The 60948-nt window shown below is 42.8% G+C and overlaps 1 protein-coding gene across 4 annotated transcripts; it reads right to left on the bottom strand.

The window, feature by feature from the left end:
* Positions 1–325: 325 nt before the first annotated feature.
* Positions 326–36695, bottom strand: Edrf1 (erythroid differentiation regulatory factor 1). 4 transcript variants are annotated; one of them, XM_051145466.1, is made up of 25 exons: positions 36448–36695; positions 35238–35446; positions 32930–32996; positions 32029–32154; positions 29521–29645; positions 29127–29283; positions 26718–26819; positions 26347–26468; positions 25511–25622; positions 23346–23493; positions 23164–23272; positions 22621–22732; positions 21485–21745; positions 19794–19865; positions 19318–19468; positions 16500–16688; positions 15994–16194; positions 13772–13990; positions 11821–12044; positions 10462–10620; positions 10148–10297; positions 8667–8820; positions 5661–5776; positions 3938–4089; positions 326–718 (listed from the first exon to the last, which is right to left on the bottom strand). In XM_051145466.1, exons 1-25 carry the CDS (start codon positions 36556–36558, stop codon positions 547–549), a joined length of 3720 nt encoding a protein of 1239 aa, XP_051001423.1. In that variant the 5' UTR covers positions 36559–36695; the 3' UTR covers positions 326–546. The 4 variants fall into 4 exon arrangements, with proteins under 4 accessions (XP_051001423.1, XP_051001422.1, XP_051001424.1 ...); XM_051145465.1 differs by having other exon boundaries at positions 326–721; positions 36448–36694; XM_051145467.1 differs by lacking the exon at positions 26718–26819 and having other exon boundaries at positions 326–721.
* Between the last annotated feature and the right edge of the window lie 24253 nt (positions 36696–60948).

The following is a 60948-nucleotide window of genomic DNA, read 5'->3' as shown; positions in this document are numbered from 1 at the left end:
ACATAAAGTCAAAGAAAAGTGATTCCTTTCAGAACATGCACTGAATAGAGACCTGCACAATTATCAGTCTTCAGAAACTCTTGCCCCACAGCTCGGAAAGGGTACATTTTTGTGCTATTTAGAAGGACACACTGATATGCAGAGTGTTTCTTCAAGCCATGTGAACCAGTAAATTCACTTGGATAAAAGTTCCCTTGACCACAGTAACATTTTATCCAAAATAATCTCATTTTACACCCAGGTGTTTTAGCATACTTCAAGAATATCTGCAAGTATAATCATATCACAAGCAGTCTGGTTACCAATAAATACCATGCACTTCTCGAGGAAATATATTCAAGAAGCTTTCGGTTCCATTTTGGCTTTTCACCTCCACAGGAAGAAGCCAAAGCACCCCATGTCCTCTGCCTGCCGTAGGAAGTGAGTTTCCACAGTATACCTCTTTAAGTGGCATTTTCTTATATTTAATAAGACTCAGCACCAAGTGGGCAGAACAGCTCCAGACTGGGAAGGCACTGACCGACAGTCCTCCAATACAACTTTGGGTCAGGGGACAGCACTGTCACTGGGTCCACTGCTCCCAGATGCAAGCTGCTCCAGCAAACAGATGATGACTTCAATTCTCTGCAGCAGGGTTGAGTTTCTGTTTGCTGTTGCTCTCAAAAGCTGGGAGTAAATCTGCTTGTTGGTTTGGAGAACTGCATCTTCTTCAGTGTTACTGCTGGAGTTAAAAATAGACAGGTGAAGGGAATAGAGGGAGAGGCTGGAAACATCTACGGATACTCAGAGAATCAAAGAAAGACCACTGCCTTAGTGGCAGAGGCACTAGGAGGAGGCACAGTGAGCAACTACAAAAACATGGTCAAAGAATTCGTCATTGAGAAAGCAGAGTGGGAGTTGGGGCTGATAAGGGCATGGAGAGGCTGGGTGCCACTCCTCTACTCACCAGCCCACATTCCAACTGACAGCTGAGCCCTGGCTCTCACAGACTCCTGACTCATTTTCTTACAGCTTGTGCAGATCATGCCCTTTCTCAACCGACTTGTTACCCACTGAACTAAGGTTACTGTTCACAGGCTCCACATGTCAGATGGATCTTTTTCTTCTTCAGATAGTTAGCTTGTTTACCTTATCTACCATTTTAATCAGCTAAAGACTTAATGTAAGTATCTGGCTCCATGATGTTATTAATTTCTTGTCTATACTACAGGAGAGGATGATCCTCAGATTTTTTTATTTTTTATTTTTATAGCTTTTCATCTCAAATCCTAAAGCTTACAAAATGTCAACAGGCCCCACTCTGCTACAATGGTGAATGCTAAAGGATAAGAACAGCTCAAGTCTTAATCCAAAGTGGAATAAGTCCCCTGCAACCTAATAAAAAACATTTGTATTTTGTCCAACAGCACCTACACAGTTGTCAGACTATGAAGCACACTCAAGAGTCTGAAAAATGAACATTTTCAATAAGAAAATTCATCTTAATTTTCTTAGTTGTCACTATAATTACAGGGAACCTTTTCAACTATTAAGTCCATGTTCTCACTTTGCCTCAGGCTAAATAAAACAAGCAGCCAAAATAAAACAAACTCTCAAAGTTCCCTCTTAAGGTCACTTCTGACTTCCCTTTCTCTAAGGAGATAACTACCTGTTAGTCAATCACTCAAACCACTGATTTGTGAGGGGGAAAAAAAAAAATCACTGAATTAGTTTACAGGATCCCATGTATACTGCCACCTTGTGGACACCAATACATCTTAAAAACCTACCTGCACTTACAAGTTTTTAGGCAGTAACAGCCAAGAATCTATTTTCCACTGTTTGTTACTTTGCCTTTTGGTTCTTCGAAAAGATGGACACATGCACTAAACTGTAGTGAACATACTTAACACATCTTGCTGCATATTTGAGACTTTCTCCAATAAACGCTCTCCGTAGGTGAGAGAAAGTTAAACAGAAGGGAGAGTTTAAGACTGAGGTACGCGCCAGGCGTGACGGCGCATGCCTTTAATCCCAAGCACTCGGGAGGCAGAGGCAGGCGTATCGCTGTGAGTTCAAGGCCAGCCTGGTCTACAAAGCGAGTCCAGGATGGTCAAAGCTACACAGAGAAACCCTGTCTTGAAAAACCAAAGACTGAGGTATGCACAAAATAACTAAGTCTGGCTCCCTTGCTCCTCCCTTCCCAGACAGACTGAGAGAGCACAGGAGAAGATGCAGGATGCAATGTGGTTGGCAGTGCCCAGCTTGTGTGCAGCCAGTCTCTCTGAGGTGTGGTGTACAGGGACAGGGCAAGGGCACAACAGATGTTAGGAATCACCTTCCACAGACCTACCTCACCCCAAATGCAAGGCATAATCACCCTTTTCCCACCTTCTAACACTCCTGGTAGATGCTGAAACTAGGTATATTGAACCCCATACATAGTATACTTTCCCCTACACATGATAAAATTGAGCTTATAGTGGACACAATCAAGGATTAGCAAGACTCAGTATAGGTCTTAGCAACCCACAGCAAGCATTTGTTTTCTTTCTTTACTGAGAACTTTTATCTTTTTTCATTTAAGGCTGGCATATTCAAATTGTCAGCACCACTGCCCTCTTGTGACCTGGGGCCATTATGAAGCAAGACAGAGGCTACGTGAATACAGGCGACCACGACTACAACACGCTGATCACTGAGCAAGCTATTAAATGACTAACAGTGTGTGTGGTATGGATATGCTGGACAAAGGAATGATTTACATCCTGAGACAGCATGCACTTCATCAGGCTGTGCAGTATGGTGTACAACACTTATAAGTTGTTTACTTCTAGAATTTTCCACTTAATAGTTTACACTAGAGTCAACTAAAGTAAAACCTCAGAGGTGGAATTTTAGCTATGAGCCTCTATTATTTATTAGAACTTGGCTCCTTCGATATGCAGAAGGTTCTAGCAAGAAGTAATTCTCAACTGTAGCTCTGTTCAAGTTTTAAAAGTGAGCTCAACTGAACACCTGGCGGATGAAACTTCTCAGACCAAATCAGCCTCTGCTATCCTAATAAGATGTCACTTTTCATCACTCTGAACAAATAGCAGTACAGGCAAGAAATAAATCCAGCAAGCAGGGCAGAGATGATAGTGAGGAGCTGCCTCAGAGGCTCCAAATGACCACTGTTAATAAGAGGCACTAAGAGAAAACTCTGAAACCACACAAGATCAGATTGCTTAATGTCAGCAAGAAACAATTTTTGGAGTGATGGACTTTGTTGTGTCATGGTTGTGGTAGACTGAATGCTGTCACAGTTCACAACACCAAGTCACACTCACTGTGTATAAATTAAAACATAAAGCAAAATTACCTTACCTGTACCCCAAGATAACCTGGTAAGACAGACTTAACTAGTAACAATGATGTACGTAGGTGTACTTTCTTTTACTTTTATTTGCTTTTTGTGTTTTGTAATATGGGATACACACTCCTGTTGTACTTGGTACTCAATGTCAAGTTAGCGATGCCAAAGAAGGGTTCTGATGAAACTGCTACATACATCAGGAGAGGAACCTGGGAACACTCTGGCTGTGCATTTGACCGCTCTTCTCCCCTCCCTAATAGCTCAGCGTCAGAGACTCTAGCATTCTACTATCTATCTTTAAGAGTACAACTGACCCTCAGTACCCATATCATAGCCCTGAATTCACATCAAAACCATGTCTGTGTTACTACAAACAATTCCGGGGCTACTGGTCTCCCCAGTATAGTTTACCCTATGAACACACAGTAGGCATAAGAACATGACTCTTACTCAACAAAGAATAGTACTTAAAAATTTTCCATTTTCTATGTGCAACATAAAAATATACATCCTACCTGCCCTGTAAATCAACAGAATTCATGTTCTTTCCATAGGTGAAGTGTTAACAAAGAAGATACAATAAATAACTCTGTAATTTACCTCATTTTTCTTTTAGATGATGACAGTAGTTTGATGGACTGAAGGAGAAGGAATGACAGACGAGATTCAAATATACTAAGGAGTTTGATCACTTCTTCTCGATTAAGATTAGGTGAAGAATCAACAGCCGGTGTAGCTCCATCATTCTTCGGCTAAAGACAGCACAGATCACTTCACCTAAGTTGCCCTCCTCTCATGTTTCATACACAGTGATGGAAAGTAGCCGCCTCAATCCAGCAGATAATAGAACCACAAACAGAAAGCAGACCCAAACACTCTCTGACAAGATATAGGAAGCCCCCCACCCACACATAAAAGAAATGAATCCCACATGGAAATTTCATGACTGCCCAACACTGACTGGTTGTTACAGAAGCAGCATTGAAACAGGCACCACCTGTGCAGGACCCAGAGGAATGGAAAAGTCAGGGGTGGCAGGAGCACAGGGGCATACGTGGCAGAAATGTTGGACTGTGCCGGGGAGCTTGTGGAGCAAATGCTCCTGGACAGTTGGGTGGGATTGAGAGCACAGCCTTCCCTGCAAAGGCAAAGACACCTCCACCCGGAAAAACAACTTATGAGGGTTTGTAACTTGCTAAAAGGGCCCTTGGTAACTATGGCTCACTAAAGATCATTCTATATGAAAGATACATATATTAAAGCGAGTCAGTAAGTAATGCAACCATGCAAACGTAACCACTGTGCTTTGTCTGAGCCGTTTAAAGCTGTGCCTTGAGGCTCCTGTGTAGTGTGTGGCCAAGAGCTGATGAACTTAAGACATGGACACATGGAGGGTAATTGGACCACTGGGCCCCAGCTTTGTCAATGCAGCCTCTGGAGCACGCATCAGATAATTGTTATAAACTTAAGTTCCCAGGGGATGGGTAGGTGAGTGGGGTAGTTGCATGTGTGTTAAAGATTCTACAAGGCTGGCTGGCTGACTGACTGGTTAGAACTTCCACAACTGTAAAGAGCGGGAAAGCTGCAGGTTAACTCATCTTGGGCTATCTTTAGGGCCCTTCAGAGACCTTCACTGCCCACCCGTGTGTGACTTAACATTCATCCTTGTGACAATAAAGTGAACTCTTTTGGAATGCACCAACAGATCCCTAGCTTCTGCCAACCCAAAGACTAAAGATGCTATCAGAAAGCACCGGAAGCCTGCCTGTAACAGAGATGTCCCCACTTTCTTGTAACTCACCTGTATGATATTCCCACCAACGATTTATAAAGTATGACTTTCTTGCCTCTATTACTATGTGACTTCAGGAAACTGTAACACTCACCTGTGTTACCAGGCCATAATCAGCCATGTGGCTGCAGAATAAACTATCTCATTCTCTCTTATTGATGAGAGCCGTGTTTCTACATCAACGCTGGACTAGCTCTTGCAAGTGTACATTGTTACAGAAAGGCTACTTCATATCCTGGCCAATTCTGCACGTGGCCTGTTCCTTTTCCATTTCACCATGGTTAGAGAACTTTTACCAGGACAATGGTGCCATGCTACTTGGATCAGCTAATGTGGATCACAATTATAGGCCAATGAGTTTCTTTTTAACAACTTAGCCAGCCTCCAGTATTTTGTTATAGCACACAAACAGACTTTTAACCAAGTAGTAATTATTTTTATGCAATGAGGTGTATATGTACACACATTTGTAAGTATGTGCCAGATGTCTGTTACACACATTTACCATTTAGTATAGTTTTCTCCAATTACCTGGTCAGATTCCTCCATGAGATCCTTCCGGATGAGATGGAATGCATGCTCAGTTCTCACCATGATATCAAGTGCCCCAGATAATGTTTTTAACTTTCCAACATTGCTGTTCTGACCTAAAATAAACACAAATAATCATTCCTAAACTACAACCTATAAAGTCATGCAGGGTTTTTGTTACCAACTTTCAAGCACTATAAAGGCAGCTTGTGACAATCCTAGGAAGCCAAAAGCCAACTTGTTTACTAATTTTTCTTATGAAAATAATACTCAGCCTAGCCAAAGCATTATACCACAATAACACCTTTAACTTTTAATGCAGTTGTAATAATGTTCCCTTGCCTCAGCACCTGGCTCTATTTGGTGAGCACACAGTCTCTCTGGAATAGAAGCCAGTATCTAAAGTATTAGGTTACATGGGACCAATAGACCAGCACCTGTGGTTCAAAGGTCACCCCACTATTTAGTTGTGTGAAGGTGGCTGAGTCAATTTTGCCTTACCATTGGCTATCCTACTGTAAAGTACTACACTTTCTGTTCAAAGGAGGCTCACACTTGTCTAATCTCTCAGCCACTACAAGGCACCTCTACCTGTTCTCTGTTCACATTCGGTGTGTGTGTAGAGCAGCATACTGTACTGCTGGGAATAGAGGATTAAACTCCATGGAAAGGTCTGGCCACTCTCTGTGGCTCCCTATGCCATCGGTAAGTCCTTAGAATAGCATGTATGACAAAAGTGTCTCTGTCTATGTAACAGCTTGTGCCACACTGGGCAGTCCAACAGTGGGATTTCTATGCAGTCCCTGGGCTTCCAGAGAGACCATGCACCTAAATCCTAATATATACTCTGGACTCCACAGTATGGTAGAGCTTCCTGGGTGATGGCCACTGAGCAGTTACACATCCTTGCTGGGATGAGGTGGGGTCAGCACTACCTGTAGCTACATTGAGAACACACTACAAAGTTTTACTTCTGGGCACTCCTGCTCTTCCTTGGCTGATTTGATTTTGCTGTAAAAACTGAGTTCTCTGGGTCCGCCTGCAAATCATTAAATCCCACAGACAGTTTCAGAGTCCTCAAGTGTGCGGCTAGCATCAGAAGTGAAAATGGGGAAAAAAAACCCCAAAAAACAAAAACAAAAACAGTGAAAATGGGGACTTGGGAATTCTCCACCACAGCTACTTACGCTAATGATCACCTCCTTCCACTACAGTATAATCTAAAACTTTCAAAATAGCCTCCTCCCTTGAAAGATGTGAGTGTAGACATGGCATCTGGAAGGTTAGCTATTGACTACGTGAACTGCCTTGGGGGCAGGAAGCAGACAACAGAGACATAAGTAAGAAGAATGCCACGCCCTAGGGTAATCTAAGATGACGTAGTATCATTAATGTCACTGACAAATCCCACAAAGCTGGCTAACTCTTTCTCTTAAATATCTATCATTTTTCTAAGGCACTCATAGTCCTAGAATGATTTGAAACATTTTATTACATTTATTTATTGTGTGTGTGGGGGGGGTACACATGTGTCACGGCACATGTTTGGAGGTCGGATGACCATTTGTGGGTACCAGAGATGGAACTCAGGTCATCAGATTTGGTAGCAAGTACTGTTACCTGCTGAGCTATCTCACTTGCCCTTAAATGTTTTCCAAAGGGAATTAACTACACCAATCTAATTGTGTCTCCAGTGTCTCTCTCTGTGTGTAAATAAAACGTGATAATCCTTAAGAATTCAAACATGTCAGAAAACTAAAAAAAAAAAAAGTTTTAGAAATGGTAATGAATCCATTTCTAAACAGGTCCACCACATAGAATGGTCCTCTCAAGATCCCTGAATACAGGCAATAAACCTGTTGTTGTTTCTTATGTCCCTCTCAAAGCTCGGTATCTCACACAAACTAAGTCATACATATTTAAAGTACATGTTAACACTCCTAACCAGACTGCCTGAGATCACAAACAACTCAGATCCTGTCTCCCTATTTTGGAGTAGGTGTGTAGATTTTACAGGCTAAGCTTCTTTAATTCCAAAATCAGACTATCAGGCATGCTCCAAAATCCAAAGCTTAAATAAATTAAAATTTATAACATTAAAAAAATCAAGATGAGGGGGCTAGAGAGATGGCTCAGGAGTTAAGTGAGGTGTTCACTCTTCTAGATGCCCTGAGTTCAATTCCCAGCAACCACATGGTGGCTCACAACCATCTATATATACTGGGGTCTGATGCCTTCTTCTAGCATGCAAGCATACACGCAGATAGAGCGCTCATATACATAAAAACAAAACAAAAAAAACAAGATGAGCCAGTCGTGGCGGCGATAGCCCTAAATCATAGCACTTGGGGAGGCAGAAGAAGCAAACAGATCTCTGTGAGTTCGAGGCCAGCCTTGTCTACAAAGTGAGTCCAGGACAGCCAAGGCTACACAGAGAAATCATGTCTTGAGAAATAAAAATCAAGATGAAATAAAATGAGTTGCTTAACTTCAAACTGTTGTTTCTTTATGATTATAATGTATCAAAAGCTATTATCACTGCAGGCGGACAATACCAAGGAAGGGAACCCTGGAAGCACCAAGTGGTCAGAATGTTCACTTAATCTCTCCTGTGAAGATGACACACAATGACACCCTCTCACTTCCTGTCACCCTTCCCCATTTTCTCATCTACCTGAGCTCAAGCAGGTATTAGAGCTGTGTGCATTCCACACACAATGGCAGCTGCCTTGTGTCAGTCACACAGTTAGAAGGCGTGAGTAAGGACCACGGCCCCCATGCTGCTGCTTCTCCACCCCAGGCTTTTCATACTGTTTCAATCCTGAAAGTCTCTACTCACTACTCTAGGTTTTGGAAACCATTTCAACAAGTGCAGGGAAGGCTCTAACTATAGGCAAATTAACAGGAGAATGGTCTTGCTTATATCCAGGAGCCACACACACAGCTTGCCTCCTAACATGATGCTGAAAACAAGCACCACATACATAGCTAAGAGGTTAGACTTACTGGTCATCTGGAATTCAGCAAATGCCACCCTTTCTAACTGCACTCTAAGCAGTTCACAGGGAGCGTCTTTGAGAAGCTGAAAGAGCTTTGCTGCTTTGCTGTAGTGGAGATCTGCCAGCACTCTGTGCTGCTTCCTAAGGTGCTCGTCACCAACCTACAAACAAAAGTAAGGTAACAACAATAAAACACTCCCAAGGCTGGGCTTCAGTATTATTACTCAGTTCTTCTACTTGTATCACTAAATGTATTCATTTTTATTTCTTATAGTGCTATGAGTTTTAAGTTCATTAGAATCCCACTTACTACCTGCTCTGGAAATAATAAAATGAAGCAGAAGACTAGGAGCACCACGAGTGCTCATTAAGCCAGCTACACAGTGAGGTCCCAGTCAGCTACCACACAGCGAGTTCTCGGCCAGTCTGACTGACATAAAGAGTCCTTATCTCAAAATACTCATGGGAAAAAAACCCGAGTAAAACTTGCCAAAGAAATACAGGGCTCCACACATCAGTGTGGATAAGTTTCAGAGACAAAATGTTCAATAACAGGCAATGAGCCATGGTAGAGAAAAGGCAGAGTAACTCTATCAAGCTCTTAAATCAAAAACAAAATCAAACTCAGTTATAAGCACAGAGGATCTAAACATGGGAGAGCATCCTCGACAACGTTAATCTGAGAGGAACTGAGGGCAACACATCAGTAGGGAGACGCAGGGCTCTTCAGAGCACTCTTCCATTCTCTGACCTGCAGATCAGGCACACTGGGGCTGCCTTCTCATTCTCTTTAAACTGCGGCCATGCTCCACTGATATTTTCTAGATGCTTTTACATGCACTTTCCATTTCACAAAGATGGAAATACTATACTTTAAATTTTATCTTTAAAATTGTAATTATGTGTATGTGTAGAAGAAGAGTGTGTGCACTTGAGCACAGGAACCTGTGGTGGCTAGAAGCATTGGATCTGGAGTGACAGCTGGTTTTAAGCTGCTCCATGTGAGTGCTAGGAATAGTATGTGAGTTCTCTGAAAGGGCAGCAAGCACTCAGCTGCTCTCTCTCCAGCCCTGAGAATAGAGTTTTAAAATGTACACAGAACTGTTACTATATACATCCTAACTACATTTAAAACAAATATTAAGTAACATACCCAGGGGGAAAATAGATTTCTGTGCCGGGCAGTGGTGGCGCACACCTTTAATCCCAGCTCTTGGGAGGCAGAGGCAGGCGGATCTCTGTGAGTTCAAGGCCAGCCTGGCCTATAAAGTGAGTCCAGGATGGCCAAGGCTGCACAGAGAGACCCTGCCTTGAAAAACTTAGACTTCCACACTGAGACCCTATTATAGCAGTACCTGTTACAGACGGAAAAGGAAAGCACTGACATGCTAAGAAGAGGCGGCATTTAAAATACACCCAAAAGTATTAAAAGGGGAGAGGATACTTTTAAGTAAATGAAACATGGAATTTAATCTGAGATGACCGCACCTGGTTCCTCAGACAGCTGTGGTACATGGAAGCCAGCCTGTGATGGATGGTCGCAGCTCGGTACTGACAGAGGGGCTGCCGAGCAGTTGCAGAGTCAATGTCGCAGTGTTTCAGGGACTTCATCATAGCCTCGCTGACTTCTTTCTCAATCTGTCCGTATTATTTCAATAGAAAAGGGGGAGAATTAGCTTATAATCTCTCAAGAATTTTCATATTAACTACTGCTTGCCTAATTTAAAGATGATTGATGTACAATATTAAATAAAGGAACACATAGTGTTAACTTCAGTTTAAAATGCAGAAAATCTTATCACCTGCTCCTGAGCTTTTCTGGACAATGGAGCATAATCTTGCTGTAGAGTTGCCATGGTAAAGTATGTAGTGGACAATTCCCAGTTCACAGAATCCCAAACAACTGGGTGCATGTCTCTTGTCCCCAATGACCTCAGAGCTTTCAAATAGTAATCAACAGCCTGTAAAGAGGGAAAGTGTGAATTTAGGACTCTATTAAACATGTGCAAAGAACACACTGAAATGAAACATGCTTCAAACCACTTGGGCATCAATTTAATCTGGAGGAATTAACAAAAGGATAGTATCACCAAGAAGGGGACAAGAGAATCAATGTAAGTATTTTAGTAAAAAAGAAATGTATTTGAAGCAGACAGAATGCCACTCCAGGGATAGCCATTGGTACCGCTTTCTGACACAGGCTGATGCAGGAGGATGTACTCTGTTGGTTTTTCACTCTGAAGGAAAACTACTTTTTTTTTTTTAATTAATTTATTCTTGTCGTTTTTATTTTTATTTTGTGTTTTTTGAGGCAAGGTTTCTCTATGTAGCCTTGGTTGTCCTGGACTCACTTTGTAGACCAGGCAGGCCAGCCTCAAACTCACAAAAATCCGCCTGCTTCTGCCTCCCGAGTGCTGGGATTAAAGGCGTGTGCCAGCATACATGACAGAAAATTACTTTATATAGCTAGTAAACTACAAAAAAATTATTTTACTATAAAAATTAATTCTCTCACCCTCACCTTCAAATACCTGGGCTTCAGTATTCTCAAATTTCTTAACTGTTCTTCTTACCTTAAGAGTATATTCACCTCTGACCTTACCTGTCATTTGTGTTCTGATCATTTCTCCTAGACTGTGACTTGCTTCCACCTTTATTCTTTGATGTACATTTCTATTGCCCATATTGGGTGGGGCACACAGCATTCCACCTGCATCTTCTGGTGCTACCCCAGTTTCACTCTCTATGCCAGTCTTTAGTACATTGAACTCCAGGTGCATCAATACCATTACTTTTTTTTTTTAATTATTTATTTATTATGGATACAATATTCTTCCAGGGTGTATGCCTACACGCCAGAAGAGGGCACCTGATCTCGTTTTAGATAGCCACCATGTAGTTGCTGGGAATTGAACTCAGGACCTTTGGAAGGACAGCCCGTGCTCTTAACCTCTGAGCCATCTCTCCAGCCCCATCAATACCATTACTTAAGCATCTTTCCCTCAGCAGCTCCATATGCCATCCTCAGCACTAACACCTTACTGTTCCTATGAGCTTCTCCTCCTTTGCTATCACAATGTTGTAATCATTTTTAGTTTTATTTAGTGAAACAAATGATGGCAGTTAGGAGACGAGGCCTGACGTAAAGGCAACTGCCTTACCTTGCTGTAATACAAGCCCTCTTCTGGAGAGAACTCCCGTTTGAACTCATCCTCTGCACCACAGTGCGCCTGTGCACAGACCCGCATGAGTCTTCCTGTGTTGCACAGCAGAAGGGCAGCATTTGTAGCATCATCAATCGACTCAAAGTTGTGAATCCCCTTTTCAAAACAAGAAAAGCTTTTTTTCCACAATTGTTGCTCTGCAGCAGACACAGATTTGCTCACTTCACAAAGAAAGAAAGAAAACAATTGCATAAGGAGACATCAGTGTGAGCCCAATAGGGTCAACTGCAGCACTCTCTCTGATGCCTGTCACATGAGAAACACATGAGTCACTAAGGCGACTCCCACTAGCTTACAGTGTGAGTATACTTAGGGTCGGATCTTTAAAGAGATGATTAAGGTTAAATGAGGTCATTAAGAATGAGGCCCTGATCCAATACGACTCTGTTCTCTGTAGGAAGGGGGAGACACACAAAAGGTATACACAGAGAAAGGGCTCTGTGAAAACAGTCCTAAAGCCAGGAAAACAAATCAGAGAGGGGCTGGAGAGATGGCTCAGAGGTTAAGAGCACTGACTGCTCTTCCAGAGGTCCTGAGTTCAATTCCCAGCAACCACATGGTGGCTCACAACCATCTGTAATGTGATCTAATGTGTACGTGCAATAGAACACGGTACACAATAAATAAACAAACAAACAAATAAATAAGAGAGAAATCCAACTGTGATGGTGTCTTGACCTTGGACTTCCAGTACTCATAACTAGGAAGTGTAAATTCTATTATTTAAGTTACCATCAGAGGTACTTAGCACTTTCAGCAGACTAACACATTTAATCACTATCATTTAAAACCAACCAAGTAAAGACAACCGAGCAAAGCACTATAGTTTGTTTTATCCACTTCTCCATTCTGACTATACCACATGCTCTCCCACTGTCAAACTCCAAATATCCTTTAAGCACTCAAGGTCTCCCACCAACAATAAGCTATTTGGAGCATCGTTTGTATCCCCTAGGCCAAACATAGTTCACAAATTAGCAGGCAAATAGATGTGTTCAGTTTATCTGTGGCCCTGAGTTACACCTGGCCCCTTCTCTTTTCTCATAGCACCTAGTCTTCCTACTAACAGCCCCTCTAGTGGCTTCTGGTACCACCTTTATGGGGATGCTTTTCAATCTGGGTAACACCATCCCTTTACAGTTCTCAGCAGTTTATAATCAACCTTTCCACATGCATACAAAGTCCACTGGATCACAAACCAGTCCATTGTAGTCTGAGCTTACCCACTACTTCATGAACTCACACGTGGCCCCTGTGCTCTGCACACTCATCCTCCAGAGCCTTCCCTTCCTCGTATTTGCATCCAGAGACCCTTCTCAGGGACTGCCTACTCCACTGTAACATCTTTCCCAAAGTCTTTGGGACAGCTTTCCCTTCTCCTGCATTGCATGTACCTTTAGCACATTTCCAAGAGATCTGCATTTAGATCAGGTTTTCCAAGTGAAAGAGGAGCCAGTTGCACATCCAATATGGAACCTGGCACACAGCTGGCTAGCCAAGCTGTTTCTGACTTGACCAGTCAACAGTACAGAAGTCAGAATGGGAGACACTGGAAAGAATGAAGCCCAAGGGGAAATAATGTTTTCTCTAACTTTATTCCTTAAAATTCTCAGCAGAGAACCAGGCGTGGTGGCACACACCTGTTATCCCAGGCCCTGGGGAGGCAGAGGCAGGTGGATCTCTGTGAGTTCGAGGCCACCCTGGTCTACAAACTGAGTCCAGGACAGCCAGGGCTACACAGAGGAGCTCTGTCCTGAAACAAACAATTCTCAGTAGAGAACCTTACAGTTACATGCCCTCAGGTGCCAGTTCTTTGCTTCACCCACAATCAACGCACCTGATTCTGCAGGACAACAGGCATGAAGAGAGGGACTCAGGGGACACTCACCTACTCGCTCGCCCTGCAGTGCAGCAGCCTGATTCATGTAAAACACGCCGATTTCATTCCTAATATTTCCCATTCTCTTCAACACTTGTACATGGTGCTCTGGATTCTGACTCTTTAAGTCACTAAATTGCAAGATTTCATTAGCAGCCTCGTAACATTTACAACTAACTGAAAGTTGGCTTTCTAAGTCTGTAGAAAGATCTGTTGCCCACGCAAATCCTTGAAAGAAAAAAAAAAAAAAAAGGAAATATCAACACGAGCCCTTTCTCCTTAATACCTACAGTGCATGACATTTTAAGTTAAAAAGAAAGTGCAATACAGTATAAATACATCTATACAACAAAAAATTTAAATGTCACAGTAAAAATGTCTATTAATAAAATGGCATTTTCCTATAATATTCATGCTTCATTAAAAAAAGAATTTTTCTGTCTATAAATACCAAATATTTCTACCACTCAGATTTTCTCAGGCTACTTGTACAAACCAAAGGCCAAAGGTCTTTACTACAGTTATGCAGCTTTGCTTCTTGTTTTGTTCGGACTGGTGGGACCAGCTCCTGAGACAGAGCACACACCAAGCTTAAGCCACTGAAGAGGCTGCTATGTGATGCTAGACTCGGCATGGCATCACATCCAATGCCTGGGGCTATCAGTGGTACTCCTGTTGTGACACCAAATGTAAAAGTAATTTTATTCTCCTGGCTCAGCTGTCATATCTAAGGCTTAGTGCCTACACCTACTAACCTAGGTCTAGTTCTGGAAGCTTCTAGCCTCCATATTATCTAACTTAGGCTTAGAATGTTTTAGCCTTATAAGTTCACCCTTACTTGTTCTTTCTGAACTCAGGCTGGCTGGTTCAACTCAGCTGTTCTGTCTCACAGCTGACTTATTTAACCTGGCTTCTCTCTTGGCCCAGAATTACTCTGCTAGGTCTTAAACTAACTCAGCAATCTGCTCTAACTTTCTTCTCGTTTTCTGGCTCATTCAGTCTTCACCTGAGTTCTCTCTCTGCAACCCACCTCTCTATTATTGTCCTGGTAGAACTGCATCCTCTCTCTGAGAAACTGTATCCTATTCTGCCAAATATTTGCTGATTTGTTACCTTTTCTGCCACTCAATTAGAAATCACTTTCAAACATGGGTGCTTCCTTCTACAAACTAACTTTACCTTCCTTTGGGAATAAAGGCTGTACTACCATGCCCGGACCTGAGCTTTTCTTTTCTTTCTTTCTTTTTTTTTTTTTTTTTTCTTTCCCTGAGCTTTTCTTTACCTGATACTTGCTCTATACCAGGCTGGCCTTGAACCCAGATTTGTTTGCCTCCTGGATTAAAGGCATGTTTGTATTCCAGCCAGATCACATAGACCTAGAAGGTATTTGGATGTGATCTCTTGGCAGAACAACCCTGTTCTGAATCACCAATGCATAGGAGACATCACAAAATATTTTAAATGAAATCACTATGAAGGGAGAAGTAAAATCTTCAAGGATTTTCGCACTATGGCTATTAAAGTAAAAGGATCATTAAGAAAGAGAAGAAATAAAGATACTAGAAAATGATACAGCTCTCTCTTCTAGTATCCTACACTAGTTGCAATTATCCAAGAGTGACACTTACACCCCATTGCAGTGTTCACATGGCTACTCTGGGCTGAGGAGCCTGCTCCTGTGGTTAAGCCACCATCTCCCTTCAGAACAGATGATAACAGCATATGGGTAGAAGCTAACTTTCTCTTAGCTTCTTGGGCTCATTCAGAAGGTACTTAACCCACTTTCACCAAAACCCTGGCTTGCAAAGTTACCTAGATATGTATCTATAAAAATCTCACCAAGAGTGTATAAATGAAACACAACTGTATTCAAATTTAGTTAGCTTTAATTAATACTTGTAAAGTATTTGAGAATTATTTGATACAAGTACATATAATCATACTCAATTTATTTCTGTTTCTGAGGCATGGTCTCATCATGTATTCCTAGCTGTCCTGGAACTCATTATTGTACACCAGGCTGGCTTTGAACCATCATAGCGATCTGCCTGCCTGTCTCCCCTTAATGGAATTAAAGGAGTATACCACCACAGTCAGCTGTGCTCCGTTTTCAAACTTGAAAAGGAATCATGAAACAGTTAACCAAAAGTTCCTGACACATTTGGAGCATATTTAAATATTCATGAGCTGGGCAAATAACCCCACTGTGAACAAGGGCAGTGTCCGCATACCCTGGCAGCTGGATTCTCTGTGGAGACTGTGGAGGATCTCTTGGTCTTCTTTTGTTTGGTAATTAAATTCCTCAAGGTGTGCTGCTCTGTTATTTGCATTCTGGGCCAGCATGAGTTGGATGTCACCGCAGAGTGTCAGATATTGAGAAAGAAACAGCAGCACTTCAGAAAGCATGTTGGTGCAGAGGCAGCAGTAAGTATCTGTGTGGACAATGGCGAGAGGGAGAGCCCACACGGATGTCAGAACTGATACTCATGGTCAATGTGCAGAGGCTGTCACCAGCCAAAGCTCTGTGCCGGGAAAGCCACTGTCCACATCAGGTGACACAGGGCTTTGCACACTTCACACCAAGATGTTACAACACTACAATAATTAAAATACAACATACTGGAAGGTGCTGCTTTAAAATCAGATGTTTTAAGGAAGAGGAGTGAAGGTTCACTGTGACTCAAGATGTTTTCTGCCCTCTGGGGCCTTTTGGACATACTCCATTACGGTGGCTTACCGTGGCTCTGTAGAGCTAGCTTAATGTATCGCAATGCTCTTCCATACTTCTGAAGACTCATGGCAGCATCAGACAAAATGTAGTAGGCCTTTGATGACTTGAGAATTAGCTGAAGTTTCATTTTATGCTGCCAAGAACCAGGGGTCATTCCAGACTGCCCAGAACAATTGCCCTTCTGAAGGGAGCCCACTGTAACAGGGAGAAACATCACAGTTTGTCTGAATCTAAGTCTCAATTAAAAAAAAAAAAAAAGGAAAAACAAAAAGCAAACAAAAACAAAAACCCACCAGTTAAAACATTTCTGACGAGGTGCTACTGTCAAGCTGAGACTGGTAGACACTAGGCTCTTCTACTCAGGGCAGGAGAAGAAAGCTGCAGTGTTATGACACACCTGTGTGGGACTTCAGCTTCCCTGCTGTCCATCACTGCCACTTTCAACCCTCAAGTGACATCTGTCAGCTGTCTCCAATTTCTGCATCAGACTACCAAGCAACATACATCGTGAAGCCCAAATGCTAAGCTGTTTTCCACTATTTTTCCTGGCTCCCACTCCACTACCCTCCCACCAAAGCCATTTCCTACCCGTTGCCTGCAAAAACGCTTGCTCTTCCTGGTTCCCCACTGTACTTTACCATTTCCTCTATCAAGAACTCAAGATGTCAGGTGTAGTGACTCATATCTGAATACTAGCACTCAAGAGCCTATGTTTGAGGCCAGCTTGGGTTACAGAATGGCAACCCTGCCCCAATGAAACCCCAACACAAAAACCAATCTTACTGAAGTCCAGCCTTGTTACCTCTTCACTCTGTTAGATGATCATTGTTATGCCAACCATGGTACCAGACACAGAAAACAGTGACACAAAGTTAAAGGACTACCTTGCCAGCGTACAATGTACCCCAGAATCCTCTACTACACTGATATGATCAAAATGAAGAACACCCCTAGCCCATGGCTTAACTTGTCTCTCCTTTTCTGAGATCATTTCTTTATTAATGCCATACATAATTTTTGAAGGTATTTTGTTGCTATGACCTATGATGGCCTGGGTTATGCCTATGTCTATCTTCTTCTGCCATAAGCATTTTATGCATGTGAGGCACCATGAGGAAACCACAGAAGAACAATGAAGGTCTTGCTCACAGCTGCGTGTGTATCCAGAGCTGTTTCATACAGGAGAACAGAAAAAGGCTGGTGACATGGGACAGCAAAGTGGACAACATGAACCTGAACAAGACTGATACTTTTTTTTCTTGTTTTTTAAAAATGTTGTGTGCATTAGTTTTTTGTAAGGGTGCCATACAGGTGACAGGCCGTTGTGAGCTGCCACGTGGGTGGTGGGAATTGAACCTGGGTCCTGTGGAAGAGTAGCCAGTGCTCTTAGCCACTGAGCCATCTCTCACTCCCACTTTCCTTTTTCTTGAGTCTCACTCTATAGTCCAAGCTGCCACTGAACTTGTAGCAATTCTGCCTCAGCCTCCCAAGTGAGCCACCAACCAGCTTTGGAGAAGGGTTTTTAACATGGAAGAGGGACAAGAAAAGACATTTTAGACAAGAATGAAGTCCTGGTGTGGCTCTCTGTGCACGCAGAATGAGGCTTTAATACAAGAAGCATTATATAAGCACTAGAGAAAGAAATTTATCCCCTCAACCTCTGTCATTTCTACATTTGTATTACTTCAAAACACATAAACAAAAACAACAAACAAACAAACAACAACAAAAACCAACAGTAACAAACCCCGCTCCCAAAACAAACAGACTTTCAAATCACTAAAGAAAACCAAAAAAGCTGGAGCTGGGAATGATGGCTCAGAGGTTAAGAGCACTGACTACTCTTCCAAAAGACCTGAGCTCTGCTCCCAGCACCCACATGGTGGCTCACATCTGTAACTCGTTACCAAGGATCCAATGCCTTCTTCTGGCCTCTGTGGGCACTGCATGCATATGGTACACTGACATATGTATATGGAAAACACCCATAACATATAAAATTTTTTAAAGGAAAAAATTTCAAAATCCAAATAAAAACCCAAACTGGAACTGACTAACACAGTATAACCGGAAAGGGAAATACAACTTATATTAAAATAAGAAACAAGATTTTTATTTCCAAGTCCACATGATCTTGTGAGGGGTGATCTCGAAGTACCTTCTAGACATTTTAAAAGCCATTTATAGCTCATTCCACTACGGCACAATAGCAGCCATCTCCTGTAGGTGCTCATCATATGCACAGCTCTAAGCATATCACTTTCTTAGTCCTTTCCACCTTCTAGGAGCCTCTAAAGAAGCTGCTGCCAATATCTGCAGCTGGAAAAGAAAAGGCAGCTCAACTGTGTAGGGACAGATGGAGTGCTTCAGAGCCAAAATTCTTGTTGTTGGGTTTGGTTTGGTTTTGTTTTTAAAACACGGTTTCTCAGTGTAATATCCCTGGCTGTCCTGGAACTGTCTTTGTAGTCCAGGCTGGTCTCAAACTCACAGTGATCCACCTGCCTCTGCCTCCTGAGTGCTGGGATTAAAAGTGTGTGCCACCACGCCCAGCCAGAGCCAAAGTTTTAAGTGAGTAGGTTGGTTCTCAACTCTTTGCTCTTAAAATACTCCACACATTTACTAAGGGCAGCAGTTCCCTAAAACTCTGTCCGGCAGAAGGCTACAGAATCTCAAAATTATCCTTCCAGGAAAGGCTACCCTGACTTTCCACTTACATGGCTTCTTTTGTCTCAGTCCTTTCTAGTAAGTGCCTTGACAGGAGCCTTCCTGGCTGTGGGACAGCATATTACTCTACTGAAGACATTATCTGCATCAATCAACTTACTTTTGTCCAGAAACAAAGCCATCTGCTTCTCCAGCCCCTCGGGTGCACCCCTTGTAGATTCATCTTCATATTTTAAGGGGATAGGAGTGCTGGGGTCAGCTGCTGGGAGGTCACTTTCTTTCTTGATGCTGCTATCTACAGATTTTAAACCCTTTAAAAAGTAAAAAAACAAAACAAAAAACAAAACAAAAACAAAACACACACACCTTTATTCCCTTCTGAAATAGAAAAAGATCTGCTATATCCCATTCACCAGTCATCAACCAAAACTTAAGCACACAGTAGAATTTCTATCTCAGATACTCAGAACTACATGTGATCTGAAAGATCTGGGGAAAACTGATTTGGTTTTCGCTTTAGAAGAAAAAAATAAAACCACAGCAGGGCATCATTCAGAGCATTAAGACACCAACAAACATGTGCTACTTGCAAGTAAGCACAGACTGTCTATCAATGAGAAGCAAACCTAGACTTACCTCCAGCACATAGCTAAGGACGAGTCGACAGCGCTCTTCCGTGTCATGGCAAACCGGAAACGCACAACTGGGCTTCAGAGACAAACATTGACAAGTTACCAGCATGCTACCACTACAACAAAGCAGGTGGCTCTCATTGCCCAAAAATTATTACAACTCTGCAAAGTAGTAATTTAGAAAGGTGCTTTGTATTGAAGTTGGTGAGGTATCTAATACAAATGTTTTCAGCACTGTTTAAAATCTTATCTAAAAAAGACCTTATAGGATCTGTGCAGCTCAACACCCAAAGTTCTAATAATTCTATTTGATAAAAAAGAAAGTATGAAAGTAGTAATGCTTTAGATGAACGCACACCAAAGCAAACAGCCAGCTTTACTTCTGTTAGCACTGACAGCAGCACACGGTTGTAGCAACACCATCAAGTTAGCAGTAGGTTAACAAGGACCACCCATTACCCAAGGCCTCTTTCTATGATATATTTGCTTAACTAAGGACCAAAACCAGTTAATAGCCTCAAACTACTAAGTGGTATTAAATGCAAAGGCATTTCATTTTACTGATTCCTGAGAAACAGTAATCATACTAGATTTCACAGGAAAATCCACTCATATGACTCAAGATTGTCAGAGGTCAAAGTGAGTGAGTAGAGACCCAGGAGCCCACACACTAACTCCTAAGTCATTCAACATAGCTCAGGTGAAGCTAAGACATGTTCCCGTGAACACAACCAGACTCTTCTGTGTGCCTCCGACACTGGTAAAGAGTCAGAAGATCTTAACACTCCATGCCATCCTTAAATCATCCAACTGTCCTGAGTCCAGGGCTCTTTTACACTGCAATTTCCCTAGTACACAGAAGTGTAGTAATCACTCATTTAACTAGAAAAACGTGGGGCTCAAGCTGAATGTAAACTGAGATTTGATAGACAGGTAATGGCTTCTTTGTAAGCACACACTACATGTCCTAGATAGAAGCGTACACTTTTGATGAAGACAGGAAACACACAATGCAAGGCTATCAGGTACAGACAGGCTCCAAGAGAGATAAAAACAGTAAGGTTTGGCCAAAGTGGTCAGGGAAGGTCTCCTGGAGTGGGCAGCACTATTTAGTCAAGACATAGGCCTAGAAAAAGGCAGCTATGAAAAATACATAGAAGCATGTTCTAAGCAGAAGCAACAGCACAGGACCTTGGGTGACTCTGATGCTTTTCTTTATGGAAAAGAAAAGGAAGGAGTGAAAAAAAGGTCAGAAAAACCAGGCAACGATTTAGAGTAAAAGAAAGCTATGCTTTCAAAAGATACTTGGCTATATGGTTGCCATCTCAAATGTATAAATAAGTGTATTTCAGTCAAGGAGCAGCCAGATGTCTTATGGCTGACTTGTATCTAAACATAGGAAGGCAGTGCATAGGAAAGTCCACTGTTACCAACCAAGACACAGACCTAAGAGGATGAAGCTGTTTCGGTCTACCTGGCCCCAACCACGGCAGACGAAGACCACAGAAACAAGCACTGGTAACACACGGATGCCTGGTCAGCACATCTGTTCACCATGGCTTTACATAATGTGGGCTGGTTACACCAGAGAATTTTACTTCACTGTGTGGTTTCTAAAGTCGAGTTCTAGAACTCACAAATAATGACGCCAAGTTTTGAAGGCTAACAACATAAATACAAATAAAGCATGCTTACTCTGATTTGATGAATTGACTTGTATTTTTCTGGTACAGACAGTTCTCCAACAGACTTAATTATCGCCACTGCCTTGTTATCATCTGCTGGGTCACAGCTGGTGCTGTAGGAGCCATTTTCATCACTATCAGGCATCTCCTCTTCCTCCTCACTGTAGCTTTCATCAGAATTCTCATTTAAAGGGGAGTCTGAATTTTCTTCCTTCTTAGGCTCATCCAACTGGAAAAGCTCTGAAAGCATGTAGTTGGCTGAAGCAATAATCTTATCAAAAAAAAAAAAAAGAAGGAAAAAAAAAAAAAGGAAAAAAGAAAGAAAAAGAATTACATGTAAAGACAGAAGCTGCCTCACCACACTGAAAAAGTCTTAGGGGGAAGTCTAAAGCTAAGTTGTTTCCACCACAGATACCACACAAAGAACAATTCCCAATGAAAGCTACAAATATCCTGGGTGTGCTCTGCTTTCTTTCCTTCTAGAAATTACGTGTACTCTGAGCCCTTCTCCTATTCCACTGGAGACAAGCTTTCATGTGCAAAGTGTCATAAGTAAAGTACTAACACAATCCATCTCGTCCCAAGGGACTGTCTCTCTATAAACTGTGACTATTAATCTTTAATAGGCAACTAACAATTACTATATAACCTATGGCTATAAGGGAGAAACTAAAGATAAACAAGAGGAGAAAAGCTAAGTATAGAATGCAGGCCTCCCTTACTGACAAATCTTGTTTCTATAATAAACCCTTTAAAAGCCCTAACTGTGAGAAAGCAAAGGAAAAATGCATACTCTTCTAAGATTACATGAGTGCTCATCACTAAACAGAGCTGTCCAAAGAGTGTTAACAGAGCCACACATGGAATTTTAAATTTTTAGTGGTCATGAGGAGGTGAAATCTAGTGAACAATTTAATACATTTAATTACACATCTACCAAATATTCAACACACAAGTTTCTATTTTAAAATTCCGTGAATATTTTATACTGGCAGATGCCTCAATTCAGATTCCACACATCCATAGTGTTTAGCTACATGCAGTTAGAGGGACCTAGGATGGAGAAAGGGTCTGACCAGGTGCCACTGCAATAATGCTCTACCAGTACGCCAGGACTGGCTCACTCATTAGACATGGCAATCTTACTTGAGGATGTCTGCTTTTGTCCAGCAACTTAACACAGTTGAGAAGCAATGTTCTTATAGTCCCGTAGTGTTTCTTGTTTTGATTTTTCTTCATCATCATGTTACAAGCAACCCTGAAAGAAAAGCATGTTAAGTTTTATTATCCACGTAGCTTCCCCTGCAGGATGCAACAGAGGTTCATCTTGTATCCTTGAAATGGAATAACTGACACAAAGATGCACCCAATGCTGCCTAGCTTAACCGCCTGCCACCACTAAGCTTTCATAGCAAAGCTGAATACGATTTAGTATAATGTGTCAGTGTGTACTTCTCTGTCCCACATACTACCCAACAAGCCAGCCCCACCCTAAGATGTATTTTGTCACTATGGGAACCTTTAAAGTATTTAAAAGCTTTAACTTAGTGGGACTTCTTCCTTATCTTAAACTTCTGTTTTTGGAAAGGGTCTTGCTAAGTGGCCCAGGTGGGCCTGGAACAGGTGATGCTTCTCCCTCAGCTTTCCAAGTGCCACCAAGTTGTGCTGATGCCTGAGTTGAGCACTCACTTGTATAAGAGGATGGCCACTGGCATTGTGAACGGGTTCTGGTACTTGTCTTCAGTTTCTTCACAGAGAGTTGTGAGGTCGTAGAGCTTCACAATATCACTGCCACTTGCTGAAAAGAGAAACACTCCACCTCATGCCAGCCCTCACCCAAACCACTACTGTCCACACAAGAATTCACTTACCTTTAAAGAGCCAGTATGTATGCCCTTCTTTGGTACAATTAGATTTTAGAAATGATAAGATATTTTGTGCAATGTCTTTTATAACTTTAGTAGAAAAATTAGAGTTTTCCAAATTGGGGATTTCTTCTGTCTTTATCATTTCATATTTCTGTAAAACATAATGAATGCAGCTTAGAAGACCTTAAGGCATTAGCTACTTATTGTTAAAAACCAAATAGGCAAGTCCTAAGTAGAAACGTACATAGCATACAGTTTAAACCAATGTTTTTCTTTTTTATTTAAATGGAATTTATATTTTATTAAAAAGATAGTGGGGTATACTAAAAATACATTATATTTCCATGAAATGGCTTATGTAACCTGCAAATTAAAAAAATAAAGAAAAAAATCTGGGTGCTGTGGCTTACATTTTTATTTTATGAATTTTTAAATATAATTTTAATTTTTTATATACACATTTATATCATTATACATATATAAACTACACACAGCATGAAGAACTAAATAAAATCAGGTATTATATTAATGTTACATTTATAGTGTTTTGGCTATTTGTATTTGGCAACCTTGAAAAAAATAATCTTTCCTATCTTGGTGCGTCTAAAATTCTGAATGTAAATCAAAACCCGATGTTTTTCAATCTTTTCCTGTTTCAAATGGCAAAAGGGGCTGAGGGTCTACCCTTGCTCACAGAAGGTCACTAGTGTTATTCTCTGTGAGTGACCCTTTATCTACAGACTCAGGAGAGGCCCCGCTTCATGTCTCTCCTACCTCAGCAGACAGAACATGCACTCTTCACCACCTGATATTTACAACCAGGAAGATAAATGAAGGCAGACTTTACCTGCCAAGCTTGCGTGCGCGTGCACGCATGCACACTCACTCACTCACTCACTCTTCTGGCCCCTTCCTTTCTCCAGACATAAGTGTCGTTGGGTCAAGGGTACACCATCACTCCAGATGTTTTCCCTGGACCTGGAAAGTTTTCCTTTGCAGGGATGAACCACAGTGGGCAGAATTGGCAGCAGAGAAAAGGTTGTATGGACACCACTACTTCTATATATATTATGGGCTTTCCTGCATTGCTGGGGATAATGCTGAAAGCCTCACACCTTAAGCAAGTACTCTGCTATTCCAAGCTAAAACCCAGCTAACTACTACTACCTTTAAAGTACCTCCATGTTTTCCTAGTTTGTGTTTGTGCAAACTGCCCTAAACATCTCTTAGCCTATTTTCTAATGTACATATAAGATTAGGCATTCCTAACATCAAACAAGGTTGTGCCTTACACTTCTATGTTCATCTGTAGTCCTCAGCATGGCCATCTCCTTTTCCAGCATTTCGCACTGTGCTATCCCCTCCATTTTAGGTCTGTGTAGGAACTGCAATGTGTGACTTAATAGTGTCCTTGACGAGGAAACCTACCAGCAACCATCCAGATCAAATGACAGACAACTCCTTCTCTAGCCCCAGCACCCCTAGCAACTGCTCCTTGAGAATACTCATTAGGCACTTTTATCCTTTCCTCAGTATGAAACAAATCAATGTCCCCATCTCCACAAACTGTAACACTGTCCTAGTCCTGGGATCCCCCCACTCTCCCTCCAGTCCCATCATTAATACTTCCCCCTTTCTGCCCTCCATCTGCCATGAACACCTAACTACAGTTCTCAAGTAAGGCTACAAATTAGAATTATGTACAAAGTTTCTTGAAAATAAAGTTGGAACACTAGTCCTAGAATACTGGCATCCACAAATACAGTTGTTTAAAAATCCTTAGGTGATTTTGACATAGCCTCAGGATAGATATGATGATGGAAAGAAAAATCTCTGCCAGATGCAATATTTCTGTGGCATTTTCTGAGAGCTTTGTATAAACGGAGTAGATGTTTGCAAAACAAAGAAATGTGTCCGCTATACACTCACTTTGAGTTAGTCGCCATGGGTGCTTGACATTAACCCTATACATTTCAGCGGTAGTTACAACCTACCTGAAAATCACCTGTAATGGTACTCGTGAAACATCTAAAATTTTGCTCTTATCATCTTAACTATAAAAACACTGGAATTTCAATTTACTCATACCTATCTTCCTGGCCAAAGACACACCTTCCTATTTAGGGTCTTAAAAATTGTGAAGTTCTCTCTGCCACTCTGTGTCTTACCTGTACAATCCCATTTACATGAAAGCACATCACAAGCTCTGGTACATTGCATATCAAGTTATCCAGCCAATAGTCGATTCCAGTCAACACATTAATTGGTTTGTTGTTATCCCTGAAAATATACATTTCTAGTGTTATTTGCCTTAAGTCATCTTAGATGAATTTTCCCATTTAAATATCTTACTCTATTCTCCTTGGATGGAGGCTGCAATATATGTACGCGCGCGTGTGTGTATAAATATATACATATATATATATATAAATAAATAATTTTCTGATCTGAAGACCCAGACACATAGTCCAGTGGTTGTGATATCTAAATTCTGTCTAAAAACTCTGACTCTCTAACAGGCATTGGTAAGTTCTCAGTACGAATAGAAGGTCACATGATGATATGACTGTGAGCTCCCTGCATGTTCCTCGCACATCCCAAGGAAGCAGTGACCACATAAAGATAACACCCAAGTCAGAACTGACACTAACGTGCATGGAGCATTAAGAAATGTTGACAATTACTTAAGGGGAAGCTGGTCAACCACCTCAAGCAATTAAATAAACTCTTGTCTTTTCACTAATTGTAGCCTCAAACATAAAACTAGGCTAGGTCCACAGATATCTGGTTTGGTTTTTCAGTCAAGATCAGAACGAACACTTGACTACTGGGCTGTCAGCATCTGCATCCTTTCTTACTGCAGCCATTTTCATTGGCAGGAGGAGGAAGGGAGAAGAGATAGGAAAAGAGACACCTGACAGCCAGAGAAGAGCAAATGAGATATTTCATTTTAAAGAAAGCTTGTTTAAAAAAAAAAAAAGCACAGGGGGCACAGATGGCTTACCTGAGACGTAAGCTAACTGCTGGATATCTGCCTCCACCAAATATAGGCATGTTAGAGCCAACCAGCATATGGATATCTTCAAAAGTCCACAGAATATTCCTGACGAAATCATTTTTAAGACCCTTTAATTTAAAATAGGAAAGATGTATAATAACAAGAGATAACAATTTTCCCCCACGATGCAAAGAAACACCAGGAAAGAAGAAGTGAAGGAGACAAGGTCAATTCCCAAGAGCTGTAAGACAGAGAGATGTTTACAAAGCAATATTGAGAACCAAATAGAGTTACTCTCTATCAATCCAACTGAGACTAGCTTGCAAGTGAGGTGGACTGGGGACCAGTTGTCTCAGGTGGGCACATGGATAGCATACCTGACTGTTCTCCCCGTCATTGAACAAAGTAGTAAGGTTTTGCTCTTTGGGTGCTGAAGCCACATGCCCCACTATGCACGAGGGCTCAAGAGGCTCCCTGCCCTGTGGAAAGTGCAAGATAAGGAGTGACTGTGCTGCCAACACGTCTTAAAGCTGACCCATGCTTACAGAGTATCACCCACACCAGAACACCCCCCCCCCCCCCATCTAGCTGTGTCAATTAGCCAGTACAACTCATGGAGCTCATCACTCATGGATGTGGCTTGTTTACCTCTGATTTCCCAGTTGCTGCAAGCTAATCATAATTAAGACTCAGAGTTCACTTCTTGTTTTTTGGTAAGGTTGATTACCACTCTCTGGAAGCCCAGAACACTCTACTGAACGGAAACACCCAGCACCTCAGCCACAGTTTAAAATACTATTAGCACCAACAGTCTCCAGTTGAGCGTGTCCTGTGTGAACGTCACAGAATCCTAAACCCTGGAGACCCAGAGGACACTTTCCAGCCAGTGTGAAAGCTGCTGCTGCCATACACTTACTTTTGAAGATTAATATCTATCGAACATCATTCCCACCACTGTCCTAAAATACTAACAAAACCAACCCAAAGTTTTAAGTAGTATTAGAACAGGGGGGAAAAAAATCTACCTCCTCCTCTGTTTAATCCAATATTCTCCAATTTATTTAATATTAAAATTTTCTTTTTTTCTGTGTTTATAGCCCTGATTATCCTTTTGTTCTTCATAGTCTGCAATACATTTAGAAAGACATCTAGGTGTTGGGTAAACACAGTATATTATCCAGTTTTGCAGCCAGTAGGCAGCTGTCACTAGGAAACTCTACTTTAAACTTTTAATATTGATGCTCTGTCTTTGGCCTTAAGATGTACACATGTGCACGCTGCTGATTTCACAAAGCCACATTCTTCTATCGAGAGGAAGACACGTGCTCTCCTGGAGCTGGATATAAAATAGTTGTGAGCCTCCCAATGTGGGTGCAAGACTGGAACTCAGATCCTCCACACAACAATGTGTACATTTACCAACCAAGCCATTACTCTAGCTACTATCAAATGAGTTTTAAGAAATCCTTTGGCTATATATAGCCACATGCAATAAAACATGTAATGAATACAGATTGATAAGCCATTGATTCTTGTTCTCCACTCCCACCCCCACTCCCTGTGGGGTTTCTCCTGTGTAGCCTTAGCAGTCCTAGACTTGCTTTGTAGACCAGGCTGGCCTCAAACTCACAGTGATCCACCTGCCTCTGCCTCCCAAGTGCTAGGATTAAAGGTGTGCACCACAATACCTGGCCCAAGCCATTACTTCTTGATGTAACCTCTAAGTGACCTGCACAGTAAGTACTTCTGTCTTTTTATGTTTTCTCTTGGGGGAAAAAGCCCTCAAATTCATTTATATACGTTTATAGAATGTCTTCTCTATTTTAAACCCCTAAAACTAAAATCAAGCTAGTCAATGTATTTTTTTTATAAAATCAAGTTAAATATGTTAATTTTTTATAACTCTATAATGTTTAAAGACTGAGTCAATCTGGTTGAATCATGCTCAGTATACAAAAATACACAGTAAGACAAGCATAATTTATCAAGCTAAAAGCTTTACTTTTAGGCTTCTTTAGGCTTATTTGTATATTTTCCCAAAAATTGAAATGCCACAATTTAACATCCAGTGCTATTTCATCCTATGGTAAACAAGGTGAGTTAAAAATAAATAACTAGGGGCTGGAGAGATGGCTCAGTGGTTTAGACACTGGCTGCCCTTCCAGAGGACCTTGATTCAATTCCCAGGATGAACATGGCAGCTCACAACTGATAGTAACTCCAATTCCAGGGGATTCTCTCGTGGCCTCTGTAGGCACCAGGCATGCTCAGACATGCAGGCAGGCAAATACCCATACACATAAGATAAAAATAAATAAAATATCAAAAATGAATATGTAAATAAGAAATCAAGAACGTGAGACAAAGGAGATAAGTCTATTTCTTCCTTTCTAAAACCTTCACATAACGTTGTAGGGCCAATGTCAGTAACACCATCCATTTTAGGCTGAATAGTCTAAAACATAGGCACACTTATCATCTCAAAGTGTGACAAGTACTTACTACAAATCTAGAGTTAAAAATATATCTTATGGCTATTCAATAGTATTCAATTTTAAGAGAAAAAAAAAATCAGTTGGCTACTTTAAAATATTCTGGGTAAAAGTTTTATTTAACCAACATGTTAACTCTAGGGAAGTCTACTGTGGAAAATTAAAAAGCACATTTTTCCTAACTGTGAGATGAGGCTGATGAAATACCCCTCGCCCTTGTTTGCCACCTGTTGTTTTAGTAAGGCTCTGTTTTCCTAGCGAGATCACAGAACCAACATCCAAGGACCAACTAACCTGACTGGAAGCACTGGGATCTTCGGAAACTGAGGAAGGCATTTCAAAGGGTGCAGGCCAGGAAGCCCCTTCAGAATCATGCGTCTGATCAGAACTAGAGGATTCTTGCTGTTCTGCTGAAGATGGGACAGGCTGAGCAGCTCCATCACCATTGATGCTGGTCAAATCAGAAATGGAGGGGAAAAATGATCACATCTATGCTACAGCCTACATCTTATATAAACTAGATTCTATAACCAAGCATACACTTGCCTATAAGAAACACAATAAAACAAATGTTAACAAAACCACAGAAGCAAAACTTGAGTTGCTAATTTTAACTCTATTCAAACTTAGTAAATGTTAGGCAAGAGTCTCATTTTTCTTAAGATAAAAATAAACAGTGGTCAGGTACCTGTAGTACAAAAACTTGGAAAGAATAGCCTTCTGATACCAGTGCTCCTTGCTTTTCTTCTTCCTCTGCCACTTCTGATCGATCAGTCTTTGATAAAACTCTTTCAACCATGTCCAATCACCAGTCTGAATAACATGAGACATTGCTGAACAAATATGCACACATGTAAGGAATGTGGAACAGTGTGTTGAAGGCTGACCTGTACCCAGTAGTACTCTAAGAGGTGGAAGGGTCTCTAGGAGGTAGAGCTTAGTTGAAGGAAGTTAGATCAGTGGCGGTGGGGCCTTGAAGGGTGGGACCCTGGCCACTTCTTTCTCTTTGCTTTTTTGGTCACTGTGAAGGAAGTACAATCTCACCCCAGGCTCAAAGCAGGTGCTGTGACATGTTGGAACTTCTGAACACAGACAGAATAAACCTCATCTATTTCATGTTGACTTTCCTGGTGTCTCGTCACTGTGACAAAACTCTGACTAATACGCATCCAATACTCTCCTCATTAAAAGGAGATATTTTTAATTTCTGCATACTGTTTCATAAGCTTGCAGTTATAAAACACTTCAATCTTTCTGCCATCAATTCACATCTCTCCTAAGAAGCTCACATCTTTCTCTTCTAAGCCAGGTGAGCTCATCTTTCCTGTAGTACCTTCTTAGCTGCCTGAAGTAGCCACTTTCACACTTTATTCAAAGCATCTATGTATGTCTCAACAATCAAATTGAACTATGAAGCAAGAGCTGTGACTGTCACACCCTGAGATCTGAAACAGCACCCATGTGGACATGCGCTCGCATGCGCGCGCGCGCGCATGCGGGCGCGCGCGCACACACACACACACACACACACACTACACTGTGTTCTTTTCTATCTTTAGTGTCAATGTAATTACCTGCAACTTATTTTTCTTTATCAAAGCATTGGAGAAGCTAGGACTGGTGGGCAAGTTTGTCAACCCAGCCACTTGGAGGCTGAAGCAGGTGAATTGTAAGTTTAAGACCTGGGTGAACTACAAAGTAAGCTGGAGGCCAGTCTGGGTAATTAGCAAGACCCTGTCTGGGGAGAAAGCTATCTGTGAGTATAGCTCAGTGGCAGAACACTTGTCTAGCATGAGTGAAGCCCTAGGGTCAAACAAAAACAACACTGTGTAGGAATATTCTTTAAGAAGTAGCAGAGACAGGCAGAACCACCAAGTGCTTGTTAGCAGTCCATGAAAGTAAGCAAAAGCATGAAGCAGGCCTGGAGAAGCCAAGACTGTCGTTAACACCTGGAGGAAAACATCTGCTGAGGAGCTAAAAATCAATTAATATAATCGGTTATACTCATAGGAATAGTTCTTTAACATTGGTTACATTTTTGACAGCCACGTTTCCAGAGTATGTCTACAATAAACATTAAAAGAACTTCAAAAATTCAATTAGTACCTTTAATTTCACAGATCTAACAATTTTTTTTAAAAAACTTCATCCTTTTCCCTATAAGACAAAATCCTGGTTTTAAAAATCAGTAAAAGAAGAAGCTAGAGAGATGGCTCAGTGGCTAAGAGATGGACTGATCTTCCAGAGGACCTGGGTTTGGGTCCCAGAGCTCATGTGGTGGCTCACAAATATCTGTGAGATCCAACACCCATTTCTGACCTACCTGGATACTAGGCATGCATGTGGTCCACAGATGTATACATGCATCGAGAAATAATAATTTTAAAATTTTTTTCCCTCTGTTCCTTTCAAAAAAAAAAAAAAAAAGAGAGAGACATGGTCTTTATATGAAGCCCTGGCTGGAACTCTCTACATTGGCCTTGAACTCAAAGATCACTATCTGCCTCTGCCTCTGCCTCTTAAACCCTGGGATTAAAAGTATGGACTACCAACCACATCCAGCCTTTTCTCTTTATTAAACCTCTTTGCTGTTTTTAAATTGTAAATTAAACATTTCATTTCTTTATTCCAATTTGGCATTTAAAAAAATTTTATTTATTATATACACTGTGTTCTGCCTGCATGTATATCTGCAAGCCAGAAGAGGGCACTAGATCTCATTATAGATGGTTGTAAGCCACCATGTGGTTTCTGGGAATTGAACTCAGGACCTTTGGAAAACCAGCCTCTGGGCCATCTCTCCAGCCTCCAATTTGGCATTTTAAAATTATTTGAGTATAAGTATGTACATATGCACGTGAGTGTTTGGTGGGCAGACATGTAGGTCTGCTGCAGAGGTCAGATGAGGTTGTCAGGTGTCTTTTTTTTTTTTTTTCCCATTCTTCAGCCCATTACCACCCAGCAAGCAAGCCCCAACAATCCTGTCTCCAGCTTCCCACAGTAATGGCGTTACAGGCCTGCACGACTACTTAGCTTTTTATACAAATTCTGGGAATTTGACTCAGGTCCTTGTGCTTGCCCGGCAAGTGCTCTGAGCCCTACTTTGGCATTTCCTTAAAACAAACTCATACTTTTATAGCTTCTGAGCTATAAAAAAGAAATGCTTTTCTAAATGATTTCTGCATAAAGTAATTACCTGAGATGACCTCATGAAGAGTTCCTGAATGTCCAGCTCATCCAGTAGGAGGGTTCTTCCCACACGGTGGACAGCCATGCTCACATGAGACTTGCTGTAGGGGATCTTCAGCAGCTTTTTTATGTTCTTAAACAAAGTTTAGAAAGGCCCCATTAGTATGACCCAGAATTTTTTGGATTTTTAACTTCATTCAATATGAAGCTTAATAAGCCTTATTTCCTCAAGGTTACATAAGTTAGACTTGAAATAAGAATACAATCACATAGAAGAGAGATCTTTACATTCTGTGCTACACTGTCAATATAAATGACAACCCAACACTTTTTATAGGAATGAGTAGAAGCATGCTGGTCACACTGTTGTACTAACCAATAGAAAAAGAGCTACTAATCAGAGATTAATAGCTACTTGAAGCCGGGCATGGTGGCGCATGCCTTTAATCCCAGCACTCGGGAGGCAGAGGCAGGCGGATCGCTGTGAGTTCGAGGCCAGCCTGGTCTACAAAGTGAGTCCAGGATGGCCAAGGCTACACAGAGACACCCTGTCTCGGGAAAAAAAAAAAAAAAAAAAAAGCTACTTGAATGTCATTTTTAATTTTCAATGCATAGCATATGCAGAACAACTCCAAACATAGTATGTTTCAATTATTACTATTAAAACACAACCAACAACATTCACATTTTTGTCATTGCCACTGTTTTTGGAGTTGTGCCCTCTTCTTAAAAGGAGGGAGATGAAAAGTTAGTATCTTAAAAACAACCAATCACTAGATAATCATATAACTGCCGTATTGCATTGCTGATAGCAATACTGTAAACAAAGCCTGTATAACACCCCCTTCACCTGCTCCCACCCAGCACTGCATATCCCCAAAGTCACACGAAATAACAACAACACTCACTTCTGAGTCAGAGACAACATCCACATCATTTCCCACCGAGTCAATGAAGTCATATGCCATGCCAAAACTATGGAAAGAAGAGGACACAGGTTGAAAGCTGAGCACAGTATCAAGCTGCACTGCTTCTAGGACATGCACAGCTACAGCTCACACCTGGATATCAAGGTGGATATTGCCATCCAGCTGCCTAGTACTTCCTTCTTAGGTGTACATAAAATAAGGCACACCTAAAAATGTATCTCTAACTTCATAAAACAGTAAGAAATGTGAAACGCAATTAGTATTATTATAACCCCTTAACCTCTCTCTGGTTTACGAGTTCAACCTCTCTAGCTTATTCTTCTTACAATGTAAAGAAAAAAAAAAAAGAAGAGAAATATATTAAGATTCTGTGCTTCTTTGGGAGAGCAGGCCCTGCACTTGGCCTGGGCAATACAGTGGAGCTTGCCCTGATGGTGAAGGCTCCAGTGAGCCAGCCCAGAAGGTATGAGAGCGGGAGAGCTGGTCCAGCTTCACACAGGCTGCAGCACTTGGAAGAGTGGGGTCCACATCTTGACTGGGCACTGCAGTGGAGCTGGCTTGCTGTGGAGGTATGGGTACAGGTGAGTTGGCCCTGAGGATGAGAGCAGAAGAGCTGACTCTGCCTCCTGCTGTTTGGTGACACTGGGTGGCTTAGCCGGAGCAGTGTTGGAGAAGTCACCCTGATGGTATGAATAAGGGAGCCAGCATGCTGAGCAGTTCAGTTACCTTCCAGGCCCAAACCGAGGGCTCTGAATTGGCTTACTCCAAAAATCTCTATTATCTGCGAACTGCTATGCCTTCATGAGATGTTTTCTGTTTTGGGGTTTTTTGTTGTTGTTTGTTAGTGTATGTGTGTGCGTGTATGTGCGCGTGCTTTATTTGGTGGGGGGCAGGAGTTTGCAAGGGCAAAAGGGTAGATATGAGGAGACTGAGGATGAGCAGGATTGGGGTGTATGATGTGAAACTCACTAAGAATCAATAAAAAGTTTTGTTTTGTTTTTAAGGAAAAAAAAAAGATTTTGTGCTTCTAGGAGTATAAAATACCAATGAAAGGAAAAACTGTACCTGAAATCAACTTATCCATGAGGAGAAAATGAAAAAACTGGTGAGCACCTAACTCATTCCAAGTCACCACATGAGGTTCCTCTACATCATCTACGAGCTTGGAAAGCAGCAGGCATCACCATTTTCCCATTAGTAGGTGGCAGAGTCAGATCATTTACCTACGACTGCATAGTACATATGTTTGTATGATTTTCCATCTGCTCTGGGTAAGTAGGTTAACCTTGATTCCTCATGTGCAAACAGAAAATGTCTAACTTAAAAGACAGCTGTGAAAACAGAGGAGAGAAACAATCTAGCATAGTAGCTATATAGTAAATATAACTATTTAAACCAATTCGCCACATTTAATATAATTAAGCTTTTTTTTTTTTTTTTGGACACAGTTTCTCTGTGTAGTCTTGGCTGTCCTGGACTCACTCTGTACACCAGGCTGGTCTCGAACTCAGAGATCCTCCTGCCTCTGCCTCCCAAGTACTGAGATCAAAGGCGTGTGCAACCACATCCGGCTAATTAAGTCATTTTTAAAATAATAGAAATATGTGGTTATTTTAAGACTTTTCATAGTATTGAAGATGGTACAAATAAATAACTTGTGAACATAGTTTTTACCTTTTGAAGCATCAGGATAATTTCTAAACCCATAGCTCATAGGGCATTAATGTGTTTGTGGCTCTTTCTATATAAGTTACATGAAAATGCCTTAAGTCCAATCATTCAGCAGGGGGAAAAAAAGAAAGCACAGCTAATGGCCTATAAAAATAGACACTAGCATAAGATCCCAGAATACTCTCAACTTAAAAAATGACCAGTAGAATTTCCAGTGTGGGTCAAGGATGTAGGCTACCCAGCGTGTGGGGTTTTAACCTCAGACTTTTTCAAATACTCCTTCATCATTTAATAAAAAACTCCAAAGGGCAAGCCAAGTAGTGGCTTAGGTCTTACTCCCGTATCTGCACATATTTAAATCAAATACAAATAGCTAAAACAGCTGATCAGCAGTCACCACTTATGTTTACTATAACATGTTGCAGACTTGAAGAAAGCATGGAACTCTGATTTCTTCTTACTGTACCATGAGCTTTGAATGACAACGATAATCTTTTACTAAAACATATGAGCACGTTAATGTACATCTCAAACTGAACCGGAAAGCAGCTCTCAGAGCTTCAAGGGGTGGGGGGTGGGGTTGAAAGGGAAAGAAATGACAGTGGTTAAAATTTACCTGGAAAATGGCTTGCTTTTCTTACTATTACCAAGGATGGTAGTTCCTGCTGGCCCTAGTTTGGCACTCTCTCGTAACCAGTTGGCAGGTGGGAGTTTCAAGTCTGTTTTTTCTTCGAGGCGTGCAAATGCTGTTCGAGGAGGGGCAGAGGAATATTTCACCACAGCTCGGCTTTTCACTTCATTGCCTCCAAGAAATAAAGCTGATCCCTAATTAACATATGGAAGGAAGCTTTAATGAAAACTGCTAGGAATGACAAGCTCACCTTCACAAAAATGAAGCAAGAACCCACCAAACTAGGCTTCAAGGGGAGCCTGTGCTGCGCGTCAGCTGCCACAATTAACAAACAAGCTTAAATTAGGCTTTCCTGGCTGTTTTCATGAAACATAAACGGATCGGCCAAGAAGTAGATAGAGGCCAACCTGCTTTTTATAATCCTGAGCACAGTAGTTGCACACCTGTGCTTCCAGCACCGTGGAGGCAGGCACAGATGGGTCAGTGCATGGTCTAAGGCCAGCCTGACTGGTCTGCATAACCAGCTCCACACCAGCCATGACGACCCAGTAGGTTGAGTGATATAAAACGTAAAAGCAAAAACCAACTGCGCTCGATTGTGTCCTGTTAACTGCACGCAAAGTTAGCAAGACCTTTGTACTGTTTTAATGGAATATTTTAATTTAGCGCGAGTTGATTTCAAAGTCATTTGTAGACAGACACTGCGTCTTGCTTGCTTTATCACGTGTTTACAGCGACTGGTTTGTAAGATCATCCTAACACATTTCTCAATCAATTCCCCAGCCTTCACTGCATACTCTCGAGCATGCTCAAAGTCTCGGCTCACTATTCTAATCTACTTCTAAAGTCCCTTCAGGTTTGACAAACACCTTGCGACTTTTAAGAATCAGCTCACCTAAGAGTCCGGTGAGGCCCTCCCTGGCACTGTCCCTCTTTCCTCCGCCTTCAGAGGGCTGTGACACATTCTATAGCCCGTCAATTAGCCCCGAGTGGGGAGCCAGGTGTGTTCTGCACTGACTACCTTGCAAGCAAACACCTGCAGACCCGACAACAGGGACATCTGATGACTCCCTCGTTACTAGAGCTGTCAAGGAGGTGCGGAAGAAAGCTCCAGAAGCCCTGCGATTTCCCTCCCAGGCACCGCGGGCTCGAAAACCCGGGAGTCCCGGCAGGTCCCGCCTTGCCGAGGACTCACCTGTGCAGAAGGTTCCTCGGATTCCGCCTGGGATAGGAGGCTGAGCCCTCCTCGGGCGGCCGCCCCTGAAGGAGAAGCCTCAGCTCCTGGCTCCTTGGGGTCCCCCATCATTTCCGCCACGGAGGAGGCGACCAGAAGCGCGAGCCCTGGAGTCGACGACAGGAACGCGGGCCCAGAGTCGCAGGAGAACTGCAGAGCGTGAGACTCGGACGCTCAGCAGCTCGCACTTCCGGCGGCAGCCAGGAAGGGCCCTAGGTAACGCGACCAAATCTCGCGAGATTTAGCCCAAAGGTCCAGCCAGTCCTCCGGCTATAGCTCCTCCTTGGAGGACTGGGTAGGAGCTGCGGCACGGCGGTGCCAGTCATGCCATTGGGGCGGCCACTTCTCGCGATATCCGACGTCCGGGCTCCTCCCCCCGCCCCCCCCTCGCTCACGTCTGGTCTTTGTTGGCAAATAGTTGTTAGGACTTGAGTCAAAGTCTGGGTGGTTGGTAAGCGGGACGCGCTGTTTCAGGGATTCGCGTAATCGAAGCCAATGACGTCAGTCCCTCAGCGGCGGCCGGTGCCTCTCAGGGCTCCTCAGAGCTCCACTCGTACCGGGACCACCTGTGGGACGTAGCACCTGCAGATCAGTGACGCTAGAGAGCCAAAAGCCTGTATTTCTCCCCGAAGCCGCTCCAATGTTCTGAACAGAAAGGAGAGAAAAGCGATCAGCCTGTTTAATAGTTTTCAAGGCAGCATCCCATGCAGCTCTGGCTGGCCTTGAACTTACCGGAGCGGTGGGTGACCTTGAACTTCATATTCTACTGCCTCCAGCTCCTGAATGCTGGCATTTATGCTAGTTTTAGGGATGGAACCCGGGGCTTCGTGCAGTCTAGGCAAGCACTCTGAGCTAAATGTCCAAGTCTGCACCTAATAACAGAAAAACTCGGTCACATTCCTCATAAAAATATATTTTTGAGGTAAAAGGTTTTGTTTTATGACAAGGTATTAAGTTTTTTTATTTTTATATTTGAGTGTTTTGACTGCACGTACATATGTACGTTGTGTGCATGCAGTGCCCACAAAAGCCAGAAGAGGGCGAGAGATCTGGAACTGGGGTTACAGGCAGTTGGGAATGTGGGGATATGGACGCTGAGCGCTGAATTGGGGGTTCTCCGCAAGAGTAGAAAATGCACCTAATTGCTGAGCCATCTCTCCAGCCCTGAGGCATCACGTTTTCTGCTATAAATGTTTTGGCTTTTTGCTTTTGCAGTTATTTGGCTAACCCAGGTTATACTTTTTCGTAAGGCTCTGAGAACCCAGTAACTTTAGGAATCCTTGTAGAAAGCAGAGGCAGTCTGCAAATTGTTTTCAAGGAGAAAGAAAGAGAAAGAAAGAAAGAAAGAAAGAAAGAAAGAAAGAAAGAAAGAAAGAAAAAAAGAAAAAGAAAGAAGAAAGAAAGAGAAAGAAAGAAAGAAAGAAAGAAAAGAAAGAAAGAAAGAAAGAAAGAAAGAAAGAAAGAAAGAAAGAAAGAAAGAAAGAAAGAAAGAAAAAGAATTTTTTATGAATAAGCAGTTTGGTTCGGTTTGGTTTGGTTTGGTTTGGTTTGGTTTTTCGAGGCAGGGTTTCTCTCTGTAAAAGAGCCTTGTCTCTCCTGGCCTCACTTTGTAGACCAGGCTGGCCTCCAACTCTTGGAAATCCACCTGCTCCAGTTTTGCTGAATTAACATTTTATGCATATTTTACAGACACTTACCTTAAAGTATGTCTTGTGATTTTTTAAAAAAAAATACATATAGTTCGTATTTTACAGCCAGATTTTTGTTTGGTAGGTTTTGCCAATTTTATTGTTTATTACATTACAGGGGCTGGCCAGCTCAGCAGCTAAAAGTCCCTGCCAAACAGGCCTGATGAACTGAGTTCCATATCATCTCTGGAACCCACTGTAGAAGGCAAGAACTGGCTCTGGAAGTCCCCTTTAGCCACCACATGCCCTCTGGCATGAACATACAGGCACATACACAATAATAATATAAATATCTGAATAAAACAAGTAGCTAATACAAAAAGATTAAATTTACTTTGGGTACTTAAATAATAAACCCTGTAATCCATTAACTCATTTTCCAAGAATATTTTTAAAAATCTAAATTGCACATCATAATATGTTAAATGATAATCAAATATTTAAAAAGCAGTATGATTCCAATTAGAAAATACATCTGTTTCTGTGTCTTTAAATGAACAGATCTATGTAAGAAAAAAAAAAAAACGATTCCACATTTAGAATGTAAAGTTTTCCTTATTTTTTTCTTTCTGGTTGTTCTATAATTAGTTTTATTAACCCTTTTTACAAAAGTTAGATTCTGATAATCTTATAGTTTTGTCATTTTTTTATATAATGGTATATCAGTAAGAAAGGATTCAGTGAGGTGGCAGTAATTTTTTTCCTCAGGACTCAAATATCGCACATATTTTCATGAGAAGTTAACATTTGGAACCTTTTTGATGATGCTTTGTAGGAAAGTGTGCTAATAATATCTTGCAGAAAGGAGAAATGAATGGAGCAGAACTGAGAACTTGCTATACAGATAAAGAAGCTGACAACACCAGGGGATCATGGGAGCTCAGGGCTCAGCCAAGGCAGTCTGCCTCCCAGGACTTATGGCGGGAGGCCTGGCGAGGGGCTGAGTCTCTAGAAGCCACACACAGGCAGGGACTAATTTACTTCGGAGAGGAGACTGATCCCTGAGGCCTGGAGGAACTAGATACATCTGGCTTACATAAAGTTTATACATTCCTCCATCTTGAAAAGCTCCCCCCCCCCCATAATCAAACACATGCTGTTGGCTTTTAAAAGTTATCATTGCCTCTAGAGTGATTGAAATCCAAGGTTGTGAGAAAACAGATCACTCCCCCCATCATTCAAGTGTAAAGACATAAACTTACGCCCTTTTTCATACTGTGCCAGACTTTGCTCGACTTACATCCTCTTGTGATGGTCTCTGTCACTCAAGCCTCCCTGGCCAGTGGTGTCGGCTTAGGGCTGTTGTGTTTCCCGTCTCAATGCCTGGTGCCCTCTTTGCTTAGGACACACATGTTGAATGGATGACTAACTTGAATGTGCCACCCCAGCAGCTTGCTCCAAAGCTCCAAGTTACTGGTGCCTTTCTTCTGCTTAGAATACCGCTCTGCGAGTCACCTAGCTCGTTCCTCTTCATCCTCAGCGTCATTCTAATAACGCCTTCCTGACACTTCCCACTTTCTCTTCACACCCCTCCCCTTCTTGCTCCCTTACACTTGTACAGCTTTATTCCGGACTTGTTACACTACAAGAAAATGTTTGTATCTGCCTCGCTTGCTGCCTATGAGCTCAAAGGTGTGTGTGTCCTGTCTGGTCAGCTGTTTGGCCAACAGCAGGTTGTTTCAACCCTTAGGCAATGTAGGGGAAATTAACTAATGCTGTCAGGCTTTTAAAATGCTTTCAAAATGTTGGAAACATTAAACATGTTGTTCACTCAAAAATATTTTAATACTCAAACATCCAGGCTAAAAATGCTTAATAAACTAGTTACAACATAGTGTAGCGCCAAATGTCATCAGTTGTTAAAGTTAGTACTGATGCATAGTGTGTACCATTCTGAAAGGATTTGTAAGCTAGACCTTCTCAGTTTGCAAAACTTCCCTCAGCATGCAGGATGCTCTCGGGGAAGTGCTAGGGAGTCATAAATTGATTTAACTTCTCAGGTGTGGTAACATACACCTTTAATCCTAAGCCTCTGGACGCAGGGGCAAGCCGACCTCTGAGTTCAAGGTCAGCCTTAGAAATGTAGTGATTTCTGGGTTGGGCAGAGATACGCAGTGAAACCCAGTCTTTTAAAAAGTATTTAATTATTTGCAGCACTCAGTATTTTTTATTTTGTTTTGAAAAAAAAAAAAAACAAGTCTATATACCTCCAACTGTATCCCATTAAACACTAGGTTTTCCCTCTTTTTAGATTTATTTATCTTATTTTTATATGTATGAGCATTTTACCTGCATGTATGTATGTACCCCATGTGCACGCCTGGTGCCCTCAGAGGACAGAAGTGGATGTCACACCCCCTGGAACTGGAGTTACAGAGGGCTGCGAGCAGCCATATGGGTTCTGGGAACTGAACCTGACTCTCCTGTAAGAGCAACAAGTGCTCTGAAGCGCTGAGCCATCTCTTTGGACCCCCATTGAACATGAGAAACTATTAAGTGTGCTACCCACTTTATACTGTAACCCTCTTATACATAGTCACGATGCTCTTTTGCACTAAAGGCCCAGAGAAATCCTGTAGCAAAGACTATACTGATTATTTTAGAATTAAGCCTTTTGGCTTGTCGTTGTAGTTTTAGAGACTGGTAGTTTGGTTATTTCTTTATTTTGGAAATTAACCTTTTTTATCCTGATACCGGCTTCTGTTTCAGGGCCCACATCTCCGTCCTCATTGTTACTATGCTCCAACCTCAGGGTAGCCTAGGGTGGCTTCTCAGGACTGCTCCCCCTTTGCTGTTCTTCCTTCAGTCCGAGACTTCAGGCTCTTGCATTTCCCTGTGGTCCTTTCAGTGTCCTCACTGGCGCTCCACCATCAGAGTAGGCCCTGCTCTATAGACCTAACGGGCCCTAGATTCTTTCAAATCGAAGGCCCATTGCCCTGTGCCAGCAGTGCCTGCAGGATACTCTCATAGAAGAATCGCCACCTTCAGGAACTGACTCATGCTCCCCAAGTGTTTTTTTGAAACAGAACTAGAAGTCCTTTGTAAAAACCTTTCTGGTTAGAGAACTGTATGGAGGGTGATTATCGTGTGGCTGAGTCTAATGGAAATTCAGAGCTGCCCTGCAGTTACTCTAGTGGAGGATGCTGGCTTATGAGAACGTGTATACTAGGGCAATGCCTGGGGATGTGGTCCTCAGCTTACTGCAGGGCCCTCACTGACTTTTTTACCTGTAGCCAACCTCGCTCATTTGCTAGTTGCACATTGGAAAGCCATGAGCCTCTGACTCCTGGCTGTGCTCCAAGCTGGAAGTGGGCTTTGAGGTGATCTAAAGCCATCTCTTCCTTCTTTAAAAAGAGCGTGGCATGGTCCACGAAGACAAACAGAACTGATTCATTGAAAGGTGTACAGTATTCACCAAAAGCAAAGCTGGGCGCGTGCTCAGGTCTACTACTCGGGTGCCTTTTAAAAAGTTATACGGCTAACGTAGACCAGTAGAATTTCATTGTTGCTGTTGGTTCATTGGGTTTCCCTAAGCAGTCTAAGCTGCCTTGGAACTAAGATCCTTTTGCCTCAGCCTTCCCAGTGCTGGGCCACCATGCCCAGCTAGAACTTCATTTTGATTCATAATCACTGGCTTAACAGCAGACTCTTAAACAACCATCAGTTTTGAAATCAATATCTCTGGACTCTACATTTTTAATGAGATTGCTTATTCCAAAACACATCGGTCTACAGACCACACTTTAGGACAGTGACCTCCAGAGGCAGTACCCCTGGGGGCAGGAAGAATCATAGCACCTTTAAAAAAAAAACAAATCACTAATTGCGTGCCCTTCCTTGGGCCATGGTAGCTGGAGTACCAGGCAAGTAAGACTCCATATGCAATGAGAAAAAAATGACTCCCAAGTGTTAATGCTCATGAGGATTAGTTTCTAGGCAAAATGTAGGACACTAAGTTAGAACTGAATTTCAGATAAACACTGAGAAAACATAGACTGAGAATATACCAAATATTTATTGTAAGTATTCCCCATGCGGTATTTTGAATTCTACTAATCTATGTCATCTTCATCCAGGACCCAAACTGCTGGCTGCTTAAAGCCTTTGGTCAGTGACAAACACACCTGCCATTCACTTTGTATTAACAATAGCAACAACAACAACAAAAATCATATTACCAGCTGTGATATTAGTGAGGTGGGGAGAAAACAAAGACAGACATTGGTTATCAGTGGCCACTAACATGAGCCAAAAGTGAAAGCTGTTGGATGCCACTAACAAAGTTAAGCTTGGTGACAAAACCAGGCCTTTCAGAGATCTTTTTTGCAGTTGTGTAATGGGTAAAGAATGACCTTGAAACAGCTCATATTACACACAGAGGTCACAGGTCCTCAGTGACAAAACACTAATGAGAGTTGTCAAGCTTTAAAATGAGTTACTCTTTTTTTTTTTTTTTTTTCCCCAGAGCGTTCCACATTTTTCTCATCTAGTAGGCGATGACAAGTAGCTGTCATTAGGATGCTGCTTGGAGAAAGTTCCACAAAAACATTTCATCTGTCCCTTCAAGATAAAGGACATGTTTGAGTAGTGAGTGAGAACCTGTTTGGTTTTCAAAAGAATTTCAGCCTACGGAGAGAGCATTTCTGAAGATAGACATTTGGAAAGATTTGCAACATTCTATGACCATGTTGACCAAAATGATGTCCACGGCTTATTAAAGCTCACATCTGGCCAGGGAGATTGCGAAGTGAGTAAGGAGCTTGCTGTGCAAGTGTGAAGACCTGAGCTCAGAGACCTGGAGCCCACATAAAATCCAGGTGTTGGGGGCTCTACCTGTAAACACACTGCAGAAGAAGAAGACATGGAATCCTTTGAGCAACGAGGCTGGCAAAACTAGGCAAACTGTCAGTGAGAGACCTTGCCCTAATGTATAAAGAACACCAAAGAAGACACATGATGTCAACCTTGGACATCTACATGTATGCCCACACATGTGCACATGTACATATACACAGGCACCAACACATATGAGAGCAGGCACATATCACACACACACACACACACACACACACACACACATACACACACATACACGAAAAGAAAAAAGATGAAAACATATTTAGTGACAGTGTTCTCATCACAGAGAAGCCTTAGGTAGGCTGGATGCTAAGGAGGAAGGATCTACAAGGTCACAGAGGCAGCCTCCATCGCTGGCAGCATTTTGGAAAAAATAATCTATTCAGATTTTATTGTGTCCTTTGACACCATTAGTTGACCAACTCACATCACCTAGATTAATCTCCCTGTCAGCTGTCAACCCACCTGTTTACCCCATATATGCTTGCAAGATCCTCTCTTCACAGCCAGCTAGCCAGCGGGTCTTTCCTCACTCCTGTTACTCATCCTGGTTTTAAATTTGTTATATGACAACAGTCTGGCAGCCTTTCTTCTTGATATATGACAAAACACATCACATATGATACAATCAACTGAGTTAGTCCTTGGTGCTATGCAGCTTCTCCATAAGAGGTAAGAAGGACAGCTAGCTCCCAAAGAAGATGGAAATGTAGCCAGCCAAGCTTCCCTTTAAAAAGCTCGTGTGATCTGTGACTACTACCGAAAGTACAGACTGATAGAGTAAGGCCTGATGCCATCTCATTCTTTTAAGTAGATCTAATTGTCTTTTAAGATAGATTAAATGGGTCAGCCATCTAAAATCATTTAAAAACAAACAACTGGGGCTGGAGAGATGGGTCATTTGATGTGTAAACATGAGAACCTGGGTTGAAGTCTCAGTACATCCATAAAAAGTCAGGTGGGACATGTGCTCAACTGGAAGCGCAGTGCTGTGGAGGGCACATATGGGAGGACCATGGACTTGCTGGCCATCAGGCTAGCTCAGAATTTGCTAAAATATCTTATCTCAAAGGAATAAGGTGGAGAATGACGGAACAGAGTACTCAGTACTCTTCCTCTGGCCTCTGCATGTGTGTACAGGCTCACACACTTATGTGTGTGTATATGTATATGTATATTACAGTCACACACACATACACACACACACACATACACACACACACACATACACACACACACACACACACATACACACAAAGTTGGAGACCGGTGTAAGTTTTCAACCAAGATTCTCAAAGGTGAAAGAAGCTTATTTAAGCATTTTGCTCACTTAAAAAAGTATATTAGTAAGAAAACACAACTGCCAGGCAGTGATGGCACACACCTTTAATCCCAGCACTGGGGAGGCAGAGACAGGAGAATCTCTGTGAGTTCAAGGCTATCTTGGTATACAGAGCTATCCAGGATAGCCAGGGCTACATGAAGAAATTCCATCTTGAAAAACAAAACAAACAAACAAAAAGAACAGAACTAAAAAGTATATTAGTCTATAAATTTCACCTATAAATTCAGTCTATAAATTAAAATGCTTCAAATACTGCTTTATGTACTTTTCATTACTATGGAGTTTTTTTTTTTTTTATCAGTGTTAGTGTCAATATATAATTTATAAATAAACAAATATATGAGGGGTTCTTACTCAAATATTTTTTTATTTTTAAAAACTTTGTGTGCACTGCTGTTTTGCCTGCATGTATATCTATGCAAGGGTATAAAATCCTGGAATTACAGACAGTTGTGAGCTACTATCTGGGTCCGAGGAATTGAACCAGGTACCCTGAAAGAGCAGTCAGTGCTGCTAACCACTGAGTCATCCTTCTAGCCACAATTCAGGGATATTTTTAAAGGGCTGGTTCAGTTGGTAGAGTACTAGCCATGCAAACCTGAGGACCTAATTCAGACCTCTAGGAGCCACATCAGTGTCAGGAATGGTGCCATGTGCCTGCAATCCCGGCATCTGGGGACAGATACACAGAATCTCTTGATCTTGTTGGCCAGCCAGTATAGCCAAATAAGTGAGGTCTAGGTTGAGTGAGAGACCCTGTCTCAAAAATAAATAAATAAATAAATAAATAAATAAATAAATAAATAAAGTGGAGAGTGACTGAGGAAGCGAGGAAGTTACCTGCTATAGCCCTTTGGCCTCTACACACACACACACACACACACACACACACACACACTCACATGCATGAATGCAAGCACATACCACAAATGTTTCATGATGTGTGATTTTTAAAAATGTATAAGCCAATACTTTTGAAAAGATTATCTATCTATTTGGATTATTTATTTATTTGGTTTGTTTGGGGTTTTAATGACATGGTCTTATGTAGCCCAGGCTTGCCTCAAACTCTCTAGCCAAGGATTACCTTGAATTCCTGATCCGTTGGCATCTGCACCTGCCTGCCACATACTGGGTTACAGGCGTGCATCATGCTCCAGAAAGACTGTGTTAGATGCAATCAAGTGCTACCTTTAAGTCAAGAACAATTAGCATGTTAATGAGGTATGCTTTGCTTCACACTTTAATTTGACACGAGTAGACAATTTTGAAGCATAAGGCAATGCAAGGCTGGGTATTCAGTGTGTTAATGGCAAGATAGCTTTGGTCACAACTGCCTGATGCCTTATGTATGAACTGAAAAGTATTAATTTCTGGTCTAAAATTAGTAACATCTAAGCAGAGCATTTGGAAGCCCTCCCCCTCCCCCCTCCCCCACTGCACTGGAAGGAGTTTGTTTACTAGACACCCATGAACTTGCATTGTTTTGCAAGCTCTCAGCACTGGCTTTCAGAATGTGGACAAGTGTTTGTAAGGGTAGGCTGTCTCCACTAGCACGCTCTCTTCCTGTCTCTGTCTATGCCTCTCTCTGTCTCTGTTTCTCTCTGGGGGTTGGAGGGAATGACTGTGTATATACGTGGAGCCCGGAGGAGGACATTGTGTGTCCTGCTTTATCATTCTCTGCCTTAATCTGCCCCCTCTCCCCTGCCACATCTCTCTCTCCAGGTTGGCCTTGAGCTCACAACGATCCAACTGCCTCTGCCTCCTGAGTGCTGGGATTAAAGACGAGAGCCTGGCTTCTGCCTTATTGTTGTGAGACAAGGTCTCCCACTGAATCCGGAGCAAGGCTGGCAGCCAGCAAGCCCAGTGACCCTTCTTCATCTGCTTCCCTCCCCTCTCCACCCCCCCACATCCCCTCCCCCAACATCGCTGGGGTTACAGGTGCAGGTGCAGCCACACCCAGCTAGCTCTGCATGTTTGAGGTTTGAACTCTGGTCCTCTCGCTTGCACATGCTCCCCATCCCACCCCAGATACCACTTCTCATAAGAGGAGTGTTCTTAGAGCATTTGAGTTTTATCCTCCAAGTCTGATCAGTCCTGGGAAAAGTTTCAAGGTCGCTAGCGTCTGCTCTCCCAGCATTTCAGTGGCCAAAGCCCAAATGCAGTTATCGGCACTGCACATAGATGAATGAGAAAAAAATTGCCCAGTGAACTGTCCAATGAGTATGCCAGTCAACAATGCTGTGACTGCCCTCCCCCCACCCACCTCCTTCTCAACTAAGGGCGTGGCTTATCAGACCCAAATGAGTCCTTCACCTGTTATGTATTTATAAGGAGGCATTCAATGGGGGCAATAAAATGACCACTGCCTGGGCCTCCTCTCTAGCCATATCATAACCTCTGATTGTCTTCTCTTAGGCACTGAAGAGCTGTGGTTTCTCTTCCCTGACTCACAGTCACAAGGACCCCACTGACAAAACCCATTACTTAAGAACACCATGCAGGATGGCAGCCGCTGCCTGAACTGTGGGTGTTATCCACATATGACAGTTTTTTACATATTTATTTACATTTTTTTCTCTCCAGGAAACATTGCCAGAATCCACAGATGTCATTATCCATCTGCACACGTTTGTTTCCTACCCAGAAGGCAAGATTGCATCTTAAAAGTCCTGGATGGTTATTCTCTCTCAGAACAAGTGACTTCAGAAGCTCTGACCATTCACACTGACCCTGGCTGAAAGTGTCTGTCAAAGCCTTGCTTCCTGGAGTGCTTTGAGAGCCTCCTACAAAAGGCATTTTCCAAGCTCAGAGTGGAAAAACATCATTTATATTCATTCGTCGCTGTGGCATTGCTCCCTGGAATCTTCTTCTTGTCTGTCAACATTGGGAGAGAGGCACTGACCTCATCTACACTACAAATGGCCTCCTTTTACAGAAGATAGGTATGATACGTGCTACACACACACACACACACACACACACACACACACACACACACACACACACACGACATGGGGAGACAGAAGAGAGAGACTTTTGTTCTTTCCTAGGGGAGTCTTAGGTTTTGGCTATTCATTAACTGGTTGAGCCAAATAGGTGTGGGTATTACAAAATGCTTGGGGAAGACCTGAGTATTTCGAGTATTCAATCAATACGGTGTTCTGTGGATTTTTGTGGGATGTTCCTGGGGAGGATGGGCACACCCATGCTGAAGATTGCACAAGATTGACTGGGTCAAACTTCCCTGATTATGAATAGTTGAAATGTTACAGATCCAGAGCTAAATTATCTTGGGATATCTTTAGTCCCTTTAGTAGCCATCCATCACCCAAGTCTCTGTCCTTTTGAGGGTCATGTAAAGCTTCTGGAATGTATTAACAGGCTACTAGCTTCTTCTACTACTACTACTACCAACAACAACAAACAAGAAAAGAATATTATATGACAATATCAAAACCCTGCGGCAGACTCTTCTCTGCTTTGTCATAACCTGCTCATCCTATGTCCCCACCATTATATTCTACAGATGCCTTGATTCATGGCTGTTGTTTGTTCTGTGATAACAAGAGTTGTCACAGATGTCCCTGATGCTGGGGCAGGGTCTCTCATACTGGACACAGAATAAACTTTTCCTTTTCCCTTTGAGGTGAGAGGTGTATTTTGTTGTGACACCTGTCTGCAAAAAGCATATATTATTTTCTATCTCTTAGTGTGACTTATAGGAGAGTCACCAGAAAGAGGGGAGATGCCCTAAGGGGTCGTTTAGAATGTAACTATTCTGGGTGGCGTTTAGTCTAACCTGCTCTACACTATCCCAGGACTATGTCCAGAGTAGAGAAATTTCTACCAAGCTGGCTCCATGACTTGAACATTCTCTTCCTTAAGGAGGGTGAGGCCCTGCTCAGTGTGACTTAAGAGGCATCAGAGGGATTTTCTTTGCCTTCCTGTGGTGGCAGTTTACTGACTGGATTATTGGAAGTAGAGTCTCCAAGAGCTTTGGTGCTCATTTGGTAGTGCTCTCGGACATGGGGCAGCCTGTGGCAGTGCCTGAGGTAGCGATGCCAGATGTGGGAGTCTGCATCTATCAAAGAAATCAAAGTCTTTGGAGGGCAGGAGTGCTGCTCTGGGGAGGGAGGGGACCAAGGCTGAGAGACCTACCCTAGAGCCCTGCTCCCACACCTCTGCCTGGCATGGTTTGCATACCAGCTTCTGTTTATTTCTCTTTCATCTTAAAGCCTTTTGTCACAAAAAACATTTCAAATGCCATCTTCAAAAGAGAAGACAGAAAAGCAATCCCAAGACTTGCACCCAGTCATCATCATCTGCTTCCTCAGTTATCCACACATGAGCCATGCAGGTCCACATCCCACCTTTGTTCATCCTCCAGAAGATTACCTAAATTGGTTCTCCTTTAATTGTGTTTGACTTTATCCTCCCAGATATGTTTCTACTGGCCATGTTTTTCTGTTGTCAATCACTGTCACCAGTCAGTCTTGGGTTGCCTAAGAAAAACCTTATTGGGATTGACCAACACCAAGAGATATGATGAATTTAATTCATTTCAATGATTTCTCTCATCACGCATGCAGCTCTGGGTGGAAGATTATTGTTGGGACATGATTCCTGATCTCTGAGGGCTATGCTCTAGGTCAAGGCCCATGGATAAGGGCAGTAGCAAGTTCTGAGGCATGAAAGGCAGACAGTGGTCAGTTTGGTTACAAAGACTGACAGGGGAGGGGATTGGGAAGTGCTGCAGAGTCTAAGCCAGGAAGAGACTGAGTGGCTGAGGGTGGGGCAGTAGCATCGAAGTATAGGGGTAAGAGTGGCTACAGGGGGCAAAGGGGCCTTCTTGGTGGCTAGAACATACTGCTCAAGGGACCTGGCAGGAGACATGCAGTATTCTCAACCTCAGATTTCTTTCTAGCTCAGTAATGAGAGAATTCTTTTTCTTTTATAATTTCCTTTCTGGGTGTTTTGCATGCACATATTAATGTGCACTGCAAATTTTCACACATGGAGCCTGGAAGAGGGTGTTAGATCCCTGGGATTAGAGTTACAGACAGTTGTGAGCAGCCATGTGGGTACTGGGAATCGAACCCAGGTCCTCTAGAAGAACAGCCAGTGTTCTTAACCCCTGAGCTATCTCTCCAGCTCCTTGCTTCTCTTTCTGTAAACTGTGAAGTTTGGGCAGAACATTCTGTCCTTATAAGTGAAACAGAACACTGACTCGGTTCCTCAGAGGAACAAGGTTTCATTAAAGATGTGGGCACATTTATTGAAGAACTCTCGACAGCAGCAGAATGTGAGGGGGCAGGACAATCATTGTCCTAGGAGCACGCTCCTTGGTCTTCTGAGACTAGTCTGGACTAGTCTGATGATTCTGGAACATGTTGCCAGTACGGAATGACTCCAGGGCGCCATTCCTCCACCAACCCCACTCACCATGGTTATCAATGAATTTGGATAACATTTATTTTTAATTAGTGTGTGTGTGTGTGTGTGTGTGTGTGTGTGTGTGTGTGTGTGTGTGTTCTACAGAGGCCAAACCAAGGCTGTTAGATCCCTTGGAGTAAGAGTTAATTATAGGTGGTTGTGAGGTCCCCAGTGTGGGTCCCGGAACCAGTAGCAAGCTCTCCTAGCTGCTGTAGCTCCAGAACAGTCATAGTGTCATCTCTGTTGCTAAGTGTCAGTTCTCCTTTGAACTTTGACCCAGAGAACCTCAGAGGATACTCTTGGAAGGCAGCTATGCACCCCACTCTACCTTACCATATCCCCCGGAGAGCACCCTGATATCCAAAAACCCACAAAGCTTATTTTCAGATGCACAGACCTCATGAAGCAAACACAAGGCTTGAGGATGCTCACACACAGAGGCTCACACGGCACGTCTATTAAAGCTTCCTTTGATTGTATTGGTTATTAAAAAAAAAAAGATAGAATGTCACTTTCTTGATAAATAACTTTTCATAATAGCCCCCTTTAAAAACTACTAACAAAACATCTCATTTATTCTCCCTTGGCTGCTCCCTAGGTAGAGGGTTGTGTTAATCAGGGTTCTGATAGAATGAGCCCATATGTATTAAAAGGGGATTCATTAGAGTGGCTTACAGGCTGTGGTCCAGCTAGCCTAGCAATGGCTGCCTCCCAACAGAAAGGCTGAGAGTCTGTGAAAGCCTGTGGTTGTTCAGTTCACACGTCTGCATGTCTCAGGGGTCTTCAGTCTATGTTGGAACCCCAAAGAGGTAGGATCTAACACCAGGGAAGGGATGCCTCAGCCTCAGGAGAGATGAACTCGTCGGTGAGACTGAGGGCATGCAAGCAAAACACAAAAACTTCCTTCTTCCATGTTCTTTTATGTGGGCTGCCATCAGAAAGTGTGGCCCAGACTTAGGGCGGGTCTTCCCACCTCAAATGATCCAATCAAGAGAATCCCTCACAGGCATACCCTGCTTGGGTTTTAGTTGATTCCAGAGGTTAAGTCAACAACCAAGATCAGCAGCCATCACAGGGAATGGAAGGGTGGGGAGTAGGGAGGGAGGGGGAAACAGGCTCCAGAAACACTGAGAATCAGATGACAAGGGGTTTTGGATCGGTTGTATCTGACATGTGGCAAAAACAAGCAATAAGGACACTTGGTCAGATGAATGGGATGGGCAAACCAAGGGTACTGAGAGGGGCCTCAGGCTGAGTCAGTGGCAGGCCACCAGGTGGTTTGGGGACTTGTGGCTTTGGAATATCTAAAACGTCAGCAGGGAGGCAGGGGATATGCCATCCCAGCTGTGAAAGGAAGGTGGGGTTATAATAGGTGGGAGTGATGTCCACGTGCCTGGTGGGAGAAAATGCAGAGGTGATGGTGAGGCAAGACCACCTACCCACTGACACCTACCCAAGACCACCTAGCCCAAGCTCTCCCAGGCAACAGACTTTCAAAATGCAGTCACACAAGCAGTGAACTGAAATGAGAATGAGGGGTCAGACAGTAAAGTATTTTATGTTTCTGAGTCATGGTTTCTCTGTGTAGCCCAGGATAGCCTTGAACTCGCAAAGAACCACCTGCCTCTGCCTTCCCAAGTGTTAGAATTAAAGGTGTGTACCACCACCGTGGCCTCAAGCATTCATTTTGAAAGTATAAGGACCTGAATTTGATCCCCAGAACTAATGTGGGGGAAAAAAAAAAAGCCAGGCATGGTGATGATCTTGTAATCCCAGCACAAAGGAGACCGGTGAATCTTGGGGCTCACTGGCCACCCAGCTTAGAATACTTGGTGAGTTACAGACCAGTGAGAATGCCTCAAAAACAAAACAGAAGGCTGTCTTCTTGTACACTCACACACATACACACACGTACACACACCACCACCACCCCCACACCATGCACAAATATGCACACACAAATGATAATGGAAGACGGTCCGGTCACCTTGTGTCATTGTAACCAGGTTCCTCAGACAAATCATCTGCACCAACAAGGAGATTCGTGGCTGGATTCGGTCACCATTCCTGATATCTTTCATGCCTGTAAGTTGAAGTCAGAGTCTTGCTATTTGAGCACCATTTTGCTGTGTGTGTTTGTATATATAGCTCCCTAGCATATTTTATGCTCCAGTTAATTTAGTTGACATCTAATTTAGTTGACATATAAAAATAAAATCAATTTTCAGACAAAATACCCATAAAATAAGTGAAATGGCATAATAGGTTTCAAGAAATTAAAATGTAATATATTTAGGCTTCTATTCTAATGCAATTTCATCTAGAATAGTAGATACTGTAGCTGTAATTTAAAATAAAATCCCTGTCAGTTGTACAATAATAAATGTTGCTACATATTCAAAAATTTATTGCTTGGAGTACTTTGTTGTAAAAAAATAAAAATTTTGTTCAAGTGTCCTTTAAAACGTCAAAAAGCCTAAACAGGAATACGTGGTGCCTTGCCGCTCAGGCTGTGATTAAGCTGTGACAATGATTATTACTTTGGATATAAACACTATCACATTTCACTGGGCGAGTTCTTTAATTAATGTTGGGTTCTGTTCTGTTTATTACCCTGTGTGCTTATGCTTCCTGTCATTTTCCAGTTGTCTGCTTGAATCCCGTTTTTAAATAGTGATTTAGCAACTGATAATGTGTATTGATTTCCGTATTCTCTCTCATTTACATTTTTATCACTTTGGTTGGCGTATTCCGGCTTAATCGTTTTATTTTTATAAACAGCCATACAGTGTGTTAATTTATCTGCACGATTAAGTTTTGGCTTCTAAAGAGAGTTTGTTTTAGAAAGTGGTCCCCAAAGCAACCCCGTGTTGGGCATTTTCCACGAGTCAAAGGGCTTGCTCTCCTGCTGGTAACTGGAAACATAATTCTCGGATTTTCAGAAGTGCTTCTGTCGACTGAGGGTTACAGCACAGCATGTTCCAGTAGGGGGCGCAATGTGACTTAAAGCCAGGATCTACACTACAGGGATGTGATTTCAATGTGTTTTCTTAGCTGTAGACCCAGGTCTCTCTAGTCCGCGTGTTCTGCTAATGACTGCACAGGGGAAGTGAGAGGGGAAATTAGGGTGGGCTAGAGAACCAGCATGGTGGGCCTGCTAAAAATGATACATAGGTAGAAAAAAGGTTTTCTCGTTGCTTCAGGTCCATGATGTGTTAGAGTATTAGCTTTCATACTCACAAGATAAAGTGAATGGCAGGGTTTATCTTTACACAAGGTAATGTCCTCACCTGAGCAGATACAGCATGCCCACAAGGATGCCCAGTGCACTGGATTTTTAGGTCAATTGTTTGCTTCCTTTCCTTCTTCTTCTTCTTCTCCTTCTTCTTCTTCTTCTCTTCTCTTCTTCTTCTTCTTCTCTCTTCTCTCTTCTTTCTTCTCTCTCTTCTTCTTCTTCTTCTTTTTCTTCTTCTTCTTCTTCTTCTTCTTCTTCCTTCTTCTCCTTCTTCCTTCTTCTTCTCTTCTTCTTCTTCTTCTCTTCTCTTCTCTTCTTTCTTCTTCTTCTTCTTCTTCTTCTTCTTCTTCTTCTTCTTCTTCTTCTTCTTCTTCTTCTTCTTCTTCTTCTTCTTCTTTTCTCCTCCTCCTCCTTGTTTGCTTGTTTGTTTTTTGGGACAGGGTTTCTCTGTATAACCCTGGCTGTCCTGGAACTCACTCGGTAGACCAGGCTGGCCTGAAACGCAGAGATCCTATTGGCTCTGTCATCTCCACCCTCCCCACCCCAACAGTGTTGGTATTAAAGGTATGCACCACCGTTGCCCGGCTTCAATTGTTTATTTTAATTGCAGTCATTTATTTGTGTGACCTGTGTGAACACAGGATGACAAAGCGCAGGGACAGCTCTGAGTAGTCGGCCTGAGAAGGAGCTGTTTCCTTTCCTCTCAGTATCCGAAACCTCCTCGTGGTGTTGACAAATAAATGAGCACATGGGCAATGCATTTAGAGCATCTAAATGGTAATGCTACTCTATTGTGTGTGTGTGTGTGCTGGGTCTCTGATTGAACTCAGAAGCTGGCAAAACCCAGCCATTCCTTTGATTTTGCTTCCAAGAGTCCTGGTGCTGTAGGCATGCACCATCAGTCCTGACTTTTTCTGTATGTGCTGGGATCTGAACACAGGTCCTCATTCCGGAGGCAGAGGCAGGCAGATTTCTGTTTGAGGTCAGTCTGATCTACATAGTGAGTTTCAGGACAGCCAGGGCTATGTATAGAGGCCCTGTGTCAAAACAAACAAACAAACAAATAAAATAAAATGAAAAGTAAAATGGGCCTGGAAATGGCTCAGTGAACAACGTGGTTTCTCTGCAAGTTTGAGGACCGAGTTTGAACCCCCAGCATCCACAGAAAATCCAGGTAGCATAGTGGCTCACCTGTAATCCCTGATCCTTAGCGCAAGCTGGCTAGCTAGAATAGGCTACATGGGCTAGCACTCTGGGCTGACTTGAGAGACCCTGTTAGTATATAAGGTGGAGTTTATACAGAACCACAGATTCTGGGTTTCTCCTGCCAGTTGCTATCACAGCTTTTAAATGTCATCCTGTTTTTAAAAGCCATTCAAGCCATTTTAAAAATTTTTAGTGGATAATTTAGTAGCATTAAGTACATCCACAGCATCATGAAATTATCTGCTGCTATCCATTTCCAGACCTTTCTCATTTTCCCAAACGGAAATTCTGCCCATGAAACATGACTTCCTTAGGTCCTCTATCCCACCCCCAATTCTATTTTCTGTCTCTATGAATTTGGCTACATCAGTGACCTCAGGAAGTGGAGCTAGACAGTATCTGTCATCTTGTGACTGGTTTATTCCGCTTAGGGTCTTTCCAAGGGCCATCCACTTTGTAGCATGTGTGTAAAAATTTCATTCTGTGTGTGTGTGTGTGTGTGTGTGTGTGTGTGCGCGCGTGCCAGAGGCCAACACTTTAATCATTCTTGACTTTATTTTTTAAGATAGGAATTCTCATTGGCTCTGGGGCTTGCTGTTTCAGCTAGCCAGAGGAGTTGCCAGGGTCCACCTGTCTCCACCTGCCTAGCACTAGGGTTATAGGCATGTGCTGCTGTGCTCAGCTTTTCATGTGGGTGCTCATGCGTGCACAAGAAACATTTTACTGACTGGGGCATGTCTGCGCCCGCTCATTCCTTTATGAGGCTGAATAATATTCCATCATGTGGATCTACCATATTTTGGTCATCCATTTAATTGTCAATTGACATTTGGGTTTCTTTGTAGCTTGTGAAGACGCTTATATAAACACAGGTACCCTGCTTTCAATTCTTTTGGGCAGGTTTTTCTTTTCTTTTGGGGGAATGGGGGCTTGAGACAGGGTTTCTCTGTGTATCCCTGGCTCTCCTGGAACTCACTCTGTAGACCAGGCTCTCCTCAAACTCACAGAGTTCCTACCTCTGCCACCTGAGTGCTGGGATTAAAGGTTTGTGCCACCACTGGGCTAGGTATTTCTTGATTTATTTATGGTTTCTTTGTTGTTTTGTTTTGTTTTTATCTCTTGACTTATAGACATGGTGTATTAGTCAGGCAAAAAAGTGACTATTGTCAACCCCTCTCCTTTTACCTACCGAGCCCCAATACCCATCCAACATTGGGTGGGTTTTATTATGATCATTAAAAATATGGGTTCCACTGAGGCATGTATTCCAAACGTATGTCTTTCCTTGACCATCCGGCTTTTTGATGGAGTTCCCAGCATGTGTTCTCATGTGCTGGCTTTGTATCGCTGGTGCTTTTTCCTCAGCACTCAACTCCATATTTAAGAAAATAAGTTCAGGTCAGCCACACAAGGTGGTTCTTTTTTCTTCTTTTCCTATTGTCTTGTGTCGTCCCCCGCATCCAAAATTCGGTAATGCACCCTTAGTACCTCAGCGGGTGTGCTCTTGTATGGCTGATATCCTCTTCTCTCCTTGTTCCAAGATGTCCCTCACTAAAATGTTTTTTTTTTTAGATTTATTTTATTTTATGTGTATGGGTCTTTTTTTTTTTTTTTTTTCCTGTTTGTATCTATGTGTACCACATGCATTCCTGGTGCCCATCGAGGTCAGAAGAGGGTATTGGATCTGCCAGACCTGGAGTTATAGGTGGTTGTCAACCATTATGTGGCTGCTGGGAACTGACCCTGCGTCCTCTGCAAGAGCAACAGGTACTTCCTGTCACTGAGCTGTCTCTGCGGCCCAAGACTTCCCTTCTTTCTGACGTTGTTCACCACATCACATCTTTGTTGCTTAAAATACACCCTTCAATGGCTTCCTAAGTAAAAAACAATATACTGAAGAGCACTATTTTGATGTCTCAATTATGTTAAATGTATTTACTTACGATTTTGAAAGATTGTACAGCTGAGACTAGAACTCTTGAGTGGACAATTACTTTATTCTGGACACTGTAAGGAAGTGTTTTTCTTGGTTTTATGTTTCCCCCTGGGCTGCGTTAGGGGTTGAGCTTTGCAGCAGGTGCACTCCAAGCTCATGCTGTGCCTCGGAGCCATGTCCCCAGCCCCTCTTGCTCCTGGACTTAGTTCTCCGTGTTGCTGCTGAGAAATCTTACAGTACTCTTGTTCTCAGTTTTATTTTCTGATATTACAAACCTACAAGACAAACCAAAGGGAAGACCGACGAGCACCTGAAAACCACGTGCATGGCTCCTTGCTGCGCCATCTCCGTAGGCACATCACACTAGTTTCTCCTCCTTTTCTGGCTTGTTTCTTTCCATCTGTCCTGTAATTACTGTATGTCCTAGTTTGCTTTCTGTTTCTGTGATAGAACACTAACCTGAAGCAGCTAAGGGGAAGAAAGGGTTTACTTCCTCGCACAGCTTACAGCTCATCACCAAGGGAAATGAAGTCAGGAACTGAACATGAGAGCACTGGGGAATGTCGCCTACTGGCTTGTTCCTCGTGGTTTGCTTAGTCTTCTTTCTTGTACATCCCAGGACCACCCACCCAAGGGTCAAATTGTCCAGAGTGGGCTGGGCCCTCGCACATCAAACAACAATAATAATAAATGTTCAACAAACTTGCCCACAGGCCACCCTGTTGGAAGCGTTTTCTCAGCTGAGGTTCCCTCTTTCCAGATGACCTGAGCTTATATCAAGCTGACCAAAACCAAAACCAAAACAAAAACAAAAAGCAAACAAAAAAACCAAAAAACAACTAAGCAGCACACTGTCTACGAATACACTCTCTCACATATCTATTATAAAGCCCATTTGTGGAGCATTTGAAAGCAGCACACATCATCAGGCCTCCACCTGAGCACTTCTGCATGGCTTGTTGAAAAAGGAGGACATTCTCTTAGGTTTATATGACGTCACCACCACAGTAAGTCTCTGAAACAGACGCCGTAGAGCCCGCCATGGAACCCATAATTTGAATTTCCCCCTATGGTCTCAACTCACCTTCACTCTGCGCCCTTGTTCTTTTGTCTGACCCTGAGTGGAATGTAGCTCTCAAGGCACATATGTTGACTGAAAAGGATGCTATGTCCTGCCCAGAGCTTGGTTCTTCCAAGTGTGCATGCCAATACGCTGTCATCAGCATTGACACCCCACTGTCCCAGGCTGCATCTTCCCCGATACAGAAGCATTTTTGTCTGCCCACAGTTGGTTTTAAGAACTCCCTCCCCTACTGTCTTTGGCTCTTTTGCAGGGGAGTAGAAGCTGTGCTTAGCCACCCTGCAGTAGATTGTCAGGCAGCCCCCCACTTCACTCTGCTGGGCCCCACAGGCCTCATTTCCTGTCACCTGGTTAATGACCTCTCAACATCTGGGGTGTAGCCGCTGCTCTTTGCTATACAGCTGCTGCTTCTCCTGGTTCTCTCAGTTTTGGTGACTCTGTGGTAGCAGTTCTCAGCCTGTGGGACTCAACCCCTTCGAGTGACAGAAGACCCTTCCCCGGGCCTCACACATCAGACATCCTGCGTATTAGATATTTACACTACAATTTATAAAAGTAGCAAAATTCCTATGCTATGAAGCAGCAACAAAAACATAAAAATCATTTTACGGTTGAGGGGTCACCACAACAGGAGGAACCGTATTAGACGGTCACAGCATTAACAAGCTTGAGGACCACTGATGTACTTCTTTGAAAGCTCCCTTTTCGGGGGGATTTTCAAAAGGAGTGAAGAAAAAAGAGCAGGGCCAGCCTGCCATGAATTTTCTCTGTGGCATTTCTCTGTACGTATGCTGGCATTGGACCCACTGCCTTGCACAAGCTCAGCAGACACTTCTATCACTGAGCCATGGCCTTGGCCTGCTCCTTTTTCCTCTCTAACCCCAAGACAAAGTCCTGTTAAGTCACTCAAGATGAACTTGAATTCACCATGTGGCCCAGGCTGAACCTATGGTCCTTTTTTTTTTTTTTTCCTTCCAGCCTCCAGAGTAGCTGGACAACAGGCCTGTGCCACCAGTCCCCTCGTCTGTGGCATATTTTCAATGGACAATGCATTACTCATTCAGGACTACTGAGAAGCTGACATACACCAGGCCACTGAGATGTGATGCTGGGCACTAATCCAAGGATGATCCTTGCTTTACAGAGATCACAGTGGGTGGGTGGGTGAGTGGATGGTTGAGTGTGTGTCTCATTACAGACTGTGGTAGGTATATCCCACAGGAAGGTTCTAGCTTCTCTACTTAGCTGGGGCACCTGGCCTAGTCCAGAGGTGGGTGGAGCTGATTTGTGGGTTCTGAAGGATGACTGGGAGTGGAGCAAATTAAAAGAGTGCCATGGGCTTTGGGACTCAGCGGAGAACCATGCTGTGTGGTGAGAGCATGGTGAGTGGAGGAAGCACAGAGCACAAGGGTTGATGGTGTTGAGGCGACATGGGCCGTGCTCTACCTTAAGGGCTGTGTCTTAGAACTCAGTGTCACTGAGGCCATTGAAGAGATTTGGAAGCATCAGCAGGGTCTTCTTTATGTTCTTCAAAGACAGCGGGGTAAAGAGTGGCTTGAATGGGAGGGGAGTGTGGGCCCGGGAACTCTGTGGGGAGGTAGTCATTGACCTGATAAATAGGAGTGGACTTCCAAGATAAGGCAGGACTTGGGGAGTGGGGGAGGTGGCCGCTGTGAGGTTGACCTATGTCTTTGGTATGTAGAACTGGACAGATGATGGTGAGAAAGGAATAAGAAACTCTGGACAATAACTAGGTTTAAGAACAACCAGAAATGACAGCTTTGGCCAGTTGGCATGTACCTATAATTCCAGAACTTAGGAGGTAGGAGGAGTTCAAGGTTATTTTCAGCAACCTAGTAAATTTAAGGCCAGCCTGGGCTACGTGAGACCCTATATAAAAAAATCACAACAACATTAAAAAGAAGACCACCTCCCATCGGAAGAAATAATATCAGATAAACTGTGATGGAAGCAAAGTTGGACAGCTAAAGCTGTAAACTATAGGAGCCAGACAGAGCAGAAAGGACTTTAATTGTGATTCCAGAAAATAGGCCAAGGGTCAAAAAACCACAGAGCTTTGATCAACCAAAGGTGCAGCTGATACATTCTTAATTCCAGTCTTGAAAGAACAGCATGGAGGAGGTAGCCCTTGAAGGTGTTTCCCCTTTGCAAGCCGGAAACTGCTATTTCCAAGGGACGCTGTCCATCTGCCCAGCTGTGTCATCCAGGGCAACCACACAGGGGGCACTGAGCTGGTGTCCATCCAAAACGGGCTTGAGAACTAGATTGAATCAGTTCACTCCACCTGTATGGCTATGCCGGATAGGCTGGCCGCTAAACAAAGGTAAGCCATGGGCTATTGTAAGATGAAGCTAGTGAGAGCCTGTGCCATGCTGTGAGCAGGGCCCCTGGGTTCCTGTCAATCACTCCCACAACTTTAGTCCCTATTGTGCTCTTACCCTCTGCCCGTGGAGTTACAGATGGAAAATTGAGAGCTTGACCAGATAGATGGCTTCATGGAAATGTCCTCAAGGAGCAGTGATTCAGAGAGCTAAGGGCAGGTTATGAGACCATGTGCATGGTAAGGCTCTGTTATCATTCCTGGGACCGCAGGCCAGGGAGGGAATAGTGACCATGGAGCCCAGTGAAAACCAGAACCAGGGAAGACATAAAAGAAAATAGAGGCATCTGGAGAGATGGTACCATAACAAAGAAGATGCAGAGAAAAAAAAATCCTAGCCATCCCCCCACTGTACTTTGTATCTACTAGATTTCAAGTCTGCTTAAGAGCTAGAAAGCAAAGGAGCCTGGGCCACTGTGTCTGCAGGGCTCAGACTTATAGCCAGGAGCACGGAGGAAGAGGTAGATTAAGGAAAAGTAGAGCTGAGAACCATCCATGTATTGGTTACTTCTCTAGTTGCTGCGACAAACTAGCCAACAAGAGGGAGGGATTATTTTGAGTCATAGTTTGAGGACATGTTTCATCACGTGGCAGAACGAGTGGCCCAAGGGGCATATGGCAGCTAGTCACACTGTGAAAGCAAAGAGGTGATGCTAGTGCTCAGTTTACTTTCTCCTTTTTCTTCAGACTAGGACCTCAGCCTACAGGATGGCTCCACCCACATTTAGGGCATGTCTTCCCATCTCAATTAGCCCAATCTAGATCCTGTCATCCTGCCAATCAATGTTAACGCTGTCAACTCTAAACTGTCTCCTTCTGCTGCTGCCCTTGCTCTTGGCTGGAAGACATCTCCCTGAGTTCAGCTCGCAGCTGGGGCTTTGCTCAGCCCTCTCCCAGCATATGCACACTGATCTTCCAGGGATGCTCACAGACACCCGTGTGCAGAACAAGCACAGAAACTTTTCCTAAGGCCAAATGCAAATGGCTCTTGGATTCCCCACCATTTGGCTGGGTTATCAGCATCATTGCCTCTGTCCATCACTGAGGAGAGCCAAGAGCTGTCTGGAGTGCCCTGGGCTTTCCAGGATGACCTTGTGTAGAACTGATTGCCCCGTGTATGCTCGAGAAGATGTGTGAATGTCACTTTCTTCTTCACTTTGGTCCAGTGAAGCTTACTCTTTGGCTTGTGACTGGAACCCTCAACTGAAGAGCCTGTCATTGCTCATGGGCTTTCACATCCCAAAGGGTTCAGTGGCCCTGGTAATAAAAGAATAAGC

The sequence above is a fragment of the Acomys russatus genome, chromosome 5 (genome assembly GCF_903995435.1).
Source record: "Acomys russatus chromosome 5, mAcoRus1.1, whole genome shotgun sequence".
Classification (NCBI taxonomy): domain Eukaryota; kingdom Metazoa; phylum Chordata; class Mammalia; order Rodentia; family Muridae; genus Acomys; species Acomys russatus.
Note: the sequence above shows the minus strand (reverse complement) of the source record. Positions and strands in the feature narration are given on the sequence as shown.

Bases quoted from the DNA above. Each gene is read 5' to 3' on its own strand.
- Edrf1 (XM_051145465.1), bottom strand. From the start codon at position 36,558: ATGATGGGGGACCCCAAGGAGCCAGGAGCTGAGGCTTCTCCTTCAGGG. The intron at 32,155-32,929 runs GTGAGTGTTGTT...ACTTTGTTTAAG, and splicing joins ATGTTGTCTCTGACTCAGAA to AACATAAAAAAGCTGCTGAA. The intron at 5,777-8,666 runs GTAAGTCTAACC...TGTTTATTTTAG, and splicing joins TGCTGAATTCCAGATGACCA to GTCAGAACAGCAATGTTGGA.